Source organism: Hakea prostrata, chromosome 5, assembly GCF_041222555.1.
Source record: "Hakea prostrata isolate BN-2017 chromosome 5, UWA_Hpros_2, whole genome shotgun sequence".
Classification (NCBI taxonomy): Eukaryota; Viridiplantae; Streptophyta; class Magnoliopsida; order Proteales; family Proteaceae; genus Hakea; species Hakea prostrata.
This window is the reverse complement of record NC_142604.1, coordinates 25503874-25575962: the sequence shown is the minus strand read 5'-3', so window position 1 is coordinate 25575962 and position 72089 is coordinate 25503874. Positions and strand designations below refer to the sequence as shown.

General features: G+C 40.5%; 1 protein-coding gene across 2 annotated transcripts; it reads left to right on the top strand.

Moving 5' to 3' along the window:
- Positions 1-37912: 37912 nt before the first annotated feature.
- On the top strand, positions 37913-53380 carry BZIP9 (basic leucine zipper 9). Of its 2 annotated transcripts, none has more exons than XM_089157175.1 (6): positions 37913-38304; positions 39851-40031; positions 40407-40581; positions 40692-40767; positions 41112-41237; positions 53019-53380. In XM_089157175.1, exons 1-6 carry the CDS (start codon positions 37999-38001, stop codon positions 53187-53189), a joined length of 1035 nt encoding a protein of 344 aa, XP_089013301.1. In that variant the 5' UTR covers positions 37913-37998; the 3' UTR covers positions 53190-53380. The 2 variants fall into 2 exon arrangements, with proteins under 2 accessions (XP_089013301.1, XP_089013300.1); XM_089157174.1 differs by lacking the exon at positions 53019-53380 and adding an exon at positions 41318-42718.
- The last annotated feature ends 18709 nt before the right edge of the window (positions 53381-72089 follow it).

Genomic DNA, 72089 nt, shown 5'->3' with positions numbered 1-72089 from the left:
CCATACCACTTCCACTGATGTCCAAAGACAGAAACGCCAATAGGGCATTCCCCATTCCACAACCACAACCTAGGCATCCACATCACATCATGATTCCATACAAATCACATTCACATTCATATTCATATCATAGTCCAAATCACATTCACAATACTATATCATCAATTCCAATATGTAAATAACAATATGAATATGCTACTGTAATTGTAGAGGTATCATGATGTAAAGAAAATAAATCATTAGTAGCTAGGTCATGCATTCATGCCATAATACAATAAGACATGTAAATAGGCATATTGTGAGTTGGAATACTCACCTCGAAATCTGAACTTATAGTCTTCAAATAAGAGATCAGAGAACATATCCAAAACCTCCTAAACAAGCTTGACAAAACATGTATAGGTCATAAGAAGTAAATCCAAGAGATAGGAGTCAAAACGGAGCAAAACAGAGTTACTGTCAGCCTTGGTCGATTGGTTGGTCTACTAGCCCAATCGACCACCTAGTCGACCAGATGAACATGTGTTGAACAACAAACACTAAATCGGTCATATCTTCTTCGTTTGAAGCCCGATTGGTCCGAAATTCGAAGGGGAACTTCACAAGGACATACTAAGACTATCTAGCATGGATTAGACACCATTAATGATCAAAATCAAGGACTTTCTAATTTGGAAACATGACTTTCTATTTTGAAAACATGACTTTCTATTTTGATCAAAAACATGGTTTTCAATGAAAACAACCATGGCTGTAAAGGAGAATTAAGGATTCACTCAAGAGGATCATTAGCAATAGATCAGAGATGAATACTACCATGAATCCATATCTAATATGCTAGAAAATCAGATTAAAGGATTGATCATGAAGATATCATATAATCATGGCTAAGAATTCAAGCATGAAGATCATAGCATCAATGGAATGAATGGAGATTCATTCAAAGACATTGAATACAATAGATCATCAATGAAAACTAAGAATAAGCATGTCTAATACTGATTAGAAAGGAAAAACTATAGTAAGAAAGAATCATGCTATCAAAACCAATTTAGAAACAAGAAAAATCAAGGAGATTCACCATATGGCTTCAAGGAATGCATAGATTGAATGGTGTTAACTCTAAGACACAAGGAGATTAGAGAATAGGCAATTACAATAGTGTAATGCCTTCTTCTCAATCAAAACAATAAGCTAGAACAGTAAGAATAAGAGATTAGAGAAGATAGAGGTAGAATACTAACCTTGAAGATGAACAAGAGAGGAGGAACTTTAGATCTTGCAAGGGTTCTTCAAAATCACCAAGGAGAGGCTTTGAGAGAGGCTTCCCATGTTCACAATAGGTTTTAGAAACAAAAGCGGCTAAGGAACACGAAGTCTACTTTAATAGAGCACTAAAAACCCTAAACAAAAGATTTTCTCGGATTCTAACCCTGTTGGTCGATTGGCCCAGTCTACCACCCAATCAACCAAGCATGTCAGCAAGGCCAAATTAGGGATATCAAGGTCCAAACTTTATCAAATTCACATGGGCTTCTCCTAACTCATCAAACAACCTTCTTAGCACATAGGGGCACCTTCAAACCATGTCCAAATGGGTTTTAGGTCCATCAAACTAAGCTCTTAATCATCAAGGTGCAGTTCATCTGATTCATATAAGGTTTCCAAAAACAAAAGAACTCCATCATCAATCTCCATGGATTCCGGGTCAAACACCATGTATTTTATTGAGATGGCACACCAAGTTTTCTTCCTTCACTTCGGATCTTCGGATCAACACTAAGGGAGAGGTTTGGCTTGACATCCTAGGGTCTTCTAAACATATCCAAACTGAACTTTGGGTCCCACATCAAGGTCAAAGCACCCACAAGTCTCATCTTTGCTCAAAACAAATAGGGTGTCCAGGCTAGGTTAAGGGCTGGATTTTACATAAGCTCCTTCAGCAGTCTCACATACACATCAATCGAACCTTCCCTGGCATCCCTTGGGCTAGGTAGCTGATATGGAGAAAATATAACCGAACCTGGTTCAGACTTGGTTCGACCCTCGACTCAGGTCGGGACGAAAGGAATCGACTCGCTTCTAAGCGAGCCGGGTCCAGGAGGTAGCTTGCTGAGGAAGAAAACTAACTCAGTCACAACACGCCCTAATCCGATGCGATCGGAATAGGTTAATCAACCTAAAGACGGCTAGTAGTGTTTGGCGGCTGTCACTCATCGCTATTATATGGATAACTACCATATAACGATTGTATTATCAAAGGAGTCATCTACTAGTCCAACCTAGTAGAGATCTATCACTCAACGGATCTATTTGTTAAGATCCAACGACTATCCGAAGAAGGCTCAAATACATCCAACGAAGAAGATTCAAAGGTACACTCTATATAAGACATCACCTACCCACAAGGTAGGGATGGACGAAAACACTTAGATGCTTACAATCTGAATCATATTCTAGTTATTAATTCCTTAGCTTTGTGCTCTAGTAGAGGCGTTTTGTGATTAAGTTCATCAACTGACTTAGCCTTCGGAGGTGGACTCCCGATTCCAACGGTTGGGCCACATCTGACGCTTTATTTTGCAGGTTACTCTCAGGAGATCTAAGGGCTGAGTAGATTTTGGACGCATCATTTGGCGCCGTCTGTGGGAAAACGTTTCAGAAAGCTATGGTGACTAGATCAGCGGCAGCAGCAGCAGCTGCTGCACAGCGAGATTCTGGCGTCCAAATTCTTGGAGTGAACAATCCGGATATTCCATAGGGAAGTCGACCCCTTGAAATAGATGGTGGTCAAGGAGGTAATAATCCTCCAGATTCACTCCAGTATCAACTGGATCAATTAAAACTCCAGATGTTGGAGGTAAGTCAAGCACTCGTGTGCTAACCAGGACAAGTGGTAATACCACAAGCACCCGATCATCGTGATGTAGGAAGACGCGCATCACAGCGGGATCAAAGACTGATCGATGAACATAATGTCGGTCAAAATTTCTAGGAAGGCAACCGATTACACAAAAGAGAACCTAGGAGAATTGAAGATCTCCCTAGGCGGGACAATAGTTTTGACAGACCGCAAGGAAGTACAACCGATTCAAATACGAGGTTGGTAGCAAGAGTACGAACTCACTCACCAACTATCAGACGCGTAGCTCGAGAGAATGACCACGTCGCTCGAGATAATGATCGTGTTCCTCAAGGTAATGATTGTGTCGTCGAAGATCGGTCAGCACATATTGGTCAAGAATTGGCCAATATCAATCAAAAGCTCGGACAATTGGCAAGAGGGAGAATAACCGATGATATCTATTCGGTTATCCGAAAAACTCCATTTGCCGGGCCCATAGCCGGCTATCAGTTTCCTCATAATTTTCGTTTACCGACTTTTTCCTCGTTCGATGGTTCGGGAGATCCCACGGCCCACATCAGTTATTATCAGCAGACTATGGCAGTTGCAGGTAATTCTAATGAAATCCTTTACAGGGTCTTCGGTTCGTCTTTGACGGGAGCGGCACAGAAATGGTTCTCGAATCTCCCATCGGGAAAGATCGTGGATTTCGATGAATTGGCACGAAAATTCATAGGACGATTCCAAAGTGGAATCCAAATCAAAAAGATCGAGGAGACCTTGTTTACTATTAGACAAGGGAAGAGTGAATCGATTCGGGAATACCTGAAAAGATTCAACAGGATGACAATGGAGATAGAGAATCTAGATGAGCAAGTAGCTAAAACTGCTTTGTTCACTAGACTCACTAACCGACGACTCTTGGAGTTATTACTTCAAGATATGCCCACCACTTATGCTGAACTGGTGCAGAGATGCCAAAAGCAAGTAGAGGTCACAAAGATCCTAAACTCACGTCAGGGGGACAATAAAGCCTCTATAAAAGAATAGAAGGCTCCTGATAACAAGCAAAGCCGAAGTAGAATGTTCGCGATCGAGTCGGAAAGCCTCATCAGGCATGGCAGCAAAGATCTCCCGATAGAAATGAGTATACTCCATTAAATACTCCTCGGGCTGATATTTTAAATATTATCAAGAAACATAATATCTTGAAGTGGCCTCCAAAGCTTCCCACCAAGCCTGGGGAGCAGGATCGAGAAAGGTATTGCCGTTTCCACAAGGATTACGGTCATTACACCAATGATTGTAGACATTTAAAAGCAGATATTGAGAGATTAATATCCCAAGGACACTTGTCCAATTTTGTCAGAAGAAGACGAGAGGAACTGCGGGACGCAGGTACCAAAAGGGACCGTTCGGTTAGCTCGGAACAACTAGTGGAGGCTCCTAAGTCTAAGAAGGGTAAGGAGGTGATCGATGCTACTCGGTCACCTATCCTAACAATATTCAGAGGTCCCAAACTTGAGTCACTCCGGAAGCTGAAGGCAAAATCCAAGTTCGTTGGGACCATAGAAACGCAGAAGCGTAAAAGGCCGAATGGTGAGGGTTCGATCACCTTCGGCGAGGAAGATGAAAGAGGCGTTTGTTTACCTCATGATGATGCCATAGTCATCAAGGTAGAGATTGCGCGCCTTGAAGTACATAGGGTGTTGGTTGACACCTGGTCTGCTACAGACCTTTTATCTTATGAAGCTTATCAAAAGCTTAAAGTGGACGAAGACTTGATGGAACCATCATCCACGCATCTATATGGCTTTGCAGGATCGTCTACAATAGCGGAAGGATCAATACAATTGGACCTGTCAATTGGAAGTTTCCCCAAGGAGGCTACCGTTCGGGTAAATTTCTTAGTGAGAGCTCCCAGCTTACAACGTCATCCTCGGGAGACCATTCTTATCAAAGTTAGGAGCTATCGTTTCAACGAAGCACCTGAAAATAAAATTCCCAACAGAGATGGGGATTGGTCAAGTTTCATTTGACCAGAGAATTTCTCAAAAATGTTATGTTGCATATTTAAAGGATAAGGAGGGCCCAAGAAAGGTAATGGCGCTACCAATTGAGGTACAAGATGATCGGGACGAAGCAGAAATGCACATGCCCGAGCCGGTAGAAAAATTGGAACGAATCCATTTGTATCCCGATGATGAAAAAAGAGTTACTTATATCGGGTCTGAGCAGCTGGAAGAATTCAAAGAGGAGTTGAAGTCTTTTCTTCAACAAAATAGTGATGTGTTCGCATGGTCTGAAGACGACATGCAGGGAATTGATCGGCAAGTGGCAGAGCACAAACTTTGGATAGATCCCAAGGTGAAACTAGTTATTCAGAAGAGGAGAAATTTCTCCATAGAAAAGTACAAAGCCGTTCGGGGCGAAGTTGAAAAATTGAAGAACTCTGGTTTCATTGAACCCATTGAATGCCCAGTCTAGTTAGCCAACATGGTAATGGTCAAAAAGGCAAACGAAAAATGGAGGATGTGTACATATTACACAGACCTCAACAAGGCTTGCCCTAAAGACTGTTACCCATTGCCCAAGATTGATCTATTGATAGATGCAACAGCAGGATATGAAACATTGAGTTTCATGGATGCCTATTCGGGATATAACCAGATCCTTATGAACCAGGAGGACAAAAAGTTTACGGCATTCATAACTGATCGTGAGAGCTTTTATTAGAAAGTCATGCCGTTCGGCCTAAAGAATGCAAGGGCTACTTATCAGAGGGCCGTCAACAAAATCTTAAAAGACTTGATCGGGAAGAACGTGGAAGCCTATGTTGATGATATGCTGGTAAAAAGCACTGTGAGGACAAAGCATATTGAAGATTTAACGGAGGTATTTTCAGTATTGCGAAAATACCAAATGAAGCTGAATCCGGAGAAGTGTGCCTTCGGAGTTTCATCAAGAAAATTCTTGGGCTTTATGGTATCACAAAGAGGTATTGAGGCTAACCCAGCCAAAATACAAGCTTTGATTGATATGGAAGCCCCAAAAACTGTTTGGGATGTGCAATGCTTAATGGGGAGAGTAGCCGCATTGAACAGTTTCATCTCACCGTCAGGAGAAAAGTGCCTACCTTTTTTCAAAGCACTCAAAGATTTAAGGGGCAATAAGGAGGCAAGGTGGACTGAGGAATGTCAGAAAGCTTTCGAAGACCTGAAAGAAACACTGGGAAGACCACCGCTATTGTCCCAACCGGAGAAGAGAGAAATTCTACAGCTATATATAGAAGCATCTCCTTCGGCAGTAAGCGCAGTACTCGTTCGGGAAAAAGACAAGAAGCAGTGGCCAATCTATTATGTCAGCCACGTACTACTTGATGCGGAGACACGGTATTCTCAGATCGAGAAGCATGCTCTGGCTCTGATGATAGCAGCTAGAAAACTACGGCCATACTTTCAGGCTCATCCAATCGAGGTATTTACTACTTTTCCCCTTTGTAAAGTTCTTCGTAAACCTGATTTGTCTGGACGAATGGTGGCTTGGTAGGTTGAACTTAGTGAGTTCCAAGTAAGCTTTAAGCCTCGAACAGCAATCAAAGCTCAAGCATTAGCCGACTTCATAGTAGAGACTACTGCACCAATGGAGGAAACTGCCGAACCCACTATTCCGACCGTATGGAAGGTATATGTGGATGGTTCGAGTAACAAGAAAGGAGCAGGGGCTGGAATTCTCCTGAAGAGTCCATCAGGATTTATTATTCGATATGCACTAAGATTTGCATTCAAAGCAAGTAACAATGAGGCAGAGTACGAAGCCCTAATAGCTGAACTTCGATTGTCAAAAGCATTGGTGATAGCAGATGTGACTATTTTTAGTGACTCACAGCTTATTGTCAATCAAGTACAAGGGGAGTACAGTGTTAAAGAACTCTAGTTACAGAAATATCAAGAGATTGTGCGAGCATTGCAGAAAGAATTCAGGAATCTGAAAGTATGTCAGATCCCAAGAAAAGAAAATACAATGGCAAATGAGCTATCCAGATTAGCCAATGCCAAAGAAAAGAATTTAGACCCTTCGGTCTACATAGAAGAAATAACCTTCCCAAGTTATCGGGAGACAGAAATATCCTATATTGAAGCAGAGCATTGCTGGATGGATCCGATCGTAGAATATCTGAGAGATGATAAATTACTGGAAGATCCAAAAGAAGCAAGATTAATAAAAGTGCGATCCGCACGATTCCTTATGCAGAATGGAAGGCTATACAGAAGATCTTATTCCGGACCCCTGTTGAGATGCTTGGGTCCCGAAGGATCGGAATCAGCCCTAGCCGAGGTACATGAAGGGATTTGTGGTGCTCACATGGGCGGTCAGGCCCTGGCACACAAAATTTTGAGGCTCGGGTTATATTGGCCTAAGCTCCAGCAAGCTGCTATGGAATATGTTCGTCGGTGTAGCAATTGCCAAATCCATGCTACAGTATCTAAACGCCCAGCTGAAACCTTGACTTTGATTCTAGACCCCATCCCTTTTGCGATGTGGGGAATCGACATCATGGGAAAATTCACCAAGGCGTCAGGCGGAAGAGAATATCTTATAGTAGCAATCGACTACTTCACCAAATGGGTCGAGGCTAGCGCCCTGGCAACCATCACAGAAAGAAAGGTGGAGAAGTTCGTGCTCGAGTCAATCATATATTGGTTCAGGATGCCAAAAATAATCGTGACTGATCATGGCACTCAGTTCGACTGTCCACAATTTGAACAATTTTGCGGAACTTACTTGATTGAGCATCGTATGTCATCAGTGGCATACCCCCAAAGCAATGGCCAAGTAGAGATTAAAACCGAATGTTACTTGAGGGAATAAAGAGAAGACTCGAAGCTGATAAAGCCTTGTGGGTCGAAGAATTGCACAATGTATTGTGGGCCTATCGAACTACGGTTCGAACACCCACAGGCGAAACTCCTTTTAAATTGGCTTACGGATCTAAAGCATTGGCACCTGTTGAAGTAATGGCTGGAACACTACGGGAAAGAGAGTTCGAAGAAAAAGCAAACGAACAAGGACTGCTAGATAGCCTTGACTTGTTAGATGAAGTTTGTGCAAAAGCAATAGCACAAACTCAACATTATCAACGAAGGATAGCGTCATATTATAATTCCCGAGTGAAGAATCGTCGATACATAGCAGGATGGCGCTAGAAATACTGTAGAAATACCTTAGCCTCAGATTCACGCCATCAAAGGAAATTGGACCCTTCATGGGAAGGACCATATATGGTTATTAAACCGGTCAGTTCGGGAGCTTATAAGCTAAAGAACATGACAACCCAGAAAGAGTTGGATCGTTCGTGGAATGCCAGGCATCTGAAGAAATATTATCCTTGAGAAGATTATCATTTTCATTCATGATGTAACAAATTTCAACTCAATCAATACAATTATCAGTTTTCAACATACTGTCTTTTGATTGTGGGCATCATACAACACTCAAGAACAAATCCAGCGACAAAATCAAAAGGCATCTGTTTAAAACCCGAGTGAGTTCCTTCTCAAACTTATTGAATTTCTCCAGAAATTCTTAAGTAAATGCATCGGTTTAAAACCCGAATGAGTTCCTTCTACAAGGCATCGGTTTAAAACCCGAGTGAGTTCCTTCTACAAGGCATCGGTTTAAAACCCGAGTGAGTTCCTTCTACAAGGCATCGGTTTAAAACCCGAGTGAGTTCCTTCTACAAGGCATCGGTTTAAAACCCGAGTGAGTACCTTCTACAAGGCATCGGTTTAAAACCCGAGTGAGTTCCTTCTCAAAACTTATTGAATTTCTACGGAAATCTTTAAGTATAGGCATTGTTTTGAAACAACTAAGACCTACTACAACAATGACTCAAGTGGCTGACAAAGTTCAAAGATGAAGTTAATTCTTTATTTCTTTAAATGACCAAAAGGGGCCAACCTTTACATCAAATATACATATGAGATAACAAGTGTTGAGATACAATCCTCGTTCGGCCAAAAAAGGAAAGTCATCATCGGTGATTGTCAAGAATTTAAACAAGATCAAAGTAGCTTTGTCAGAAGCAACATAGAGTCAAGAAGCAGCACAGATTCAAGAAGAAGAAGAAGAAGAACAGAGTCGGGAAAACATATGTTATCATTTGTTTATCTCCCTCGGGGATTGCGAAGCATTCTGCAAGTACAAAATCCTCCGCAATTCCATGCTCTTTATCCAGCTTTTCTGGAAGAAGTCTGATCTTTGATCAAACATGCATTCAAGGCAAGCTCTTCATAGCTGAATCCTTTCAGAGGAGAATAGGGAGGAGAATCGTCAAGATGATGCATGATATCCGGATCTGGAGGTGGAAGGTCTGTTGCGTCCTTGGTCCAGGTAGGAAGAGGAAGTCTCAGCTTGGCAAACACTTCAGGATGACAATTGGCATGGTGGGGAGTCGTGTTGAAATAAGGATTTCTCCTTAGTATCGATTCCCATATCTTGTTCTCGCCATCCCGGTATGCCTGCAAGTTATAAGCGTTCAGCATGTCAACAAAGGGCTTATTGTGCAAATATTTGAAGATGCAAGCCCTGCGAACATTAGTTGAAAGGGACTCGGGCAAAATGGTAACAGCTTGCCTTTGGGACGATGACATAGCTCCAGACCCTTTCGCCCCTGCTGAAAGCTTTCCTACTTCCCGCTCCAGCTGCCGGATCTTCTCCCTGGCATCAGCCAAATCCGAACGAAGATGTTCGTTCTCAGAATTCTTCTCTCAGGCAATCTCCCAAGCTTGGTTTCCAAGACGAGCTATCTCAATGTCTTTGGCTTTGGAGTCTTCCCGAAGCCTGGAAACTTCATCACTCAGTCTACTGAGTCTAAAGGCTGCTTCCACTTGATTGTGGAAGTTACCAGTGAGACTCCTGCAACAACTTCAGAGTTAGTCAAGAGAAAAAGAAAAATCTTCAGAACGAAAGGTAATGAAGAAAAACTTACATCACCAATGATTTCATAAAATCCCTGTCTGGGATCGTGGAGAGGGTTTTGCTCTCGGCAGGCATTTGACAACAATGCATCTTTCTAGTGCCTTTTCAAAATTGTTTGTCACCAACTCAGACCTCTTCAGCGACCAAGAAGGATGGAACACGTCATCGGCCAACCGAGGGCGCTTCCTAGTGGCAAAATCCTCTGGCTCCAGGGAAGGAGTGGAGGAGGATGCCAAACAATTACTAGAGTTGGAAATATGAGCGGCACCTGCAGGGACCACATCTTCCTTAGATGTCTGAAGGGTCTTCATCATGGAAGAAGACTCCAGTGTAGCTCCAGCAGGGGGCATCAACAGTGCAAGCAACGACGGAAGGGGCCATGTCCTCCTTGGAAGACCGAACAGTCTCTTCAAGCAGAGGAAGCGTGGGTGAAGCATTAGCAGAAACTGTGGGAATATGATCTGAAGATTCACCAACAGCAACCTCCCAACGTTTAGAAGATTCACCAACAGCAATCACCTCAGAGGAAGCTACCTTCGTCGATATTGGGGCAGTCTTCTTGCATGAATTCGCCCTAATAAAGTCCAAGTTAATAATTGGAGGCACTGCAAATGCAAAAAGCAGCATCAATACGAGAATCTAACAATTTATGGCAGAAAAGGGAAAACCCTAGATTTTTGTTGAACAGATGAAGTAACAGACACCAATCAGGAAACTTTCGTAATGAGTAAACCCCAAGTATGAATACTGTGGAGATTACTCAGGGAGAAGAAGAAGTTCGTGACAAAACTGAATGACAGAGCAGAAGACTTACTTGTTCAGATTATGATCGAAGATATTGTTGGAGGACAAGAGTACAGAGACAACAAAGGAGGACAGAATATTACTTTGCAAATCTACCAGACAGAAATAACTTGCAGATAGCGAGATAAGGATGAAGACCCCTTGAGGAGCTTAAATAGCCTCAAGGAGAGATGCGATGGTTGAAAGCCCAAGTTAATCAAGGGACAAGATGGAATAGATGCTTCGAATTCCTAAAAATGCAGGATCAACGGTTAGGGGATAACGGCTCTTCAAATTTGAAACTTGAAGGTTGAACTAGGTTTCCACGTGGAACAATGTGCACTTGATACGAGGATACTGCCAAATACCAACTGTCACACCAGTATTAAATAATAGGGTATTTCCAATTCCTTGGGAAGAGCAATTGGTATACAAATACAAGGAAACGTTTGGGCTTCGTCATAAAAGAAGGAGCAGTTGGGAGATAGAGTCCAGGTGTCACAAAAAGTTTGGAAGAGTCAAATTGACCGAACACATCTCTCCCGAATGCATCTCCCTGATGTCCCGAATGTTGTCTCCAGTTAAGGTACAAGTTAATCTACATGATAACTTACATCATTCTTATATCATTCTTAAATATCTCTTGTGAGAGGGAATAGACAATTCCTGGGTATGATATGAGGAAGTGTTAAGGCAATCATTGAAAGAGTTCGAGAAGAAGACAGATTTCTATTTCATTAAGATCGTAGAGGGCCAACCCTTACCCAAAAAAAAAAAAAATCTAGAAATGGTTTCCTATTGTTCTTTCTCATTGTTGGCCAAAGAGTCTTTGTCATAATATTTATCCGAGGCAAGCTTTTGAGGTTCTTCGAGAGGTGGCGAATCAGCAAGATACTTCTCAATGTTTGGGTCTGCTGGAATGGGATCCTCCTCTTCCAAAACCCAGTCGGGGAAAGGCAGCTCAAGCTTCTCGAAGATTTCCTTGTGACACACTTCTCGAAAGGGAGTTGTGTCAAAAGAAGGATTAGATTCAAGAATCTTACTCCAGACATCATTGTGCCCTTCTCGATAAGCTTGAAGGTTGAAGGAGCCCAACAGGTCATTAAAGGGAACGTTGTTCAGATATTTCCAAATGCAATCCCTCCGAAGATCTTGTGAAAGATGTTCGGGCTTGCTAGGAACGGTCATCTTCTTCAGCTGTTCGTTTTCCTTGGCCTGAAACTCGAGGCTTTCACCAAACCTGACAGCAGCATTCTTCTGCTTCTTGGCCTCACGTTTGGCAGCAACAACACGAAGGGTTGACAAGTCAAGTTCTTTCCTCAAAGAATTCATCTCCTCATCATTCTTCTCCTTATACTCTTCGTCTGCTTTCCTCAGCCGGTCCACCTCAGAATTGGCTTTTGCCAGATTCTCTTCACAAGTTTGCAGCAAGGAGCCGCTACGACCAACTCGACTCAATGCCTCCATGTGTTGATAGAAGCTCAACACAGCATTCCTGGAAGGACAGGGAGATTATCAGAAAATCTCAAGAGAGATTACAAAGCAAATAGCAAAAGCTCAAAAAAGATAATACCTTGTGGAAAGACGAATGAGAACATCGTCTTGCAGGGTTTCAAAGGCCTGATGGTCGGCAGGCATAAGGCCAAGAGGGCTCCACTCAGCGGCCTTCTCAGGATCCTGCGTGACTCGGTCTGTCTGCGTCAGTGACCATTGGGGGACGAAGATCTCCTCAGAATCTCTATTCTTTTTGGATTTCTTCGAGGCAGAGGCATCGATCGAGTCATGCTTCCTTTTGGTTCGAACGGGAGAGGGGATGTCTACCTCTTCCACCATTGGTTTTTTCCCTCTCCCTGAAGCCTCAACCACTGGCTTCAGATTCCTGATACCCTTGTAAGAAGGGTATGAAGGTGGCACAGAGGCTACCTGTTCTGCAGTTAAGGCTCGAGGAGACCGTTGCTCTAGTGACAACAGCCTTGGCAGCCCTCACCCGAAGGCTATCTGGATTCATTCATGGAGGCACTACAAAGAAAGACGAAAATCAGAAAGTTGAAAAAAAGTTTGCAGTATATTCAAGAAAGTGAAACATGGCAGTTAGAAATCTCACGTTGAGCCAGCCCCCATTATGAAGGATGGAAGTTGTATTCCATCTCATATCCATGTATCTCTTGATACCATGGAATTGACTTGATCTTCCCGATAGCAGCTCTGTCTTCTTTGGATAATGAGGACCCGGTTACCCTCAGAATATGAAGTATATAGCTTCCAGGTAGTCGGGAAGTTAAGATCTGATTGAGGCGCTCGGCAGAAAAAATACCGCTTGCGCCACCCTTTATGATTGGAAGGCAAGTTCCTTTGGCAAGAATGCTGCCCGTCCAGTCAAGCTCAACTTTGTTGCACTTGGAAATCACAACCCAGCCAGGAGGATGGGAAATAGAAAGAACATGAAAATGTACAAAAAGAGGAAGAGAAGGTATGATGCCAAGTTCAAAGCATAAACCCAAGAAGCCGACGATGAGATGCCAGCTATTGGGAAGAAGCATTCCGGGACAAATATCCCAATGATTCAGAATGGCGTAGAAAACAAAGTATTGAAGAAGGGAAAGCGAACTCCGCTTTCTAATGTATCTATATACAAGGAGAATTTGCCCGGAAGGATCGAATCAACCCTCTCATCAGAAGTGGGAGCCCTAAGTTGGTACGAGGAAGGAAAGTCAAAACATTTGACGGCTGAAGGAAGGTTTTCCTCAGTGTAAGAGGAAGCAACAGAACCAGGTCCACCAGCGAACTTGATGGGTTGTTTGGGCTGCCCAGAAGATTTGGCGGTCACCCTTGGAGTCATGGACGGTCCAGACTCAGGAAGGGCAGAAGAAGTCTCAGCTTTTTCTTCTGCTTTTCTCTGCTGGCTAACTTCTGCGAAGTCACGCCAGAGAAGCAGTTAGGTTTTCTTGTCGCTATCCGACTGCTCAGAGGGGGCAAGGGCAAAGGCCTCATCAACACTATCGCCTTTACCGGCGCTATGTACAAGAGAAATTTCAGAAGAAACCCTACCGCCCTTTATTATTGAAAAGTCTGATTGTGGTTTCTAGAGAAAAAAAGAAACCTAGAGATGAAAGTAAACTTTGCAAAGGAGTCAGTAAACTTACTAAACCACTAAGGCAGAAAGCTCGAGAACGAGAGGATCGTGAAGGCTCGAAGAAGACGACGAGGTTTCAAAATTCCAGACAAGGAGAATGAAACCTACGAAGACAGCGAACTGCTTTTAAGCACCCGCACGAGTGTTCGAGGACGTGTACGTCGAGATGAATTCAGCATCAACGATCAAGATTTGAAGACGGTTCGAAAGTTTGTGTCACATCCCGCCCTAAATCCACCAAGGGGTACCCTATCTGGATTACCCGGGGAGTGAATCACAGTCCCGCCAATCAAGTTTAGGAACGATCATAGCCACTTAGCACAATAATATAATCGAAAGCAAGAATAATTCCTTTTATTCAAATAATTTAATAATAAAAGTCTAGAAAAGATCTCAGAAGGTTTCACACATAATATCAGAGTGCGGAAATGATACAAATAGGACAAATAGTCAAAGTGTGAAAAGGAGGGAGGAAACCCATCCTATAATAATAGCGGAAGGTAGATCGACTAAAATTAAGGGTTACAACCGGTTCCCAACATGACAAAGGAACAGACTAAACTACGGTCTCAACAAATTAACTAAAAGGTTAAAAAAAAATGGGACGATATCCCAACACTAGCACACAAGTGCAAAGGCCGAACTGCTCCAGATAAGTCCCAATCTCGGACTACTAGTCTTTATCAACTTGTACACCATGACCAGTGGGGTACGGGTCATAAACTTGGTCTTCAGAGTGTTAACCATCATAGTCAATAGTAGTAGTACCTGCACTAGAGTCCAACAAAAATGTTGCAAAAAGGAGTGAGTTCAAAAGAACTCAGCAAGGCAGGTTATTCCACAATAACATAGATACATGATACAAAACATAGCATGATGCAATATGATATGAAACACATGATGCAATTATGATTCTTACTCTATGTATGCTAGTCTCTATGGTAGACATGCTTTAAGTCATAGCACCGTACTTCTTTGGGTTGTTAGTCACTCTCCCTCAACCCATTCCGTATCTTGGGAATGCCGTGTTAAATGGGTAAAGTCCTCTCAAACCATGGTAGGGGAATCGGTCACAGCTCTCTCACATCACCGTTTGGTATAAGTACTGGCGCATGTCACAGTAAAGCCTAGCCCAATGCAAGTCATCTTCTCAGTCATATCAACTCAGATCCAGATACGTCCATTCCTTGCCCCGGGGGATCCTTTCCGTTATCCTTCACACTAGAGTCAGCATAATTCCAGATTACCGACTCATCAACCCTATTGGTCATCCACAAATAGTAAACGGGAAGCTCTCACGTCCTCTCATGGATTGGTTACCGATCTTAAGCGCCCGTGAGCCCAAGTCTAGCTATTTGCAACCCTACCAATAAATGGCCCCTTTCGGGTATCCGTAGCATGGTTTATGTCCCCTACCGGATTGGTTACCGGCCTAGAGCGCCCATCAAACCATACACTACCACGGGTCGTTCGGTCTCAATGCCCTTCCGATTCAGGTCTGATATGATAGGGACATCCTAGCCATACATCTAGACAAGTCCTATATATGTCATCCAATAATTCAGAAAAGCGTTGATGGGCATCTTCGGAGAAAATCCCATACTATTCCCTCCGATGTCCAAGGACAGAAATGTCAATAGGACATTCCCCAATCCCAAATCATACCTATTTAATCACATTCTCAATTCCATCATATCATACATAAATGACATTTCATCATATAGAAAGATACATACCATAACATGATCAGTTACATATGAATTTATTAAGAATACATAATCATGATAACAAAAGAATATGTAAACATGGCACTACTATACTTGAAGTACTTATAGCAGTCGTATACTGTAGGAAATACGATAAAGAAGGTAAATCTACTAAGTCTCTAACATAGAAGCAAGAATCACATAATCTATGTAGTTATGGAAACAACCATCCTTACCTTAAGTCGCGATGATGATAATCCAACAATCTCAAAAGAATGATCCAAAGATGGGAATAAGACCCTAGACAAACATAAATGAAAGGTTAGAAAAGAAATCGGGAAAATCGGAGGTCAAACGGGTCAAAACGGAGCAAGGTTGCTGTCAGTAGCAAGTTTGGTCGATGGTCCTTGGTCGATGGCATCGACCAAAGAGGATCGACCAAAAATGTCTTCGGGGCTGCATAATGGGTTTCCGGGATTTTGGTCCGAAATGGGTCTTCCGGGGTTCGGATCAATCCAAAACTTGGAGGGAAAGCTAGGAACAGTAGTAGGAGACTATGTAGCAAGAATTAACATGATCCAATGGTCAAATTGAAAACCCCCAATTTGAGGTCCTAGGTTCAAACTTGCAAGAATCATGTTCTTCAATGGAATCAATTGCAATTGCAAGAGAACTTAGGAATTCAATTAAGGGAAAGATGGGCAGTAGATTAGAGATACATACTAACATATAATCAGACCTAATTGAAAGAGAAAATCAGATTAAGAGATGAATTCATGTTGTAAAGAAGATAAAAATCAAAATAAGAAAGCAAGAACATCATGTATGAGAATCATAGCATGGAAAGGGTGAAGAGAGGTTTAATCAAAGCAAAAGAGCTTGTAGAAGAGGTGGTTGCAAGGTTGCAGCACCTTCTTCACGAACTCAGTAGCAAGAACAAGATGAGGTAGAAGTAGATTAGAGAGAGAGTGAGAGATTACATGCCTTGGAGAAGAGATTAGAGAAGAGAGACAATGATTCTTGTAGAAGATCATCACCCAAGCCAAGGAGGAGCCTAAGAGGAGCCTTCCCACGTTCTCAAATGTTGAAATGAGTGAAATATGGTTCTAGGTTCGAGGTTTCACTTAAATAGATGAAGGAATATCCAAAAAACATCTTTTTCTCGAATCTGGGTAACTTTGGTTGATGGTCCTTGGTTGATGGCATCGACCAAAGAGCATCGACCAAACAAATAACAGGTTTCAGCAGAAAATCCAGAAATAGTTCAGCAACTTCGAACAGGGATTTGGAGGGCTATACGGGGTCAAATTGAGTGAGGTTTCCTCCTAAAAGTCAATCAAGAAGTATAGTTTCCATAAATACCTTTGGATCAAGCATGGGAGTTCATTAGTTCCACCAAATAAGCTCACCTTCTTTGATGCGCAAGCAGGATTTGCTAGACATAGTTCAGCAACTTCGGACAGGGATTTGGAGGGCTATACGGGGTCAAATTGAGTGAGGTTTTCTCCTACAAGTCAATAAAGAAGTCTAGTTTCGGGAAATATATTTGTATTGAGCACAAGATTTCATTAGGTATTTCAACTAATTCACCCCTCTTCGGTGCGCAGATTCAAAACTAACACTGACAATGCTCTCAAGTGAGGGGCATCATCGTCAATGTCCATGGGCTTGGGCTCCGACACCAAATCATCAACCAAAAGGGTCCACAAGTCTCTCTTTCCCCCACTTTGGGTCTTCGGACCTACAAACATAACAGATTCTAGGCCAGGTCAAGGTTAGGATAAGGCCAGATATTACAGGTCTACCCTAAAGGAAAGGTCTGGCATGACTTCTTAAGGCTTTCAAAGATAATAACACTAAAATCAAGGTCCAACTTTAAGGTCTAATATCAAACAAGTCTTTCTTTATCCCAAAACAAATAGGGTGTCCTGGTTAGGTTTGGGCTGGATGTCACAGTTTGAACTCACGAATCCAAAATAGGCATTCAGAAACCGTCGTTTTGATTGCGTGAGCAACGATAGTTTCGGCTGCGAAGGACACATGGCGTCACCCCCACAAAAAGTGAGAATACTCACAATGCTCGAGGAAAAAGCGACACAGCCGCATTAAATGTGATATGACATTTAATGGGTTGAGGATTATGCAAAACTATCGTTCCAGTTAAAAACCAAGCCCTCGGGATCGACTGGAACGCTTGTCTGGGGGGCTCATTGTCACATCCACCCAGCCGGTACCCTACTTGGCATACCCGAGTGTATGATCCACAGCCCCAAAGATCAAGTATCGAGGTAATCAACGTCCCACATAGACAATAACATAATCATGAACATCTCTATAAGTATAAATCTCAAAAGATACTTACTTATTGACAGCCGGTACCCTACCTGGCATACCCGAGAACAATTTAGTTACTTATGAATATCAATGTGCAAAAGATAAACAAAAGATCCAAATAAGGAAAGAATAAATCATATGTAATCAGAGTACGAAAGACAGTCAAAATGTCTAAATCAATAAGTAAAGTGAGGCGGAATCCCACTCTACAACCAGTGGAAAAGTAGTACTAAAAGAAAAGGAAAAGGAATGAAAACTAATCCCAATAGTAGGTACAATAAGTAACTAAATTGTTCTCAATCTTATAGACAACATCTCTATAAGTATAAATCTCAAAAATGGCGCAAGGGTGCTTCCACTCTATGGTCGGACTAAGCATCATACGTAGCATAACCACCCGCGGAATCTTCAGTGTAATTGTCGTAACCGCAATCACCTTCCTAGAGATATGCCTCTTCTCCTTGCGCTTCTTCATACGAGCAGTCATGATACTCAGAACCTATAGAGAAATCTAACAATACATTATACAAAAGGAATGAGTTTCAAAGAAACCCAGTAAGGCAATCCATAACAACATAAATAGCAGGATTTCAAAGCAAAGTAAAATGCTATATGATATGAAACACACGATGCAATATGATTCTAACTCTATGTATGCTGGTCTCTATTGGCTGACATGCTTTAAGTCATAGCACCGTACTTCTTTAGGAAGGTCTCATCACACAATGCCTTTTGGTAATGGGTCCGGCATCCCTCGAGACATTCCATGGCTGGGGGTTAAGTCACCACTCTCTCACATCACCATTGGTCTAAGTACTGGCGCATGTCAAGGTCAAAGCCTAGCCAAATGCAAGTCTCCTACTCAGTTACATCAAGTCAGATCCAAATACATCCATTCCTCGCCCCTGGCAATCCTTTCCGATATCCTTCACACTAGAGTCCCCATAGTCCCTGACTACAGACTCATTAACCTTATAGGTCATCCACATATGGTAAATGGGAAGCTCTCACGTCCCCTTACGGGTTGGTTACCGGTCTTGAGCGCCCGTGAGCCCAAGTCTATCCATATGCAACCCTACCGATAAATGACCTCTTTCGAGTATCCACAATGTGATTCTTGTCCTCTCACGGGTTGGTTACCGGTCTTGAGCGCCCATGAATCCCCATTGCTACCACGGGTCGTTCGGTCTCAATACCCCTCCGATTAGGGTCTGACATAACGGGACATCCTAGCCAAACACTACTAGACAATCCTAAATATGCCATCCAACAGTTTAGGAAGGTGTCCAGAGGGCATCTCCGGAAACATCCCATAATATTCCCGTAGTTGTCCAAGGACAGAAGTGTCAAAAGGACACCTCTCCTTTCCAAACCATACTTAATCATTCACAAACAGAATTCCATAACATCACATATATGGCAACTTCTTATATGGAAAGAAATCAATAATAACATCCAACTTGCATATATTTGGTAAGTAAATCATACATGAATCAATTTAACATAAACAATTAATGCTACTGTAATTAAGGTAATGCATCAGTAGTATATCATTGTAAGAATCTAATTAAGGAAATAAACCAAAGATTCAAATATAGAAACTAGATTCATGCAATCTATGTAATTAAGGAAATAACCATCCTTACCTTATATAACTCACAAAGGATCTTGGGGAATCAAGTAAGACCTTGACTAAACTTGGGAAGAAAGTCCTAAACAAGTATATATAACATATTAGGAAAGATACCTAGAAGGAAAGATATCAAAACATCCAAAACAGACCAAATATGAGGTTGCTATAATCATTGGTCGATTGGATTGGTCTACTGCCTCAGTCAACCAATGAGTCAACCAACAGAGACAATGACCTTCAAAAATCAGAGTTTTAGAATATGAAACCGAATTTGGTGGTTCAAAAGGGTACTAAATAAGGGGGAAACTACAATGACAATATGCTAGTATATAGAGGACTCCAAAACACTAATCAAATCAAGTCTTCAAGTTACAAATTAGGAAACAAAAAGTTACCATAATTAGATCAATCATGGTTCTTGAAGAATTCATAGTAAAAATCATGGACAAGAACAATAGGATGATGGATTACGAATTGTGATAAAGAAATCATGAAAAGCATGCTTAGATCTTCAAGAAAAATAGATCTAAGACTGAAGAACGTCAATCTAAATAAGGAAAGTGAATGAATACATGTTTTCCTTCAAAAGCGAGTGATGATCTTGATGAAGATCATCCACCAAGCTTTAGATCCTTAGGAAAAGAGAGGAAAAGAGTATAGTGATGGTTGCAACAGAGATATAGCATCACTTCTACTGTCCTCAATCAGAAAAGGAAAGAAAAGTAATGAAAAATCAAAGATGAACATAGAAGAGGATGATCACATACCTTTTTGTGTAAAAGCACAAGATTTGACGAAGATCCGTCAAGATAATCACCAAGGATGCAAGGGAGATGACTTGCAGAGGACTCTAGTACGTTCCAAAGAGTTTGGAGGCAAAAAATATGAAGTAGACTCGAGATTGGACTTAAATAGAGCAAGCAAAGACCTAATTAGAAAAACAGATCCCATTGGTCGATTGGATTGGTCGACTGGCCCAGTCGACCAATGAGTCGACCAATCAGAACAACAAATCCAAAATAGGGAATTGAAGGCTCAGATCAAATCCAATCATGAAGGGGTTTTGCACACACACCATGTGACTTACCTAGTAGGTAGAAATGCCTTCAAACCATGACAGAGAGCACTCCAAGTCCATCAACTAATTCCATCTTCATCAGGGTGTAGTTTCCATAAATGGAACACTAACATCAACACTCATGGATTCTAAGCCAGCCACAAAGTCTTCCACTGGGATGGCCCATAGCTGACTTCTTGCTTTACTTCAGGTTGTCGGACCTACAAACAACAGGGTTTCCGGGTCAAGGTTAGGGCTGGGTTTCACACTCATGATATGGAGAAAATATAACCGAACCTGGTTCAGACTTCGGTCGACCCTCGACTCCAGTCGGGACGAAAGGAATCGACTCGCTTCTGAGCAAGCCGGGTCCAGGAGGTAGCTTGCTGAGGAAGAAAACTAACTCAGTCACAAGCACGCCCTAATCTGATGTGATCGGAATAGGTTAATCAACCTAAAGACGGCTAGCAGTGTTTGGGGGCTGTCACTCATCGCTATTATATGAATAACTACCATATAACGATCGTATTATCAAAGGAGTCATCTACTAGTCCAACCTAGTAGAGATCTATCACTCAACGGATCTATCTGTTGAGATCCAATGACTATTCGAAGAAGGCTCAAATACATCCAACAAAGAAGATTCAAAGGTACACTCTATATAAGACATCACCTACCCACAAGGTAGGGACGGACGAAAACACACAGATGCTTACAATCTAAATCGTATTCTCATTATTAATTCCTTAGCTTTGTGCTCTAGCAGAGCCGTTTTGTGATTAAGTTCATTAACTAACTTAGCCTTCGGAGGTGGACTCTTGATCCCAGTGGTCGGGCCACATCTGACGCTTAATTTTGCAGGTTACTCTTAGGAGATCTAAGGGCTGAGCAGATTTTGGACACATCAGTAGCTAAGCTTTAATGAGAGCTTGACTGACGGAGAAGGTGAGGAAGGGAGAAGGCTGGGTAACAGAGTGGAGTACGTGGTTTCCTTGCTGTCTCAACATCCTCAGCACTTGTCTCTCCTCAACAAAATGCAAGTTGTTATTTTTTACCGCATTATCCATACTCACTGGAAAAGTCTTCTTTGTTTCTTGAATAATGGACGTTCTTCTTTGCACCCTAGTCTTAGTTTAGAATTGAGCTAACATATTTTGTAGACAGAGTAGAAGGTCTCTCCCTACAATACTGCTCCTTCAGTCCACTAATGAAGAAACTAACCTACTTGTGCGAGTCATCTTACTATGGAGAGAGAAATTAGCGAATCAAGATTGGAAATCACGATTTGACCCTAATTGTTGCAGCTTGGCTAGCTACCTATAGAAGTCTTAGAATGGGGTCAGTCCAAACCTAGAGTAAAGGTCGTCACAAAAAGTGTGTTGGGTTTATACTCCTTGGTCTAGTTTGATGAACCCGTACCATAGTTAGGCATCTCTGTCTAGATAAAAGGAAGCCAATGCCATCTGCTCCTCTCTTTAGGTGTATGGTGGAACTCGAAAAATTATTGGTCTGCTCTAGACGACCTGCTAGTTTTGTCTTCTCTGCCATTTTAACAAGGCAACTTCAATTTTACCATCTTGGGCAGGATGGATTGTTGTGAACTGGTGGGACATGATGGTGTTGATGAGACAGGTGAATCTTTATTAGAAGAACAGACTTCAAAATATCCCCCTCTCCTATGGGGGTTCAACTTCAATGTGCGTATGGCCACAGTTGAACCGAGTGGTTGAGGTTAAAATTTCAACTGCTCATTTTGCATTCTTTTTTCTTCTGATTATAGGTAGGCATGGTTGAAAAAGTTATAAAAAAAAGAAGAAAAAAAAAACAAAAAGCATGCAAAACGAGTGATCAAGATTTTGACCTAGACCACTCATTCCATCATCACTGTACATAGCTCTTGCACACCAGTGAAGCTATATCCCTCTTATGGTGCCTCTGTTTAGCCAAACATTTTCTTTTGTCCATCACAAATAGAGCTCACTTCCTACTCAAGCATGTCCACCTGTCCGTCCATGTTCCGTCTCTGGTACCAGACTGGTACATACATCTACTTCTTATCTATCTATGTGAGGAAAATCAATAAAACAAGAATCTTACTGAAAGCAACTTAGGCTTAATTGTGGAAGCGTTTCCTCAATCTCAAAGAGATTTTGATTAGGGTAGAATAATTTGATGTCTTCATTCCAACAATCGTATATATAACATGATGGATTAATTACCTACGGTGCATATGCATGTATATAACTGTTGGTACTAAATTTGCAGGAGATCCTGGACCGCAGCTTTAGCACCAATGTCACTCAGATCTGGTTCGATCTAACTTGCTTGATTCCTCGATCAGTCTCTCATTCCTGAAAAATAGAGCACCAATGAGAAACAAAGTCCGATCGTTTTGATCGGCGTCGCGTCTCCGACGGTCTAGTCAGTATGGTGAAGATGATGCTTCAGAGCTTGAAGGAGCTTCTAAGGTGCTTTAATGGAGTAAAATAAGAAAGTATTAGTGTTCAGGTTGATCTGAGAGACTTACCCTTGACGAGTTCATTGTTTCTTTATATATAGATTTCCCGCCTGTTTTGCTTTTAACTATGACCGTTGGATTATAGCATAGGATCGGATGGCCATGATTAGCCCTTCTTCATAGTTCCTGGGTGGACCCAAATATTGCTTTATTTGATTAATTAAAACCAATCAAATTGTCATAAGATCGGAGTGAACCGGCTTGAACCGGGACTAGGATATTTTAGTCACAACACGAGCCCCCAAGCCTGCTGATCAGGTCGAACTTGTATGAGACTCGGTCCAGGAGGTTTGAATTTTTCTTCCAAGTAATTCTAGAATATTGTGTTTGTCATGATCTTATAGATTTCATTAGGATCGTTAACCAGAATAAAAATTTTCTCCATATTTTTCTCTTTAAATGTCAACTCTTGATACCCCATGTTAATCTTTTCAAAATCTCTTCCACGTGGCAGAACTTCACTTGATAATGCCCTATGACTTTTTCAAGAAATTACGATTTTCAAAATTGCAGCTTCAGGTTTCCAAGTCATCATTAACTCGAGCTTTGATCCATGGTCCATCTCTTATATAAAACCGTAATTTTCTTGGAAATCAAACCATCCCTCGTAATCATAAGGTTACTGTGCTCAGCCCCCAAATCATCCTGCAGATCAGCCGAAATCTTCACCTGTTAGACCTTTTATTCTTTCTTAAATATAGCTTTTTGTCTTCCTTGACGTTATCCTCCCTTGCACCGTTTGATCATAAATTATGTCTCTTCCTAGTGTACAGTTATCACATCCCTCCCCACTCATTTTATATTATCTTCATGTTCAACTGTAATGCTTCTAAATCCACCGATTGACTCCACACGTCGATTAAGAATAGTTACGACCGTCAATCTTGAAACATCGTATATTTCCCTCCACTTTTCAAGAAACCTCCTTCGCTTTACTTTGTCCTTCATATTTATTCATCTTCTGCCATCTACCCTCGCTCATACTTTGTCTGCATCATTCGAAAACATCAAACATATTCATCCGCCATTTCGTTACTCTTCCTACTTCTATTTTCATTCTGCGAATCTTCGCTTCCTACCTTCACTTCCTACCTTTCCTTCTTTGCCATGGATCCTTCAACTAATCCTTCAGCATCACACACTTCTGAGCAACCCACTATTCTTTCAAGTGCCAATGAACCAGAAAAAAACCCTAGGTACTTTCTCCCCCGATCAGGTTTCCTTAGACTGGAAACCACCTCCTTATGCTCATGATGAAGTTATCGTTCCTTACACACCTATAGATATGTCTAAGGAAAAGAAAGATCCACGATACGCTGGCCCAGAGTGGTATCCAACCAAGGTGAAAAAGTCTCACCTGCTGTCTTACTTGGAAGATTACCATTTTCCCTCTGATGCTAAGGTATGGGTTCCTGGACCTTCTAATCATCCATACACTGTTGAACCTGGCGTTATTACCGTTTATCTTGACCAACTTGAGTCTGGTTTTAGAGTTCCTTTGGTCCCGATAGTTCAATCCTTGCTTGACTACTACCATGTCTATCCTTGTAAACTTACTCCAAACAGTTGGAGATTAGTTTACTGCTTTTTTGCCTTCATTCACAAAATGAAGCGTCTTCCTTCTTTAGAACTTTTCAAAAATTATTACACTATGAAAGTATCCTGCGAACACAGTTACATCCACTTTTCCAGAAGAACATGCATTGCAAGTGAACTGGGTCAAGAAACCCGAATTTTTACTAATTCCTCCATCCCTCATGACAACAAACAATGGCGAGAGAAATATTTTTTCTGTGCCATTCCCAATCCAAACTACCATTCCTGATGGTGTCTGCATTCTTTGAATTCTCTTCTTCCCTAGAATAAGCATCATGAACTCAATGAATATGATCAAAAGACTTGGGACTTGATTCCCACCGGAAAACCAATTGATGTAGCCGATCTGAAAATCGACGCAAGTCTTGCCAACCATGGTCTTTTCCCAGGTAAACAATGATGATGATTTTTTTACACTTTAACCTTCTTTCTTCTCTCTTTGTTATATATATATAAATATACATATAGGAAATGATGTCCACCAAGTTCCCAACATCTCTGAAAAACCTTCTAAGAAAAAGATTGTTGAGAAGACTGTTGAAAAGAAATCTCCACCTGGTCAGCGAAAGACAGACCAGGTACAAAAAGATATTGTTGAAGAAGAAGTTGTTGAAGAAAACCCTAATGTTCAGTTCGTTAAAGTAGTTGCCAGTGGTAACCCTGCTATAAAACCAAGAACCTCAAGGACCTCAAGGACCTCAAGAACTTTGAGATGTAGACTCCGGTCCATAGGTCCTTCTTCTGGTCAAGAATTGTCTAGCACCAAGAAAAGAAAAGAGATAAAAAAATCCGCTTCTACTCCTGCTGAAACCCCTATTGAAAGAAAAAATCTTCAGGAAGAAACTCCCACTACCACTAACAATGTTGCTGAAGAGATTGTTGAACCTGTTTACTCTCCAAAGAATGAAGTTTGCAATCCCCCTGTATCACCTGTGTTACCCCATGATGCTTCCGTTCTCCCAGAGAAGATGGTTGAGAATGAAGATCAAGGTAAGGAAATTCTTGATTACTCCTTTGACCAGCTGAAGAAAATTGCTGAAGAAATTCTTGCTCATGCTTTAGGTAACATTATTAGACAAATAGCTGATCAGCTATTTGATGAGAACACTTATGTTCCTATTCCTCCTTCTGAAATTGCTTTTGGAGAGAATATCTGTAAAATCCAGCCCTATCCTAACCCTGACGCTAACCCGGAACTATTGTTTTTAGGTCTAAAGACCCGAAGCGGTGGTATAAGAGACTTGTGGACCCTTTTGATTGATAATTATGAGTCGGAGTCCGTCCGAGCCCATGGACATTGACGATGATACCCCTTACTTGAGTACATTGTCAGTGTTTAGTGAGAATCTGCACATCGAAAAAAGTGGATTAGTTGAAGTACCTAATGGACTCTCGTGCACAATCCGAAGGTATTTCCCGAAACTACACTTATTGATTGAATTGTAGAAGAAAACGCCATTCAATTTGACCCTGTATAGCCCTCCAAATCCTTCCCGAAGTTGCTGAACTAATTCTGATTTTCTGTTGAATTCTGTTTTGGTCGATCCTCTTTGGTCGATGCCATCGACCAAAGACCATCGACCAAAGTTTCCCAGACTTGAAGTTAATGATTCTTTGGAATATTCCCTATTCCATTTATACTAGCCTTGTGTTTTGAGCCCTATTCCAATCATGATCACTCCTGAGAATGTGGGGAGAGCTTCCCAAAGCACCTCCTAGGCATTTGTGAAGAAGATTCCACCCAAATCATTGCTAATCATTGTTCCTTGTCTCCATCAACAACTACAAGGTATGATTCATCACTCCCACTCTCTATTCTTTTCTTTTCTATTCTTTTCTATCCCTCTTTTGCTGTTGAGACCTTGGAGATGGTGCTGCAACCTTGCAACCATCACTCCAAGTGTCCACTCTTGCTTAACCTATGATTCTCTCCCTTACCCATTGATGCCATGCTCTCATTTCAAGCCTTGCATATGCATTCCTTGATTTTCTTCTTCTCTTCATGCCTTCTTGTACAAAACTGAAGTATATAGTGTGCTATGTCTATGTTACCACTAGCATATGATCCTAATTCAATTCCTATAAGTTCCCTTAGCTAATGCATGCCTTTCCAACGCAAATGCAATTGATTTCAATCCATGCTATGATTCTTGCCTATTGAACTTAGTAGCTCAATTTAGGGCTTTCTATTTAGACCATTAGATTTGTTAATTCCTTGATTTGTAGTGTCCTCATACTGTTCTTAAGCATCCCTCCAAGTTCCGGATCGATCCGAACCCCGGAAGAACAATTTTGGACCAAAATCCCCAAAACCCATTATGCAGCCCCGAAGACAATTTTGGTCGATCATCTTTGGTCGATGCCATCGACCAAGAGCATCGACCAAACTTGTTGCTGACAACAACTTCAACCAGTTTTGACCCGTTCGACATCCGATCTTCCCGATTTCTTCTCTAATCTCTTATTTATGTTTGTTTAGGGTCTTAACACTACTTTTGGATCATTCATTGGTAACTCTTGATTAGTCATCAACTCAACCTAAGGTAAGGATGATTATCTCCATAAACACATAGGCTATGAACTTATGTTTTGGTGCTTATACTTAGTGAACATAGTCTCTTAATTGCTTTTGAATATTATAGGACTGCTATACATGTTTTAGAACAATAGTATTGTGATTTCATATACTCTTTCATAATGATTTATTATTCTTGTTACTTGTATTCATGATGGATCATTTCGATGTTATGATTTAACTTTTATCATGATGGTGTATCAAATGTATGAGATATGATGGACTTGAGTATGTGATTGCCTAGGTATAACTTGGGATTGGGGAGTGTCCTATTGACGCTTCTGTCCTTGGGCATCGGAGGGAATAGTATGGGATGTTCTCCGAAGGTGCCTATTGACACTTTCCCGGGTTATTGGATGACATACATAGGATTGTCTAGTTGTGTAGCTAGGATTGTCCTTGTCGTGTCAGACCCAAATCGGAAGGGCATTGAGACCGAACGACCCGTGGTAGTGTATGGTTTGATGGGCGATCAAGATCGGTAACCAACCTGGGGGAGGACATAAACCATGCTACGGATACCTGAAAGGGGCCATTTATTGGTAGGGTTACAAATAGCTAGACTTGGGCTCACAAGCGCTCAAAGATCAGTGGGTCATATCCGTAAGAGGACGTGAGAGCTTCCCGTCTACTATTTGTGGATGACCAATAGGGTTGATGAGTCCGGTGGGTAATATCCGTGACTCTAGTGTGAAGGATACCGGAAAGGATCCCAGGATGGGAGGAATGGACGTATCCGGATTTGACTTGATACGACTGAGTAGATGACTTGCATTGGGCTAGGCTTTACCTTGACATGCGCCAATACTTAGACCAAATGGTGATGTGAGAGAGCGGTGACCGAAACCCCAACCATGGATTTGTCCGAGAGGGATGCAAGACCCAATTCCCCTCGGTATTGAGTGATTGAGACTTACCTAAAAAATATGGTGCTATGGCTTAAAGCATGTCTCCCATAGAGACTAGAATTCATAAAGTTAGAATCATACCCGCATCATATGTTTCATATCACATTGCATTATGTTATGATTTGTATTTATATGATTACGACTTATGGAATAACTGCCTTGCTAAGTTCTTTTGAACTCATTCCTTTTGTGCAAATGTTGTTAGATTTTCCCGCAGGTATTGAAGACTCTGATGGTACACTCTACGAGACGGACTTTGATCCCTCATACTACCCTCCGGGTGGTAGCTACGGTGAAGATCAGAGTAATGGTGCCGAAGAGGATTACTCTACGTACCAGGGTTAGCCCTACTATAGTGAGGGAGCGGCCGTGCTGGGCTTTCTTCGTCCACACTTATGAGGAGACAATTATTAAGATAGAAGAAACCCTTACTTAGGGCCCCATTGCCCTGGATTTTTGGTTAAACATTTGGGATATGTAATTAACTTTCTTTAGTTACTCTTTAAACATGGGATTGTAACTTAAATTGATTTTACTACTTTTCCGCTGCCTTTGAGAGAATGACTTTCACTCATTTTCTCATTCTTATAATCACTTATACACTTGGTATCATTTATTTCCACACTCTGATTATTTGATCTTATCTTATTCATGATATCTGTTATTTATTGCTTTTACCTTGATTATCATTGTTCATGATTGTGTTATTGCGTATGTGGGAGGCATGGTCCCTCGATGCTTGATCCTTGGACTGTGGATCACATTCCCGGGTATGTTAGGTAGGGTACCGGCTGGGTGGATGTGACAGATTGGTATTAGAGCCCAAGATCAAGGGGAACCTCGACCACAGAAACGATAACGGAACATTCCGAGTCACAGATCCAAAAGTGACTCAAGTGCCCTTAGAGGTGAATAATAGATACCCTGGACTAGCAACCAAATTAATGAAGCACAAATTGAATTTTTGAATAAGATACAATAATATAAACAAAATAACTGAACTTTATTAATCACATAAGAAATTTTTACAAGTCTGAAAAGAAATACATCTGGGAAAGCATAAAAGGAAACTCCTAGTACTATCTATCTAGGTGATCAACTCCGACGATCTATATGATCCCTCCTAGATCTGAACTCCTCCTCCAGTCATGCAAACCTCTCACCTAGGGTGCACATGTATGACTCCATCCTCCTCTGTCCAGCCTCTATAGCCTCCTGATGAGCCTCGATCCTCTCAAGTATGGAATGAATAGATGACTGATGAGAAGCCACACCTGGAGCCTCAGAAGTCGTGTGAGATGGACCTCCAACCTCGGAGAATCGCGGAGTAGGAATCTCCTCGTGCCTCAAAATCTCATCCTGACCCCGATCCTCATCTCTCTGATCATCATCATCTCCCATGCTCATCATCATGATCATCATCATCGGTATCCTCATCCTCTGAGTCATCATCCCCTGATGCCTCATCGGTGTCACCCTCATCCTCCGATCTGGCGGCATTGTGGAGCCCCATCTTCTTGATCAACCATGAACCGATGTCCTCACCTATGTCTCAGCCCTGAATCACTGGCGTATCCTCCAAGTCCACATCAAAGTGCTCGAAAATGCATGTCAAGAGTCGACCAAAAGCCAAGTTCCTATCCCCGGGAAACTCAACTCAATCTATCATGACATTCTGTATAATGTATGCTAAGTCTATCTGCACTCCAGTGTACATGCTATAGATAACCAATACCTCCATCGCTGACACCTTTCTATGGTGCCCTGCCTTTGGAAGGATGTTTCGCCTGACAATGCGAGCGATAACCCTAGCTGAAGGACACATCGCAGTGCCACTTCGGGGCATATATGCCAATGTCATCCCATAGAGTCATGCATACCTCGTGTGTCTCGTATGGAAGAAGAGCCTTAAATGTCTGTACCAGAGGGAATCCACCAGCGGGAATCCGGTACGTTCGAGACATCCAAGATGCGAGATAGTGTCAGTAGTGAAACTGATCTGTGTACCCCCAACCATAGACTCCATGACGATCCTAGAACCATCTCGTGGGTCATCCTCGAAGCGGTAAGTCAGGATACTATAGAAGTACTTGACGAGATCTGGATAGACTGGACATGCCATGGTGTGCAAGTGTAGCCAATCCATAGCCTCCAATCTCTCTCGTATGTGAAATGTCTCTAGGTCATCCAAGACAACCAACCGTCCATGCTCGATCGGTATGTCGTGGAAGTAGTATTCAAATAGAAACTCGGCCATAGGAGTGGTGAAATGCTCCTCGTCTGTAACCTCCGATTGAAACATGTCCTCGACCCTTGTCAGCTCGTTGCCCTCCTCTAGGCATAGTGAATCTATTGAAACAAAGAAGAAATTTCATTTGGATTAGTCCCTGTGTGTATTTGATAGATGAAGGGCATTTTCGTAAATTTTTGGAAAATTTTGATTTTAGTAAAATTGCGATTCGAACATACTAACATGCGCATAAGACTTGGATAAACATGCTGGAACACTTCGTTTGGTGAAAATCTATCATTTTGTGAATTTTTGAAAATTGGAGAGAGAAAGTTCCTCTTTGGGCTTGCTTTTGTGAATTTTTGAAAATTGGAATTTGACCGAACGGAAAGTGGGAACACCTTTCCCATAGTGAATCAGTCATGTAGAAATTTGTTTCATATTAAAATTCATTTTGGTTTGAAAATGGGACAAGTTTTTCCAAAGTTGGATTTTTGTGAGATGAATAGTGATTTTGGAACCAAAGTGTGTGCAATCTTGTGTTTTAAGCTTGGTCTTGCTTGAAAACTAATGGGAACATGTTTCTAAACATTCCTAAGCATGATTCTAACCATTAGCAACAAGCATTATTCAGTTTTGAAGAGAATCATATCAATGGTAAATGAGATTTGCAAGAAAAGAGAAGAAGAAAGAGAACTTACTTGTGTAGATGATCAAAGGAGACTTGTAAGTGTTGTTGGAGCCTTGAATCAAGCCTTGAAACCCTTAGGAACCCTAGAGAGTCGTTTTTCCCAAAGCCAAACTCGAAATGGAAATGTGAGAAATGAAATGAGGAAGTGGGCCCTTTAATCTGATTTTTCGCGCAGAATTTATTTTGGTCGATCCTCTTTGGTCGATGCCATCGACCAAGAAGCATCGATCAAAATAGGTCATTTTGCTGCCTTGGGCTGTTTTTGGAAATTCTTGATTGTGGTTGAATTTCTTTGGATTTTGACCAATGTTGATTTATTTTCTTGCTACATTGATAGTTTTAACCATGATTTGAGTATCCTAATCATTGATCAAGTTGTTTTTGATAGATTTGAATTTTGGTGTCCTTATCTTTGTTTTTTTTTTTGCAGAATGGTCCTTCATAGAAACCGTTTCGTTGGTTCCGATAATGCCTAGAACGAGGAAACACCTGCTGGGAGCTTTGACCAGCAAACTCAGGAAGATAGCCACACCATGAATGGCGTCCTTCTTGTCTAGGATTTCAATTGGCTCTTCATCATAAGAAAGATCAGCACTGAGTCCTTCAGCTACTTGTTGTAGTATGTGTTTCAGATTCTCTATGTACTTCCAAAGCATTGAAACATGAAACACATTATGAACTCCAGCAAGAGATGGAGGTAAGGCCAAACAGTATGCGACGGGTCCAACCTTTTCAAGAATCTCAAAAGGTCCGATGAAATGAGGGCTAAGCTTTCCTTTAACATTGAATCTCACCACACCTTTCATAGGTGATACCTTTAAGCAAACTTTCTCCCCAACTAAATTTCAATTCCGTCCTTCTCTTATCTGCATAGGATTTCTATCTTGACTGAGTAGACTTAATCCTTTTTCTTATCATGTCCACCATTGCACTTGGGCCTGTCGCTTGGCTCAAGCGACTGCATTGAGCAACCGCTCTAAATACAGACTGTCTCCAACTTCGAAATTCAGACTTTTGATCATCTGATTTCAATCTGGTTTGGGATGATCTCAATCCGAATTCCAAACTTAACAAGTTTATAAACAAGGAGCAAATCAGAAACCCAAAATTTACATAGATCCATTACCCAAATCCTCCCCCTTGATTAGATCCATCCCTTATTCGAATGTAGGGATTCGTTTTAGGATAGGACCCTTTCAAGAACATTGAAAAGGGGATACAACTAGCAAGATTGGGTAACCACTAACAGAATGGAGGTGGATCTACACCATTCAAAAGCTGAAGGAAGAGAATGGGTGAATGGAGATTCACATACCTCAACCAAATTCACTGAACAGAGGGGGAATGGTTCCAGATCTCAATCCGCAATTCGCTCACCTTCCAGCACGTCTCCACTTCCACCTAACCATCTAAAATAGCAATCCCGAATATAATAATACGTTAATAGGGCGAGGGTTGCTATTTATAGAGAACAGGGGCAAATTAGGGCAATTTCCCGCAAACAGACCATGGGGGTCACTTGGGACCACCTTAAGCAATCGCCCCCTAGTACATTGCTGAACAAGGGTGCTTTGCTCAAGGGGTTGACTCCCAACCTCAACCTAACCCTAAACAACACATGGGGGAGGTCTTACCTTCATTCCTGACATCTCCAAACACCTCTTGCCTTCTACTAGAGATCCAACTTCCCAAGAAGGCAAGTTCTTCATCAAGAGAATCCAGATTCATGGGTTCAGGGTATGGATCATGGACTTCTATCCGGACACTCCACAACTTAACCCGACTTGAGCTTTAGGTTATCGGACTTGCAATACACATTCTGGGTTAGAATTACGGGGGTTGTTACAGAACGAGTTGGTTGGTATCATAGGGGAAGTATCTGGACCATATATAGTATGTTATTGTAGGACCTTGCATTGGGTTAGAATCCTTGACATGTGCCAGTACTCATGCCAATGGTTGTGGTGAGAGAGTGTGAACCCAGACCCCAGCCATGGTTGATTGGCTAGGACTATACCCCTTGCTCTGGATCCCAGCGGAGGTAGCCAATCCGTGAGGCATCAGAATGACGAGACCTACCCAGCGGAGGGTTGGTGTATATCTTAAAGCATGTCTGCCATATTGGAGACTTGCATGGTTAGCTACTAGGGGCATCCATACTTATACATATCATCTTTCCTTTATTCAATTTATCATGTTTATGATGTTGGTACATATATGAGATTTGTTTCCTTACTGAGTTTGCCAAAACTCATCCTTTTGTGGATTACTACTATTTTATTTAGATGACTATACTAACGCGGGAGAAGTTCCGTATAATTGAGAGAACCCCAAGAAGAGACTCTGGAGACGTCAATGGGATGTGGTGTTGCATAACACAAGGCCTCCTGCGAGTGCATGGAGTCGCTAATAACACCTATTGATGGCAAGAGGATCTAGGTGGTTCGAGGGAGGGTTTCATGACTCCTTTTATCAATAAACTAGAAAATAAGAGTGTCAGCCTCGAGAAAGACCAAAATAATAATTAAACTTTGAAATTCTTTTGCTTCCACTGAAATACCCTTTTTGGACACATTTCCTTTTATTTACTATTTAGATTATACCCTCTTCCTTGGATTTTGGACACTTGTTTATCCTTTTATTTAAGTTTTGAATTGTTCTTTGCTCTTGATTTGGTATTATGTGCATTTATTATCATTGATGGCTAAACCGTGGATCTTGTGACAGTGAATCGCACCCACAGGTTGTCAAGCAGGACTGATAATGGCGGGTGGGGTGTGACAAATACTACCCAACTCCCACAACTACCACCATTATTTCAATTTCTCATCATATATACTCCAAGAGAAAGTTGCAAAGAGGGTTTTTCATAGTCTTCTTACCTAAACAAGCGATTCTCCTTGTGATTCGTGCTTCAACACCCCAAACGAGCAAAGATTCTCCAAAACCCCAAGCTCTCCTTCTCTCACATGTTCTCAACCTCCCTCTAGCACAAACAATGCGTTTATAAGGTGGAGAGAACCATAAAATAGGGTTTTAAAAACAAAATCCCAAAAACATCCCAATTCTGGGTAGGGGCGGTCGATCAAACCATGCAACCTTCTCCAATCAATTGGCTCCCTATCTCTTTCATGTGAAGGCCAATTTCAACAGGCTTCGGAGGGTAGAAATCTGTAGACATTGCCCAATCAATGGTATAATTTCCCTTGGCATTTGAGTCCTCTAGCATTAATTTTCATGCATGCCAAAATCTCCTTTTTATGTCTTCTAGACTGACTTTCTCTCTCCTCTTGAACTCTATTAGGGTGGCCAGGTTTGCTTCTCTTTCGTCCAACTCCATAGGTTCGATTTCCGAACTTTTGGGATCAATTCGAATGGTCTAGGGTTGCCTTCTACTAGAACTCGGGGTTCACAAACGTGAAACAATGGGTTATTGGGTTAAGATTTTAAAGGATTTCACAGATACTGTATACACCGCCATGTATCAACTGCCACCTATTTGACGCAATAGAGTTTTGACCTTCACTCACTGTTTGAGTCATAACTTCTTCAATACGTATCCCATTGACTTGATTATTTTTAATTGCTTACTAGACTCAAAGGGCTTTATTTTATGTGAAGAAAACTTGGTCACATTATCCCCCTAAGATCCCCAAATATACGTTGGAAGTCCGTTGTTATGTTGTCAGCAAGTTGTTTGGGTAATTAATGTTAACGGGTCTTTGGGTCCAAACCTTACATCACGCCAACAGGTTAAGGTTTTGGGTAGGGATGCAACAGTTATTAGGGTCTTAAATTATTTTTTTTTTTTGGTGGGGGAGGGGGGAAGGGTGGGCCTATTGAGCCAGATCTGTTACAGGCTATTAAAGGCTGAAAATAAAGACAAAAGAAGGGGGGGGAAGAAGAACCTCCAAAGATTATTTTTCAATATCCCTATGAGTATGTTTGGTTGCAAGAGGAATGGGAAAGGAAAGTGAAGGAAAGTGAAGGAAAGTGAAGTAAAAGGATTTCTTTTTTCTTTTTATGTCATTTGGTTGCAAATGGAGAAGTGAAATTAATTTTATCAAGTTGTTTGGATGGCTAGCTGTAAAGCTCAAAGGAAAATTCTACAAAACTACCATTCGACTAGCTATGATGTATGGTCTTGAGTGCTAGACTGTTAATAAACTTTACATAGATAAAAACCTAATGCAGCTGAAATGAGGATGCTAAGATGGATAAGTGGAAAAACCGACACAAATAGGATAAGAAATGACCATATTAGAGCTAGACTGGGAGTAGCTCCAATGAGCGACATCACATACCTTATCAATAAACCCACACTTCGCATACATATTGATGATTCCACTACAAGCATGTACATTCATGTCCATCTATGAGTTCATGTCTATTCGTCCTACATGAACTCATAGATGGTCTTTTCATCTAACGTTTGTAATTTCGGACTTGCAAGGTGCAAAACCTAATCTATTTTATGCAAAAAAATAAATTCCACCTTACATCAAAATATTTGTATTTTCCTTGAGATTTCCATGATCCATGCCATGGCTCCTAGTGGCTCCCATGCTAATGCAAAGGCCAAACAACAGGAGTAGCACTATCCTACCCATTTGATTTACTCTTTTTCCCGTTTAATAAAAGAAAAAGGAGAAAAAGAAACCAGTCAGTAGTAGCAAGCAACGCTAGGGACATTTTAAGTAATCACTTGGCCCAAGATGGGTAGAGCATCTTTTCCAATCCTTTTTCCTTCAATTTTTTTAAGGCAGTTGGCGGGTTCGAATAGAGTTGAAGCAACTAAATTCACTCAAAAGGTGTGGTTCCTTTATCCTCAAGAGTTGAGAATAACCTTATTTTAATTTTTTGCCATCATATATTAGAAGGTTCTATCCTGTCAATATTTAGAGGTGAATCTTTTTTCTAAATATGTGATGGAAATGATGTTAGGATAGGGTTATCGTCTACCCTCGAAATAGAAAATCTAGATTTTAGGGATATCAATAAAACCCTATCAGCCCAAACCCAACCCAAGACCGACTTGAATTTTCAATGCCAGAAGAAAAATTCGAATTAAAAAACAACGAGTCTTGATAGGGTAGGTTAGGCTCAGCAGGTTTAGCCCTCGGGCCAACCTGACCCCGCCACATTGTGTTAACTTAGTTAAATTAGAAGCATATATTAATTAAGTCAGTCTAACTATTTAGCCTAGTATCCAACTATGAACCTCAAATATCAACATGGGTCGAACTTAAAAGAATGCCGACGGACCAAAATCAAGTCTATTTCTTACAAGGAAATGAATGGTCCATTTCTAACAAAGAAAAGGACCTGATAAATTTTCGAACGCGGACTTAGTAGGGTTTTAGCTTACGATTCTTAAGCCTCTGGTAATATTGGGTAGAATTTGGATTTAGGGTGTTGGGTTTAGAATCCGAACCCATCAAGTCGGATTTCTGTTGTTCCACACTACCATGATCCACCAAAGATCTGGCAGATTCTGGGGATTTGAAAACTTTTGTTGTCATCATTTTAAAATTTAAAGTAGAAAGTTTTGGAGATAAAAGCTGAAAAAGCAGAACCTGCGAACTGAAAAACAAAAAAGAGGGATGTGGCTTTGAAAGCCTCTTTAGTCCTTATATGTTGCATTCAGTGCATCTTCTTTGAAGAGTCGGTGCGACTCCTAATCAACTTCCATTACTCTCAACATCTCTTTTATGTTTATCTTTCAACTTCCCTATAATTACCATATTGCCATTACTCTCTTTTGTCATTATCAAGCAAAAATAATACAATCAGATCCGTCAGATCTTATGTCATACCGTAGTGTCAGACTCCAATGATACTCATTGGAAAATCCAAGACTTGGTTGAGAAGAAAGGATCGGAGGAGGTTATTAACTTATAATCAATATCATAAATCCATGATAATGGTTTTTGTATTTGTTATTGCCTTAATGGGTTTGGTGATGGTTTCTATTTGGAAATTTAATTGTAATTCTTCCATTAAACCTCATGGGACATGCTTCTCTGATTTTCCTTTTTTTGAGTAGACCTAATTTTTCTTTTATTCTTTTTTAAGATTATCATGGCTTCCACGTACTAGCCAAATACCTAAAACTGGATTCGTGTTACTCATTTTGTCTTCTGCATGAAACTCGAACAATTTTTCACTACATCATAATAGGACTATTGTTTTATCTCACAAGTTATGAATTTGATTTGGATTCAATTTTTAAAAGTTAATCGGCAAGAAATGAATGTTCAAAATACTTAAAAAGTAATCACATTGGATTGCATATTTTGATATGAAGTTTGTTGGTATAGTATCTCTTTGAATCTAGATAATTCAATGCATTACTCTTAGATCTAATACCACATGTAAAAAAGTTGTTAAAGTAAAAGTCACTTTTAAGAAAAGAGTATTCCAATATGTCAATGCAAGGTTGGTAGAGTGGTAGAGATTCATACTTCTCAGTAGAGAGCTCATGGATTCGATCCTTGCAGACAACATCTCCTCCCTGAGGACATAATCAAGGTGCCCGCAAGCTGGCCCGGATCAACACCATCAATCATGCATTCAGAACAAAACCCACGTCTAAATATTAATAAAGTGAATCATAAGAAAACCTTCCTTTTAGACAACGGGCCCTATTACCTCGGCTGATTGAATCCATCATTTTTGGATATGAATTAAAGGGGCCCACTAAAATCCTAGATGATAAACATAGCCACTTGGCAAACCAGTTAGCGAGTTAAGGTTTAAAGAAAAAGTTGGAGAAAGCTAAGAGTTAATGTCAGCAAGCCATGGCAGTTCCGTAATTCAACATGAAAAAGCATGTAATAAATCTAATCTAATGTCCAGCTTTTCCTCCCAAACCTACCTGTTCTTTACCTTTTTTCCTCTTTTTAACTGCTTTGCTCTCCTCGCACTTCCCCTCCCCCTCTCCTCTCGCTCTCTCTCTCTTTCTTTCTCACAGCAGAAGCTCTCAATCATCTCTTTCTTTCTTTCTCCATGGATCCAAAACAACTAGATTGCATGATTGCAACCGGTGGCATTGCCACCCGACCGCTGCCAGCAGCAGCGGCGCCGGCAAATCCGTTGCTCTTCGGAGGCCGCAAGATGAAGAAAAGCACATCGGAATTAAATTTGGAGAAGTTTCTTACGGAGATCGATAACAGTAGTGATAACGTGAGCTGGAAAGAGGAGAGAATTGGTGAAGTTGGAGGTCAGAGAACAAAGCCTTATGGTGAAGAACAAGTAACAGCTGCAGATGATTTCTTAACTGCCGGCGATTCCAACTTTGTCTTTGGAGAACGGGTTAGTTACTTCAATTATTTAATTTACTTTCTTTTTCCATTTTTCAAGAATAGAACTCAAAAATTAAATTGACGAGCAAAACCATGGTTTTAGCTATCAATATTCTATCATCCGATATTGATTTCAATACTGCCTATATTGTATTGGTTGTATGGTACAAAAATGAAAAATAAGTCTTCAGATTTATTTTTTTTAAATATTTTGTAAGATTTATTTCAATATCTTCAATATATATTCGGTGTTCGAAAGAATGTTTTGATAAACTACGGCCGGACGTGAAGAATTCTTATCGATGAAGGATTCTATCACTGAAAGGTGGCAAAACCTTGGATATTAATTTGTCTATTTCTACAATAAGCAACTCCCAAAAGATAATTTAGCTGATGTGGATTTGTCTTATTGTGATGATTAAGTGTTTTTTTTTTCTTATATATATATATATATATATATTTTGTTTTTCTGTTAAAGTTAGACTACTAAAATTTATATAAATGCCTTTTTTTTAATAACTTGTATGAACATAATATGTTTTATTGGAAATTTACTTTTGCTTTTGGATTTACCGGTTTATCCGGTCAGACCATATCAAGGAAGCTAAGAGAAATATTTCAATTGAGAAATATCATCAAATTATCAAATGTTTTATAATAATTTCTAAAAATTAGAGAAAATGCATTAAATATTCCTGTGGATCTTTTTATTTTATTATATTTTTATTTCGATTATAGAATATAATTAAAACTTAGTAGCGATGTTAGATGGTTCTTAATGCATGCACATAAAATGAAGTTTTTTATATTTTCTTTTAGAACAGGGATTTTATTTTCGTACTAATTGGGCCATGCAAAGATGGTGTGAACAAGTAAAGAGAACGTCCAAAAAAGTTGGGGGCATGGGTCATGCCACATGTCAAAAGTAATCATCAAGAGTGGTGATCTGACTGTCCAAAGGTCTTGCGATTAAGACTTTTTCAAAAGAAAGGTCTACCTATAAAACATATATCATGGCATGACTCATGCCACGTGTCATATGATTAGAGCATCTAAATTGTACTTTATCATACGAACTTTTATTAATTCATCAAGGAAGAAAAGATAAAAAAAAAAGCTTTCTAAGTATTATTTTTGGAAAAAATAAATACAAACTACTTATTTTCATTTCATAGTATATTTTCGAGCATATTTTATCTTTGAATCTTGATAAGATGAATTTCTTTAAATTTATGGAGGTCGAGGATCTAGATATCGATATCTTTTACTCTCAAATTAGATTTTCCAGACATATAAGAGGTAAGTCCTACATGATGGGTGTGAAACCATGTATTGATGCCATTGGTGGACTCTCATAAGAAGGTCTTGGGTTCACACCCATCAAACGGCATGTCATTTCCAATATACAAAAAGCATCAGGACCAAAAAAAAAAAAAAAAAAGAAAAACATGTCTTGATGAGTGATTCGATTAAGGATACAAATTCATATCATATTCTGTTGACTGAAACTAAAATATATTGATGAAAAATACTAAAAGTTCCTTATTGGGTTGCAGAACACACTAAATGGATTCTCAGGTCGGAGTGGAATAACAGACAACTTCGTTTGGTCTCAAAATCTCAATCCGAGGCAAGTCAACATTTCAGCAAACATGGATTGTCATTCATCCGTCTGTGGTATGAATCCAAGGCAATCCAGCATTTCAGCAAACATGGATTGTCATTCATCCATATGCGGTAAGTAACCCAACTCATAGAACTTAATTTGTAATATCTTCATTCAAATGGTTTTTCAAGTCTTTTCTCTTCGAGTTGGGATCTTTACCTGTGACGGTAGAAATTATGTTCTCCTCACATTTTTTTATCAAGAGAGGATTCCATTTCTGGTCTACCTTGTCAGTGCTTAGAAATGAGTTTCATTTCTAAATGTATAGTGAAAAGATAAGAGGAGAGCAAGGTCGTTTATCCGTGCAGGTAGAGGATCCAAACTCCTTTTTTTTTCTTCTTCTTCCTCTTATGGAGTGATGACCTGTACATGGCCTGCTTTGAGTGGAAACACTGGAAGTGGGTCATTTGGAAGCTGTATGTAAACTAAAGAACCTTCAACTGCAGATATTACTGGGTCAGCCGGAAGTCCTACGTCAACTCAAGAACCTGGAAATGCAGAAACTACTCAAGTGCAAGGAAACACTAGTGGTTCCTCTAGGGAACAATCAGACGATGATGATTTAGAAGCTGGCCCCTGTGAGCAAAGCAAAGACTCTATTGACTTGAAACGTAAAAGAAGGTTATCTCTTTACTGAATTAAGAGAGTTATACATGTCTAACAAGAGAGACGCAGATATTAAAACTTGGTTCTTTTTTGTGCTTATTATGAGCTTAATTGTTTGGCTCCAGGATGGTTTCAAACCGGGAATCAGCTAGAAGGTCAAGGAGGAGAAAGCAAGAACATCTGGTTGAACTTGAGAATCAGGTTCTTAAAGACTTAAAACACAATATTGTTTATTACTTTCTATACAAACATGGAAAATATTACATTGTCTGACCATATATGATACCCTATGCTTGTCCAACCCTACTACCCTGTAGATAGTTTTGATACATATAGGATCACAATATGGAAGCACGGATATTGTTTTATTGTTTAGTGGTTAGATGCAAGGCCAGACAGGTCTTCCAAATCACTGTTAGGGTTTTGAAAAATCCAGCCTAGCCCCACCTAATTGCAGCCCTGTTCATATCATTGTGGGGCTTGATTCATGGGATTTCAACTTCTTTGTTGAATGAGGCCTTTTAATATTTTGCCATTATACTCAGGTTGAAAAACTCAGAGAAGACAACGCTTCTCTGTACAAACAACTTCATGATGCTCAACAACAATTCGTTGAAGCTGCAACTGATAATCGAGTGTTCAAGTCAGATGTGGAAGCTCTTAGGGTAAAGGTACGTGCATGTTTCTTAATAAAAAATAATAAACAGTTTAGTTCACTCTATCGTTTAATCACCATTTTTAAACCTTATAGGTGAAGTTGGCACAAGATATGGTTGCTCGAGGAACAGTGTCTTACAGTCTGAATAATCTTCTTCTAAACCGTTCTGTTTCACCTCAACCTATGAATTCCAACAATTTGTCCTGCATTTCAGATTTATGTCCAACTTCAGGAATTCGATCTGATTGCACATCACCCTTTATTGGAATGTCATCGATTAATGGCCAAATTGCAGGGCTTGCATTGGATCAGAATGGTGATCATAACCCTTCTGGGATTCTCAAGAACAAAATTAGCTCCAACCCACTACCTTTACATAGGATTAATGGATGCTTGGAACTCACGCAGAACAGCATTGTTACTGATGCTCTGAGTTGTTTATCAGAGATTACTTGGCCATGAGAATCTCCAGTAGTTCCAATGTCTTCTAAGCAAAGCTAGTCTTCCATCTTCGATCTGGTTTGTGTACTCAAGAGATAAGACTGTGCCCATTGGAAAGAAGCTTTCATTTTCATTTTGCATCAGAAGCTTGTTTCTGAATAGTCTTAGTTTTTACTAGCTGTATACTTATGGTAGTCGGGTAATGGTGCATTTTTATGCTTTAAGCATGGTCATTAGGAGGGGAGGCTTTCTTGGATCAGTACCTCATCACCCATGGGCATATATTGACTATGTAACTATATGTTTAATCTAATTGTTCCTTCTTTCCCTATTCTATACCTCTCTTTACTTTGTTTTCTTATGACTGGCATATAGTTGTATATATGAGTGTCAAATTCAGTTTGGTCATCTGTGTTAAGATGTAATCTCTGATATTGTAAAAAGAGGAGACCCATTAGTTAGCTTTCCCTTCGACCAAGCATATCATGTGCGTGCCCCTTGGTGAGGATATCTGAAATTTGATCAACTGGGAAGATATAACTAATAGCTAGAAACGCAATGAGTAACAACCTCATCATCATGAACAAAATGAAAATCAATCTCGGTTGCACCAATATGATCACACCAAATCAAAGGTTGGATTGAAAGAAAGACACTGACTTCTTTGAGAAGAGAATGCAGCCATAATTACTCTGTAGCAGCAGAAGCCACCACCCAATATCCAGCCTTAATGGATGAATAGAAAATAACCTTCTATTTGGCAGAATTCTAAGAGATCAACTTAGGTCCCAAAACCATATGTGAATTTGCAATCTCCGGATTACTAGCCCAATTTGCACCTGCATAAGCCTGGAGTGCCAAGGTGAAACTGGAATGAAAAAGGAAACTACAAAAGGAAGTAGAGTGGAGATAGCATAACACATGCTTAGCAACAACGTGATGAATATTTGTAGATTATATTCCATATCTATCAATTACATAATTGAAGGGGAAAGATCCTTACCTAGATTCACTTTCCTAAATATAGAATATTTGCAGCGGAAGTAATTTGAATCCACGTCCTCATTCCTCCATCAAAGCTCCACCGATTTGATTCCACAATCTCTAGGAAAGGGAATAAATTCCACAACCCAAATGCTAAAGGATGGTATAGAGATCTAAAGCAAGGAGAGAAAATCTCCACAAAGAAGACCCTATGTTTTCTTGAAGAGGGAGAGAGAGAGAGAGAGTAAGGCAGCCGCCTTTTCTCTAGAAAAAAATCTCAAACACGAAAAATTCACTCTCAAGTGATGTGGTGGTTACAAATATAAAACCCTATATTTTGTAACCGCCTAAAAATTATTTTTCAGTTTTGCCCTTGGGCACATGATTTATTGATAATTAATAAATCCCAACATCTCCCACTTGCACAAGGGCAAGTATTAATATCTCTGTCACAGTGTGTCCCAGACACACATGTATATCCCAGATATACACATTCAATCTCTCTGTTATGTATCCCAGATACATAGACCTCTTGTGTCTTAGACACACATGTATATCCCATATATACATATATTGATCTATTTGCTATGTATCCTAGATACATAGACCTCTTGTGTCCCAGACACTAATATCCACAAGTCATACTGGCAAATGGATTGTACAACCGGTGATATATCTACACACGTGAGCCCCAAATTAGAAACCTTCCCAGAAGGCCAGAATGACACATCACTCAAAGAAACACATCAATAAGCATTAGTATACCACAGTATCCTAGGTTTATCCAAACTCACCAAACTAAAGGTATCTTGATCCCTTTGATTGTTGGAATGGCCTCTTACGGTTGTCTTTCGAAAATCAAACTGTGGAGTTTAATATGTTCAGGATAAGGAAACAACCACAAATAGAAGAAGAGATCAATATGCTTGAGGAGTCTTTGGATTTTTCTAATGATTTAATTACCAATTTTGAGATTGATTTTGATTATGAATTTCAAGAATGTATGAATATGTTGAATGATGATAGTGAAACCTTCTTTTTTGAAGTCTTAAATTTTCACGCACATTTGGAGCCCATTAAACCCCTATCCATCTCCATCTCCATTCCCAAACCCTTAATAATTGTACCTCCCAAGCTAGAATTGAAAGAGTTGCCTTCTAATTTGCAGTATGCTTTTTTGGAACAAGATAATGCTCTTCATGTTATTGTTGTTTTTTATTTAACTTCTGACAAAGTAGAAGAGTTGATCACACTGTCGAATGATAATAGAGAAGCATTTGGTTGGTCTATGACTAAAGGTATAAGCTCTTCTATTGTACAACATCATAGTCATCTTATGAAGGATGCTAAACCTCCTAGAGAACTTCAATGTATGATGAGGATTTTCTTTTACATGGTGAAGGTTTTTCTTGAAGTCTTTAGGGATGATTTTTCTATTAATGGTTTTTCTTATTTGGAGTGCCTTCCCCATCATACATTGATATTGAAAATAAGACTAAAGCTTCCCATGATAAGCACATCTTGACTGAAAGGTATACCCCTCATTTGTCTTCCTTGTTTATCTTTTCATGCATGCATTGAGGACATTGCATTACTTAAGTGTGTGAGGGGGGGTAGCTTCTTTGTAGATTTTAATTTTGGCTTTGATTAGTGTACATACCCTTTTAATTGCTATGATATGTGAAATGAGAGTGATTTTGGTACCCATCATGAACACATAAAAACTCTATTGAGAAGAAGGTAACTTGTATGTATGTTGAGATGAGACTTTCCCTAGAAAAATAAAATGCCCTTAACTTAAGGCGTTGGACCATCTATGGGTTTTGTGGGTCCTTGTTTCTTTGGCTAGGAGTTGAGATCAATTTTTTTTTTGGCATGACAAGAAAAAGAAGAAGAAGAAGAATAAAAGTTGAATTCCTTGGAATTAGACATTGCACTTCGACTTAGGAATCGGGGTGACTTGATCGAAACTCTTAGGAATGAAATTATTAAAAAGAACTCTCACATCACTATCTATGTGGGTATATGCAAAACGAAACTACAAAGTAACTTGGGTTTCTAGTGTTTGCTCCACCATGTCATTCAAGCCAACCGTAGTAGAGTAAGGTAGAATTCACTACTCAAAAATAATAATAATAATAACAAATAAATGCAAGTGTCATCGATGCCTTGGTATAATTGTTTGGTAAAAAAATACTTAAAACCTAAGTCCATGGTCCCCTTACTCTATAAGTGGTTTTGCTTAAAGGAGATGTGTACTTGAAAGTTATAAGGTGAGTCTTAAATTGAGATATATGCTTAGTCTCAAGAATCAATATGGGGTAATAAAGTTCAAGTGTGGGGGATCTTAAATCAATGGTGAGAAAAATTGTCGAGCTATTGATTCCTGTATAAGTACTTACCAATTGTTAGAGTTGGAATGTGCAATGTTTTACTTTGAGCTAAATTGGAATTTTGGATGCATATTCTCTGCAAACATCCATAAGACAAAACTTGTCCTGTAGGGGTAACTTGGTGGTTTAAAGGCTTATTGCACATGTTAAGTGTAACCGTGATTCATATGAAAGTGAGTTAGGATTTTGTATTGTTGCATTAGTTTCTTACCTGCATTTATATTTTTCTTTTATTCTTGCTTGAGGACAAGCTTAGTCTAAGTGTGGGGGAATCTGGCACATCCTCCCAGCCGGTACCCTATCTCGCATACCCGAGAGTGTGATCCACAGCCCGAAGATCAGGTATCGAGTAATCAACCTCCCACATAAACAATAACATAATCATGAACAATAATAATAAAAGTGCGGAAGATAAACCATAGATCCAATAAGAAAAGGATGAATCATATATAAATCAGAGTACTAGATATAATCAGAGTGTCTAAATCAGATAAGTAAAGTGAGGCGAAATCCCACTCTACAACCAGCGGAAAAGTAGTTCTAAAAGAGAATAAGCAAGATAGAATCTAATCCCAATAGCAGGTACAATAGGTAACTAAATTGTTCTCAATCTTATGACAACATCCCTATAAGTATAAATCTCATAAACGGCACAAGGCGCCCACTCTATGGTCGGACTAACCATTGTACGGAGCATAACCACTCGCGGGATCTTGAGTGTAATTGTCGTAACCGCAATCACCTCTCCGGAGATATGCCTCTTCTCCTTGCGCTTCTTCATACGGGCCGTCATAATATTCGAACCCGAGAATAGTCTAACAAACATTGTACAATAAAGGAATGAGTTTCAAAGAAACTCGGAAAGCGTTAAATCCATAATAACATAAATGGCGGGATTTGAACAAACATAAATGCAATATGATATGAAACAAACAATGAATGTATGAATCTAACTCTACATATCTGGTCTCTATTGCGGACATGCTTTAAGTCATAGCACCGTACTTCTTTAGGAAGGTCTCAATCACTCATCATCGGTTGGTAATGGGTCCGGCATCCCTCGGGAAATTCCATGGCTGGGGGTATAGGTCACCACTCTCTCACATCACCATTGGTCTAAGTACCGGCGCATGTCGGGGTAAAGCCTAGCCAAATGCAAGTCTTCTACTTAGTTACATCAAGTCGGATCCAGATACGCCATTCCTCGTCCCGACGATCCTTTCCGGTATCCTTCACACTAGAGTCCTCATAGTCCCGACCACGGACTCATCAACCCTATTGGTCATCCACATATGGTAAACGGGAAGCTCTCACGCCCCTCACGGGTTGGTTACCGGTCTTGAGCGCCTGTGAGTCCAAGTCTATCCATATGCAACCCTACCAATAAATGGCCCCCACAATGTGATTCCTGTCCTCTCACGGGTTGGTTACCGGTCTTGAGTGCCCATGAATCCCCATTGCTACCACGGGTCGTCGGTCTCAATACCCCTCGATTAGGGTCGACATAACGGGACATCCTAGCCCAACACTACTAGACAGTCCTAGATATGTCATCCAACGGTTTAGGAAGGTGTCCGAGAGGGCATCTCGGAAACATCCCATAATATTCCCGTAGTTGTCCAAACGACGAAGTGTCAAAAGGACACCTCTCCTTTCCAAACCATACTTAAGCATACACAAGCATCAATTCATAACATCACATATATGGTAACTTCATATATGGAAAGAAATCAATAATTACAATCAACTGTATATAACTGGTAAGTAAATCATACATGAGTCATTTCAATATAAATAAGTAATGCTACGATATCAAGACAGTACCACGGTAGTATAACATTATAAGAATCTATTTAAAGAAATAAATTAACAAGATTCATATATAGAAACTAAGATATGCAATTTATGTTGTTAAAGAAGTAACCATCCTTACCTTTTATAACTTGCAAAGGAATCCTAAGAAATCAAGTAAGATCTTAACAAACTTGAGAAGAAGGTCCTAAACAAGTGTATACAACATATTAGGAAAGATCCCAGAAAAGAAAACCAAACGAGACCAATCGGAGTTTGACTCATTGGTCGATTGGATTGGTCTATGCCGTCGACCAATCATCGACCAATGCGAGACGATAGCCTAAAAAAACAGAGTTTTAAGATATAAAATCCGAATTTGGTGGTTCAAAAGGGTACTAATCAAGGGGTAAACTACATTAGTAGTATCCTAACATATAGGGGATCTCAAAACACTAATCAAATCAAGTCATCAAGATACAAATTAGGAAACAAAAAGTTACCATAATTAGATCAATCATGGTTCTTGAAGAATTCAAGATAGAAATCAAAGACAAGAACAATAGGAGAATGAATCATTGATTCAGGTAAAGGTATCATGAAAGGCATACTTAGATCTTCAAGAAAATAGACCTAAGAGCATAAATCTAAATAAGGAAACAAAACCTACCATATATGTAACTATCATGATTAATGAAGAAAACATGGTATGGTAGAAGAGAAACAACTAGAGATTGATAGATCATGGACATGAAAAGAAAACACAGCAATTGACTACTAACAGATCAATATAGTAGATCTAAGGAGATCAGAACAAATCAAAAGATAAACAAAGACAAGATCATGATTTGATCATGATCCCAAAAGCTGCAATGATCATGGTTAAGATCATTGCATAGCCATAATCCTAGGAAGATCAGAGAGACAAGCTAGAGATGGCAAAGAGAATGCAGACCCCCGCTCAACTCAAAAAGGAAAGAAAAAAGAGATGGATGAGAAGAAGAGAGTGTAGACATACCTTTGATGCAAAAGGAAGAGTTTGACGAAGATCCCAAGAAAAACACCAAGGGGAAGGGAGATGACGAGAGGCTGCGCCAAAGAGTTTGGAGGCAGAAAATACGAAGTAGACGAGATTGGACTAAATAGAGCAAGCAAGACCAATGCCAAAAAAACCAGCGAGGGATTGGGAGGCGACAACGACAACCAAAAGGGAATGAAGACCCGGATCAAACCAACCAAAGGGGTACACAACAAGACTACCTAAAGGTAGAAAGCACACCAGATAGAGAGCACCAGCACAACTAACACTCATCAAGATCGCATAAAAGAACTATCATCAACCTCAGGATTCAAAGCACCAAGCCTCCCGGGATGGCAAAGGACTTTTACTTTACGGGTCGGACCTACAAATAACAAGGTTTGGGTCAAGGTTAGGGTGGGTTTCTGGAATCTAATGAGCATATTTATGTGTGAAATCTTAGGGCATAAAGCATGCATTTTACACACTTAGAATGAAGCTACCTTGGGTTTTATGTCGTTTTTTTAGATTTTAGGACTTTTCAAGATTTAAGCAACATTTGGAGTTTTGGGTATGGAACATGCAATTTACATGTCAAGAGGTCGGTTCAAATTCTCAAGTACGAAAATGGGCTTGATCTGGTGCATGATGGGCTAGAGATGTGATTATGGGCCAACTTCAAAATATTTTTTAGAAATAAAGAAGAATATGGAGCGAAAGAGTCCTTGCATGCTTCAATATTTTATTTCTTATTTGGGACTTGATCAAAGAAGGAAAAAGAATCTTATTCGGAGAAGGAATAGGGAAAATTCCAGTTTTTGAGTGTCTCTATCCAGTTTTGATCAAGCTCCTCATCGAATCGTCATCTGGTGTCCAATCAAGTTGATTTTTGGAGGAGAGCTTCATGACTTCTTGATCCTCAAATCCAATGGTGAAATTGTGCATTTGATCTCTATAAGTTAGTCCAATTAATACGCTAAAACCCTCCTTGGTTGAGTCAGATAAGAACTCTGAGTTTGATTCAAACTTTGTCAAGAATCATATCCCATGTAATCTAGGAAATTACTCTATAAAAGGAGAGCATACTCCAGCAAGGGAGAATGTTTTTAGAGCTTGGGAGGAGAATACTTTCTTTTCTCTTTAGTTTATTTAGGCTTTCTCTAGTTTTCTTTGATTGCTTTGTGGGATTCTAGTTTCTAGATTGAATGTTTAGGTTCAATTTTTTTTATGTAATGCAACTTCAATTTCAACTTCAACTTCAAGTTTCAAGTTTGAGGATTCGTTTTTTCTTGGGTCTAGCAATTGTAGATCTAGATCATTCTAGAGCTGGTTGTTAGGGTTTGTTGAGATTCGAATCGTTCGTTCAAGTCTTTTTTTTCTTTTTTTTTATTAATCGAAATTCAAAGATGCAAGTAAATAACCTTCGTCAATAATCTTCTCTCCCCACTCCATTCCCGCTTCTATCTACCCTTCGATATTCTTAACTTAGGATTTATTTTTCAGCATTTATTTATTGTTCTCTTTTCCCCTTGGGTCCTTGATCAAAGCTGCCTATAGTCGTGCCTCTCTTTGGTTAAGGTTTCTCTTTTCCTTTTATTGCTTTGTTATTTACTTTCTGCAATTTTTTTCTCGCATTTATTTATGGTTCTCCTTTCCCCTTGGTTAAGGTTTCCCTTTTCTTTTTATTGCTTTGTTATTTATTTTTTGCATTTTTTTCTCTTTAATATCTGTTCCCCCAATCGGTGGACTGTAAGCTACGGCAAAGGGTCCACGGTCAAGTCCTAACTATACTCCCCTTCCCTCGATCCAGAGCTGCCACTCGGATCACTTCCCTTTTATTTATTTATTTATTGCTCGCATTTTTTTTGTGCCTTTTATTTATGTGTTGGTTATGTTTGTTTTATTTTTTAGTTTCAATTCGATTGCTTTAGATGTATGTGTTAGGACCGCTCATTTAGTTTAATTAATTAGTTAAGAATTTTGAATCATTGCACTCTTGCGCTACCATTAAGAGGTTAAATTCTAAAGTGGCATATCTCCTTGAGATCGACCTGTTAGCTACACGATACCGTGCGTTTGCAGTTAATTTTATTTTGCAAACACTGATGTTTGCCCTTGTAATTGTTAGATTTAGTTGATTGATTGACCTTCTAATTGTGCACGTTTTGATCGCTTTGGGGAGTGCTAACATCGTTGACAGGTGATGGATACAATCTTATATAATCATGTATTTAATTCATGCATGTTATCATGCTTATTTGTGTGTTTATGTGACTGATGTTGTGGGGGCATGCATGCATGGGTAGCAACCTGAATTTATATTGTATATGGGAAAGGAATTTTACAAGAGAAATTTTTTTCCCTCTAACCTTTGTTGTCATAAGGGATGGATTTAGCAATAAAAATGGCTTGAGAGACCAGCTCAGAACTAACATAGTTCCTCCTAGAAAAATGGAAGAAGCCATGCTCTCTAGAAACTTTCAAATAGGGTTGTAGCTGGGCCGAACTTTTGCAATCCCAAGCCTAGCCCTTACGGTTGTGCAATTCCTTTTGTGCAATTCCTTTCCCAAATTACCATTCTCGTTGGGCTTCCCATACCATTGAGACTTTGAAACCTTCCAACCGAAGGCCTCATCTTGACCCCTTTGATCAAGAGACTTGGTATATTTTTTCAAATGGTACACAGGTTGACAATACTTGTGAAACCCATCCCTATCCTAACCCTGACCCTGACCCGGATCCTTGTTGTTTGTAGGTCCGAAGACCCGGAGTGGTGGGAGAAGAGACTTGTGGGCCCTCAAAGTTGAAGACTTGGTGTATGATTCGGAGCCCATGGATATTGACAGTGAAGCCCCTTACTTGGATGCACTGTCAGTGTTCAATGAGAAACTACACCTAGAAGAGGGGAAGCTTAGTTGAAGTGCTTGTTGCGCTTCTGGTCTTGTTTCGAAGGTATTTCTCTACTCTTGACTTGTGTATTGACTTGTAGGAGAAAACCCAACTCAATTCGGACCTGTATAGCCTTTCAATTCCTTGACTCAAGCTTGTTGTACATGCTTGGTCGACTGATTGGTCGACTGGACCAGTCGACCAAGCCAGTCGACCAATGGTTGTACAAATCCAAGAAAAAGATGCTTTTTGGATATTCCTCTCTCTATTAAAGTGCTTCTCGTGTTTTGAACCCTATTATACTCATTTAGGCCACTGAGAACGAGAGTGGAACTTCCCAAGGAACTCTCTTGGTGTTTGTGAAGGATTCTTGCCCCCAATCATTGCAATCATTGTCTCTTGTCTCCATTTGCACATTCAAGGTATGATTCATCACTCTCACTTCCTATTCTACTCCTTTATTTTTCTTTTCTTGCTATTACAACCTTGGAGCTGATGCTGCAACCTTGGAACCATCACTCTAAGTGTTCACTCTTAGCTAATCATTGATCTCATTCTATTTTCATTGATGCTATGCTCTCATTTCAATCCTTGCATATGCATTCCTTTGATTTTCTTTTTAACTTCATGTGTTCTTGTTCTAAACTGAGGTATATAGTGTGCAATGTCTATGTTCTATGCTAACATATGATTCTAATCCATTTCCTATCAGTTCCCCTAGCTAATTCATTCAGTTCCAATGCAATTTCATTTGATTTCAAGTCATGCTATGATTCTTATCTTTAGAACATAGGGTTTCAATTTGGGGATTTTCAATTGGGCCATTGGATCATGCTAATTCTTGTTATGGTTCTTATACTATTACAGTGAATCCCTCCAAGTTTCGGATAGATCCGAGCCCCGGAAGATCGATTTTGAGCCAAAAATCACTATTTGGCTTCGGGCACTATTTACTTGGTCGAATGATTGGTCAGTCGACCAAGTCAGTCTGCCAATGAGTTGCTGAATTGTGTGTTTCGCCGATTTGATCCGTTCAACCTCTGATTTTCCCGATTTCTTTTCTAATCTTTCATTTATGTTTGTCTAGGGTCTTAATACTATCTTTGGATCATTCTTTTGAGATTATTGGATTATCATCATCACGGCTTAAGGTAAGGACGGTTATACCCATATGACATAGACTATGTAATTGTTACATTGATGTTGGCAACTTAGTAGGCTTAGCTTATTAGTTGTTTTAGGCATCATATGACTACTATAGTTACCATAATTATGATAGTAGCACCATGTTTAATTATTTTGTTTATCATGTCTATTAATTCTTGTCATTTACTATATGCTTAATCATGTGACGTTATGATGTATCTTTCAATATGATGATGTATCTTGTATGTATGATATGATGAACTGAGAATGTGATTGGATAAGTATGATTTGGGATTGGGGAATGTCCTCTTGACATTTCTGTCCTTGGACATTGGAGGGAATAGTATGGGATGTTCTCCGAAGATGCCCATCAACGCTTTCCCGGATCATTGGATGACATACTTAGGACTTGTCTAGTTGTATGGCTAGGATGTCCCCGTTGTATCAGACCCGAATCGGAAGGGCATTGAGACCGAACGACCCGTGGTAGTAGTATGGTTTGATGGGCGCTCAAGACCGGTAACCACTCCATGAGAGGACATAAATCATACTACGGATACCTGAAAGGGGCCATTTATTGGTAGGATTGCAAATAGCTAGACTTGGGCTCACGGGCGCTCAAGACCGGTTAACCAACACGTGAGAGGACGTGAGAGCTTCCGTCTAATATTTGTGGATGACTAATAGGGTTTGTGAGTCCGTAGTCCGGGACTATGCTGACTCTAGTGTGAAGGATATCGGAAAGGATCGCCCGGGGCGAGGAATGAACGTATCTGGATCTGACATGATATGACTAAGTAGAAGACTTGCATTGGGCTAGGCTTCACCATGACATGCGCCACTATTTAGACCAATGGTGATGTGAGAGAGCAATGACTTAAACCCCAGCCATGGATTGTCTAGAGGGATGCAGGACCCATTTACCCGGCTTGAGTGATTGAGACCCACCCAAAGAAGTATGACATGTCTACCTTATAGACTAGCATGTATAGATTTAGTATCATATTTGCATCATGTGTTTCATATCATTTTGCATCATGTTATGACTTGTATTATATGGTATATGTATTATGGATTAACTGCCTTGTTGAGTTCGTTTGAACTCATTCCTTTTGTGCAATTGTTTTGTTAGATCACTCTACAGGTTTTGAAGAGATTGATGGTTCGTCCTTTGAAGCACCCATTGATGACTCATACTACCCTCAGGGTGGTGGCAATTATGAAGATCATTATGAGGATACCGAAGAAGACTATGCTACACACCAGGATTAGCCCGACACTGGTGTGGGAGCGGTCGTACTAGATTTTGGATATCTTTAGCTTTGAGGACATATTTTATGTAACGGAGGAATCTTTTGTTTAGTGTTACATCTTTACATTCTTCCTTAAGACCGGAACTGTAATTTAAACATTCACTGATATACTCTTTACATTTTGGGATATGTAACTTAACTTGATTTGACTACTTTCCGCTGCCACTGAGGGAGTGACTTCTGATCGCTCTCTCTCTCTCTCTCTCTCTCTCTCTCTCTCTTGAGATTATATTTATACATTTGGTATCATCTTATTCCGCACTCTAATTATCTGTTCTTATCTTATTCGTGATTCCTATATTTATATGCTTTACATTGATTACTATTGTTCATGATTGTATTATCGCGTATGTGGGAGGCATGGTTGCTCGATACTTGATCTTCAGGACATTGGATCACATACCGGGTATGCCTGGCAGGGTATCTCACATCCCGCCCCAAATCCACAAGGGGATACCCTATCTGGATTACCCGGGGAGTGAATTACAATCCCGCCGATCAAGTTTAGGAACGATCATAGTCACTTAGCACAATAATATAATCAAAAGCAAGAACAATTCCTTGTATCCAAATAATTTAATAATAAAAGTCGAGAAAGTACCTCAGAAGGATTCACAAATAACATCAGAGTGCGGAAAGGATTTCATTAGTATAAACAATCAAGTGTGAAAAGGAGGGAGGAAACCCATCCTATAATATTAGCGGAAGATGAAACGACTAAAAGTAAAGGTTACAACCGATTCACCAAATAACAAGTGAAACAACTAAGCTATAGTCCCGACAATTCAAATAAAAAGGTTAAAAAGGGAATGAGGCGACATCCCATCCCTAACACACAAATATAAAACTGAACTGCTACAAACAAGTCCCGATCTCGGTCTACTCATCTTTATCAACTGGTTCATCGCCACCATTATGATACAAGTCTTCAACTCGGCCTCCAGAGGGTTGACTGCCACAGTCAACAGTGGTAGTACCTTTAGAAAAGTCTAACAAAATATGTTACAAAAAGGAGTGAGTTCAAAAGAACTCAGCAAGGTAGTCATCCAATAAATATAAACCATATGATACAAGCCATAACATGATGCAATATGATATGGAACACATGATGCAAGTATGGCTCTAACTCTATGAATGCTGGTCTCTAAGGTAGACATGCTTTAAGTCATAGCACCATACTTCTCTGGGTCATCTGTCACTCTCCCGTTCCATATCTTGGGAATGCCCGGGAATATCAGTAAAGTCCTCAAAAAACCATGGTTGGGGATTTAGTCACCACTCTCTCACATCACCATTTGGTATAAGTATTGGCGCATGTCACAATAAAGCCTAGCCCAATGCAAGTCATCTACTCAGTCATATCAACTCAGATCCAGATACGTCCATTCCTCGCCCCCGGCGATCCTTTCCGGTATCCTTCTCACTAGAATCAGCGTAATCCCGGATTACGGAATCATCAACCCTATTGGTCATCCACAAATAGAGGACGGGAAGCTCTCACGTCCTCTCACGGGTTGGTTACCGGTCTTGAGCGCCCGTGAGCCCAAGTCTATCCATTTGCAACCCTACCAATAAATGGTTCCCACAATGAGATTTATGACCTCTCACGGGTTGGTTACCGGTCTTGAGTGCCCACAAATCCCCACTACTACCACGGGTCGTTCGGTCTCAATGCCCTTCCGATTCGGGTCTGATACGACAGGGACATCCTAGCCAAACCACTAGACAGTCCTATGTATGTCATCCAATAACCCAGGAAAGAGTCGATAGGCACCTTCGGAGAACATCCCATACTATTCCCTCCGGTGCCCAAGGACAGAAGCGTCAATAGGACACTCCCCAATCCCAAGTTATACGTAGGCAATCGCATATTCAAGTTCATCACTTCTCATGCATCCAATACATCTTCATAATACAAGTTGAATCATGATATTGAAATGAATCATCATAGACATAAGTAAACAAGAATAGTAATGTAACATGACAAGAGTATAAAGATTTCAATACTACTATTCTAACACATATATAACAGTTTTATAAAGATTAAAAGTAATCAAGAGATTCTATTCATAAATAAGAACATAAATCATAAGTTGGTGATCTATATGTTTATGGAGATAACCATCCTTACCTTAGGTTGAATTGATGATGAATTGAGAATACCAAGAAATAGTCCAAAAGAATTGTTAAGACCCTAAACAAACATCAATAATAAGTTAGAGAAGAAATTGGGAAGATTGGATGCTAATTGGATCAAAACTGACCAAGGTTGCTGTCAGCAACAAGTTTGGTTGATGGTCTTGGTCGATGGTATTGACCAAAAGGATCGACCAAAATTGTCTTCGGGATAGAATAGTGGATTTTGGGGATTTTGGTCCGAAATGGGTCTTCCAGGGTTTGGATCGATCTGAAACTTGGAGGGATGATTAATAACAATGTAAGAACACTACCTAGCAAGTATTATCACAATCCAATGGTCCAAATGAAAACCCCCAAATTGAGGTCCTATGTTCTAAAGACAAGAATCCTAGCATTCATGAGAAATTGATGTAATTGAAAGGGAAGCTAGAGAATTAGTTGGGGAATAGGTTAGGAACATGATTACAATCATTTGCAAGCCAGAGATTAGACTAATCATACTCCACATCTCAGTTTAGTATAAGAAATCAAGTTGCTAAGCAAGGAATCATGGTAATGTATATGTAAGGATCAAGATGCAAGTGAAGCATAGCAAGAATGAAGGAAAAGCAAGTATAAATGGGAAGAGACGTTCATGGCAAGGTGTTTGCAAGGTTGCAGCACCTTGGCCATGGTCTCATCAGTAAAAGAAGAAGGGAAGTGAGTAGAATAGAGAGCAAGAGAGAGAATCATACCTTAGAAGATGGTAGTTGGAGAAGAGAGACAAGGATTCTTGTAGAAGGTCATCACCCAAGCTAAGGAGGAGCCTAAGAGGAGCCTTCCCACGTTCTCAGGTGTTGAAATGAGTAAAATATCGTTCTAGGTTCGAGGTTTCACTTAAATAGAGGAAGGAATATCCAACAAGCATCTTTTTCTTGATTCTAGGCAACTTTGGTCGATGGTCCTTGGTTGATGGCATCGACCAAAGAGCATCGACCAAAACAGGTAACAGGTTTCAGCAGAAAATCCAGAAATAGTTCAGCAACTTTGAATAGGGATTCGAAGGACTATACAAGGTCAAATTGAGTGAGGTTTTCTCCTACAAGTCCATCAAGAAGTTTAGTTTTCAGAAATACCTTTGGATCAAGCATTTGAGGTCATTAGGTCCACCAACTAAGCTCACCTTCTTCGATGCACAAGCAGGATTTGCCAGACATAGTTCAGCAACTTCGGACAGGGATTTGGAGGGCTATATGAGGTCAAATGGAGTGGGGTTTTCTCCTACAAGTCCATCAAGAAGTTTAGTTTCGGGAAATATATTTGGATTGAGCACAGGAGTTCATTTGGTATTTCAACTAATTCACCCATCTTCGGTGCGCAGATTCAAAACTAACACTGATAATGCTCTCAAGTGAGGGGCATCATCGTCAATGTCCACGGGCTTGGGTTCCAACACCAAATCATCAACCAAAAGGGTCCACAAGTATATTTTCCCCCACTTTGGGTCTTCGGACCTATAAACATAACAGGTCCCGGGCCGGGTCAAGGTTAGGATAAGGCCAGACATTACAGATCTACCCTAAGGGAAAGGTCTGACATGGCTTCCTAAGGTTTTCAAAGATAATAATATTGAAATTAAAGTCCAACTTTTAAGGTCTAACATTGAACCAGTCTTTCTTTATCCCAAAATAAATAGGGTGTCCGGGCTAGGTTTGGGCTGGATGTTACAGGGTACCGGGCTGGGGGATGTGACAATACTGAATTCAAGTTAGATGAAGGAGTGGCTCACTTTACTCTCCTCTCAGGTGATCTTCCTCTTTCATTTTCAATTACTTTTTGTTTTTACTGTTGCATTTTTTATCATGCCTACATATTTTCTGCAAAGATTGTCACCTAGAATGCTCCTTTTATTGCTGAGATCCAACAAGCTATTCACGCTGAGAAGGAGGCTAATATTGCATTAGACAGGTGGGAAATGACGAAAATAAAAGGGAAGTCCCAACCTACTACGAATGAGGGTAGTGGCTTGAAGAAAAAAAGATCAATTAGAAAGAAAGAGGTTTGAAGAAAGAGAGGACATTGGAGAGAAAGAGAATGAGAAAGAGAAAGACAATGATGGAGAAGAAAAAGAATTAGATGGCTCCGGAGAAAGGCAAAGAGAAAGAGAGAGAAGATGATGAAGTAGATATTGTTGGCATCAGGGAAGATGAGAGTGGGGCTAAGAAAGTCTTGAGCAAGAGTCATAATTCTAGGAGAAGGCTTCATTCAATTGATTAGGAGCTAACCACTCACAGAAAAAGCAATAGGTGCGAACAGAATCTTCTCCCACTACGAGAGAGAATCTTGGGAGCAAAGGAACTATGGAAGGGGCAGCGATCTCTGACCAGCCCTCCAGACATGCCATCTCTCCCTTGCCTTCCTCAGTTCATCTCCAATTGGCGAAGAGCTTGACCCAGTCAATCAGTCCTAGTCATTTTTCATTTTGCAAGTTTTGTAGATTTACCATTTCTTGATGAAGTTATTAGAGAACCCCATGCTCCACCTATAGGACCTCCTTACGAGAGTTTGAGAGCTAGAGACCCATAGGAAGGTCTTGCAGCTAATGAAGCCCGACTTAGACAGGTAGTTGAAGGTATCATCGTTCAAGCGACTAAGTAGTTAATTGAACAAATGGCTGATCACATTGGCAAAATGGAGGAGCAAGTAGCGGAAACATCCAAGGCTGGTTAACCGGTAGTGGAATCTAATGTCTAGGCTAGGGTTGAACCTCAATTGACCCTTGCAACTGAAGTGGTTGACCAACGGGCAACCTCTAATGATGTTGCTTTGGTCCCACTTGGAGAAACATTTTAAACCACTTGTTGATCCTGATATCCTTGGTCCTTTTCACAATGGACAAGTTGATGACAATCAAAGTGTTGCTAATTCTGGGAATGAATTTCACCCAAAATGGAATCTGAGAGAAAATCACACCATTGTCTGGAATTGGGGTGCCACTCGTGAATGGGGGACCAAGGGTAGATTGTCCAAAGATAGGAGGGAGACTGCCACCATGTCTGATCCTGATCCCTACCGTCACAACTGGGCATAAGTCTTTCTAACCATTCATCTATATCTTTCCTTATTGATTGGTCCAATTTTTAAAATTGCTCTTTTTCTCTTTTGTAGGTGCTATGAGGCTGTTTTTAATGCTTTTGCTGAGATTTTGGAAGGGCAAAATAATCTTTCCATTGAAAACGAGGAAATTCATTGTCAAAACCTCAAATTGTTGGATGAGGATTATAGCCTTCTGTTGGTTATACTCCATATATATCAATTGCATAATTGATGGGGAAAGATCCTTACCTGGATTCGCTTTCCTAAATATAGAATATCTGCAGTGGAAGTAATATGGATTCCACGTTCTCATTCCTCAACCAAAGCTTCACCGGGGTGATTCCACAATCTCTAGGAAAGGCAATAAATTCCACAACCCAAATGCCATATGGAAAGGATGGTATGGAGATCTAAAGCAAAGGGAAGAAAAACCTCTAATGGCTTCTCCTTCCTGCATTTCTAGGAGAGAGGGAGAGAGAGATGGGAGCCACCTTTTTTCTTTTGGAAAAACTCACGCATGAATAATGTAATCACCCAAGTGATACGGTGGTTACAAATATATAACCCTATATTCTGTAACCGCCTAAAAGTGATTTTCCAGATCTGCCCTTGGGCATATAATTTATTAATAAAATAATTAACAAATCCCAACATCTCCCACTTGCACAAGGGCAAGTGTTAATCGTGCCCCAAACACATGCATATCCCAAATATATACACTTTCAATCTATCTATCACAGTGTGTCCCAGACACACATGTATATCCCAGATATAAATATATCGATCTATCTGCTATGTATCCCAGATACACAGACCACTTGTGTCCCATACACTAACATATATTGATCTATCTGGCTATGCATCCCGATTCACAAACCACTTGTGTTCGGGGCACCGGGTATGTCATGAGTACTTTGATCACCAGTATGGGTCTGCTGATCAGAACCATCATTTGGTATCTCACCACTAAAAGGTATCTCACCACCTCCATGGCTATTGGATCCACCATGACCACTTCTCAACAGAACCATTCTGCAAAACCGAAAACATCAAAAACATCAAAAATTGAAGATTCAACATAATCCACAAGTCCAAATGATTGGAAATCTTAAATCATACTCATATACTTCCATTTAGTCATCAAATAAACAATCATAGGACAAAAATCACAATTTTCCAAAATTCATCAGAAATTGGAGCTACTGGGTCTTTTGGTCAACTGCTTGGTCGATTGGCCCAGTCGACCAAGCCTGGCAGCACGCGAAAATCAGGCTTTTAAGTTCCAAAATCTCATTTCAAACACACTTCTAACCTTAGAAACTTGAGAGGGAGCTCTGGAGAAGAGGTGCTAAGGTAATCCTAAGTGTTTTTCAAGTAGTTTGGTGCTTCAACAACAATACTACATCTCACTTAGATCATCATACAAGGTAAACACTCATTCTCATCTCAAATTCATCTTCTCATGCTAGCATTTCAACAAAAATCATGTGTTGCTTATGTCTATTGCTAGAAATCATATTTAGGAGCACTTAGAAACATGTTCCATGAGTTTTTAACACAATGCGATGTTTAGACAACAAGTTCAAACACAATCTTGCACTTTCTCATCGCTTTCACAACCGAAATCGCCAAACTTTAGAAAAATTTCGATTTCTCACAAACCGCTTGGAGTTTTCGCACGAAATCAAATGCTACATGCTTGAAATGATATTTTGGATGTGTACATGTAGTTTGATTCAACCAATTTCAGAAAGTTTAAAAATCCAATTTTGACCTAAAACTCAAAACCCCCCAATTTTCCTTCTTGCTGAATTTTTGACTTTAGACCAAGATTTCGACGGATTTTCTTCAAATAATACATCTTAACATGCTATTCCAAGTATTATGCACATGCTAGAATGTTCAATTTGCATTTTCCCCAAATTTGAAAATTTCCGAAAAAATTACGAAAATGCCTTCTAGCTGAAATTTTAAAACAACACTGACAAGCAATGTCCTTTGTCTTTTCCACAGACATTCACATCATCCAGAGAGGAGCACGAGGTCGAGGCCGAGGTAATCTAGTGGGTACGCGGAGAGGTAGAGGTCGAGTCCCATCTCAGCCGAGAGAGGAGGTTCTACGGCTTGACCGATTTGATACGCCGCAGGCAGAGTTCCTGTATGAGGCATTCTTCAAGTACTGTCGCATTGAGTTCGGCTGACTACTACACTTATGATAGCTGAGGGTGTTCAGGATCCATCAGAGGTTCGACACTTTGGAGTGGACCCATCTTTTCATGGCGGACTTGCCCGTCTACCCAGAGCTGGTGAGGTTGTTCTTCAGTAACCTCACGTCTATTGAGAGGCCAGAGGATAGGGCCATCCTTTCAGACTGATCATAGAGAGCAGGTTCATGGAGACATAGATTCGATTCTCCAGGTGCCTCACTATCCACGACAGTGTGTATGGATACCCTTAGGAGCTGAGGTGGATAGCTACCTGTTGCCCTATGAGCTTCACGAGATATGTTCCACTCTTTGGAATGACCGGAGAAACCCAGCCAACCGACCCGGAAACCGAGAGGCCGAGACCCAGAAGAAAAGCGCGGGCCACCGGGAGGACGGGCGGCGAACCAGAAAGGGAGAACCAAGGACGAACGAGAAGACGGAAGGAGGACGGAGGCCACGGGAAGGCACACCAAGGAAGCACGACAGGGCAAAACCCAGGAGGGAGGGCCAACGGGCGGAGGGCGAGGGGGACGCGACCAAACGACAAGAGGGGAAAGGCGCCAAAGCCAACGAGCCACGAGCCCCCAAACCGGAGAACCAAAGACCCGCAGCACCCGACCGGGTCGGGACGGAACCCCGACAAAGGAGCACCCCCCACGCCGAGGGAGAGAAGAGAGACCGGCAAACACGAACAGCCAGAACAAGGAGAGGCAGAACAAGAAACCAGACAGCAAGCAAGGAACGAAAACAGAAAGAAACGAGAGACGGACAAGACAGAGAGAAGGCAGACAAACACAAAGGCACCAACAGGCCAGAAGCAGGAGAAAAGAGGAAAGAAGCAAGAGAAGAAAGAGAGAACACGAAGAAGACACAGGGAAGAAAAAGAAGGGAAAAGGAAGCAAGGAGAGGAGAAGGGAAGCCCAAGAGAAACACGAGAGACCCGATAGAGAACCACCAAAGGAAAAAAAGAGGAGGAGGGAGAGGAAGGAGGAAACACAAAGAGGAAGAGGGGGGAGGGACGAGGGACCAAAGGAAACAGAGGACCAAGGAAGAACGAAGGAGGAGAAAGAGGAAGGAGGAAAACAAGAAGAGAAAGAAGAAACAGAAGCAAAAGAACAAGAAACAGGAAACGACGGAGCAACACAAAAAGATAGGGAACACCAAAAACAAGGAGAAAGACCAAAGAAGACAAAGGAGAAGAAGAGCAGGAGCAAGAGGGGAAAGGAGAGGGCGACAGCCGGACACACGGGAAAAGGGAGGGAGACCGGAACAAGGGAGAAACAGGCAGAGGGGCAGGAGCGAGGACAAGGAGGGGAGAGACGAGAGGGAGCAAGGGGAAGGGGCAAGAGGAACACGGAGAGGGGAAACAGGGAAGGAGGGGCAAGGAAGACGGGCCGGAAGAACAGGAGAGGACGGGAGCGACAAGGGAAACAAAGGGGAGAGGGGGACAGAGGACAGGGAGGAAGGAAAGGGGGGAGGAGGGAGGAGACGAGAACAAGAGAAGACGAGAGGAGAAGGAAACAAAGGGGAGAGAGGGAAACCGAGGGGGGGGAAGGAAACAGAGACAAAGAGGAGAGAACAAGAAAAAGGGAGGGGAGGGAAAGAGAGGAGACAAAGAGGAAAGAAAAAAAGAGAGAAAAGGAAAAGAAGGGGAAGAAGAAGGAAGAGGAAAAAACAAGGAGAGAGAGGGAGAAGAAGGGGAGGAAGAGGGAAAAAAGAAGAGGAGGAAGAAGGGGGCAAGAGAACACAAAGGAGGAAGGAGAAAAAGAAGGGAGGGGAAGAGAGGGGAGAGGGGAAAAAGAAAAAGAAGGAAGGAAGGAGAAAGAGAGAAGAGAGGGGAGGGAGAGGGGGGACCTGGGATGGGATAGGGCGGGAGGGCGTGACAGGGGGTGCTACACTCCACTGAACAGCGGACAGATGACGGATTCGACTCGGATTATCGGTCGCATTGTGGGCCGAAACATCATACCGAAGGCCGGACATCATCATCGGGTCACTGTGATGGAGGCCCTACTCATATATTGCATCTACTTGGGATTGCAGATCGACTTGTCCTACATCATCCTGAACGTCATGATAGATCTGGTGGTGCATCCGAGTACGAGGAACCTTTGTTTTGGGGGATTACTAACATTAGTCTTCCGACACTTTGGGGTGAGTCTAGAGGGCGCAGATGTAGTCACTGGAGCATTGGGGTATACGATCATGATGAGGACCATTAGACAGATGCGGCTCACCCAGACTGAGAGATCTGAGGGTGAGGATGTTGATGATACTAAGGAGGATGAGGAGGATGAGTCCAACGGTGGAGGAGAGGATGTCGGTCCAAATAGTGATGATCAGGCCAGAGATGATACTGAGATGCATGAGGCTGATCCAGAGCATCATGAGATCCCCACATCATCACATTTTGAGGTAGGTGGTCCATCACACATAGTTCTAGAGACTTCAGATCTGAGTGCACATATGAGATCGATGACTTCCATGCTAGAGAGGATGGAGGTTAGACAGGAGCAGATGTATAGTGCTATGGAGTCACGGCAGGAGCAGATAGAGTTGAGACAGGGACAGATGGAGTCTCAGCTTACTCAGATTGTAGAGGACTTCAGAGCATTTAGTGATCAGAGTAGATCACCTAGATAGATTGTACTTAGGATTTTCTTTTTATGCTTTATCAGATGTAATCGTTGTAAACTTTTCTTAAAATTAATTTGTTTCACTTTATTATTGTATATTATGCACTTTCCTTTTATTGCATTAGGTGACATTTGTTAAATCATAATTATTTGTTGGTAATACTCCAAATATATCAATTCAATTTAATTGACGAGGGAAAGATTCCTTTATGGGGCAATCAACCCAAACCGTAAAACCGGAACCCCGAACCGACCAAGGGCCGAAGGGCGAGGGCCTCACCCGAACGGTTTGGGCTGGCCGGCCCAGCCCGCAGCCCGTAGCTTTACATAAATAAAATTAAAATATTAAATGTAATTAATTTTTTTTGGTATTTTTTAAATGTATTTAATGATGTATGAATTTCGGTGTTTGAGACGTGAGACTTGAGTTGAGTAGGAGAGTTGAGTGTAACACGTTAACGGTTTAAATTTTAAGTTTTAACTTTTAATTTTCAAATTTCATTTAGTTTTATTGTTTTAAAATTTAAAAGTCTTAATTGATAACTCTTAAGTCTTAATCTAATCGTAACTTCTAGTTTTCAAATTTCATTTAGTTTTATTATTTTAAAATTTTAAAAGTCTTAATTGATAACTCTAACCATAAGTCTTAATCTTAATCGATAACTTTTAATTTCAAATTTCATTTAGTTTTATTATTTTAAAATTTAAAAGTCTTAATTGATAACTCTTAACCTTAATCTTAATCTTAATCTTAATCTAATCTTAATCTTAATCGTGTCACCGCACACATGATAGAAAAATAAATTTTATTTTGAGGGTGGAGGGTGGTTTGGATCAAGCAATGCCACACACGGGATCTACGGAGCCATCCTCTATCTTTTGTAGTTGTGTGTGAGAAACTAGAATTTGGAGTTGAGGAAAAATAAAATAAATTTAATATGATTTTAATTTAGTCCAAACGAGCCAACCAAACCAAACCATAGGCCAAACCGGTCAACCCGAACCCAAACCGCACCAACCGAAACCGATCTTAAAGGGCAGTGGGTGGGGGTTTTGGCCGAACCGTTAGGCCCGGCCCGAAACCGCTCCAAACCGCACCGTTGACACCCTTAGATCCTTACCTGGATTTGCTTTCCCTTTATGAAGTATTCGCAGCGGAAGTAAATTTGGATCCACATTCTCGTTCCACCACCAAATCTCTACTGGGATGATTCCACAATCACAAGGAAATGGAAGTATTTCCACAACCCAAATGCTGTGTGGAAAGAAGATGGAAGAATGATCTAAGGCAAAGGAAGGAAACCTCCACTACGTTTCTCCTTCCTGCGTTTCTTGGAGAGAGGGAGAGAGAGATGGGAGCCGCCTCCTTTTCTGGGAAAATTTACGTAATGTTAACACACTCACTTATGCGGTGGTTACCAAAATATATAACCCTATTTTGTAACCGCCCTAATAGTGAGTTTCCAAATTTTCCCTTGGGCATTTAATTTATTAATTATATTAATAAATTCCAATAGCTCCCACTTGCACAAGGGCAAGTGTTAATCTTTTAATGTGTCCCAGACACACATGTATATCCCAGATATACACATGATTAACTTTCATCGACTCCAACTCTTCCTCTATCGCTTTCAACCATTCCTTTGAGCTTGTCCTCGCAAGAGCTTCCTGCACGCTCTTCAGTTCATGCTCATTGACTAGAGCCATCTCACAGTCTATCTCTTCAGGAGTTACCATGTAGGCTTTATCGTCTATGTCAAAACGTCAACGAGGAACTAGCCTGCGCCCACTACAGTGTACATGTATGTCAGATTGCTCAACCTCTAAGGGAACTATCACATTTGCACTCCCAATCCCAATAGGATCTTCTGGATGAACCCCAGTTTCATTATCCAGAGTCTGAATCCCTAGGGTGACAAGATCACTATCTTGTATCTCAAAGAATTTCGATGATTCTTTGTTAAATCCTGAAAGAGATGGAAAATCATTCTCCAAGAATGTTGCATCCCTAAATTCAAGTTTCGTTCTCCTCTCACTCTCATCTAGACCAATGAAGACATGTCCTTTCGAGAGTTCAAAATTTCTTACAAAGATACACTTTCTTCCTCTGGGTCCAAGCTTCCCATATTGGTGAGATGTAGAGTGAATATATGTTGCACATCCCCATGCGCGCAAGTAACTCAAATTTGTCTTCCTTCCGGTCCACAACTTATATGGTGTGGAAGGAACCAATTTGGTTGGAACTCAGTTGAGGGCAATCAACAAAGCATCTCCCCAATAAGAGATGGGTAGGTTTGCCTGTGCCATCATGGATCTCACCATGTCTAGCAAGGCTTTATTCCTCCTCTCAGCTACCCCATTTTGCTGTGGAGTCCCTGGAATAGTAAGTTGCCTAGATATCCCCTTTTCATCACACAACTCTTTGAACATATCGGAGAGATACTATCTACCTCTATTTGTTCTAAGAGCTTTAAACATTTTATCTAACTGATCCTCAACTAAGCTCATGAATTTCTTAAAACATTCTAGAGCTTCTGACTTATGAGAAATTAGATAAATATGACCATACCGTCTGTCACATCCACGCAGTCGGTACCCTACCTGGCATACCCGAGTGTGTGATTCACAGCCCCTAAGAACAAGTATCGAGGAAATCATCCTCCCACATATGCAATAACATAATCATGAACAGATTATAATCAATGTGTAATAATATAAACAAGAGATCCAAATAAGGAAAGAAAATGACAATATAATCAAAGTGCGGAAAATGATACCAAATGTGTATATAATCAAAAAGGAGTAGAGTGAGGCAGAATCTCACTCCACAGTTCCAGTGGAATGTAGCTCATAAGTCAAAAGAAAAATTACAACTGTTCTCAAAGGAATGTAAGGAAATGATAATCAAACTAAACTAAAGTGTTTTCTACTTTATAAAGAACATCCTTATAAGTATAAACTTCAGATATCAGGCACGGTCGCTTCCACTCCATGGTCAGGCTAATCATGGTACGTAACATGATCACACGAGGAATCATCACCGAGATCTTCGTAACCGCCAACACCTTGCGTGAAGTATGCTTCCTCAGCTTGCTCTTCTTCATATTGGCCATCATAATACTCAGTACCTGTAGAATAATCTAACAAAACATATTTGCACAAAAAGGAGTGAGTTCAAAAGAACTCAACAAGGCAAGTTAATCCACAACAACATAAATAACATGATTGCAAAACATAGCATGATGCAATGTGATATGAAACAGACAATGTATGTATGAATCTAACTCTATGTATGCTAGTCTCTATTGGCAAACATGCTTTAAGTCATAGCACCATACTTCTTTGGGAAGGTCTCAATTCACTCATCCTCGGTTGGTAATGGGTCCTTCATCCCTCTCGGACAATCCATGGCTGGGGTATAGGTCACCGCTCTCCCACATCATCGTTTGGTCTAAGTATTGGCGCATATCAAGGTAAAACCTAGCCAAATGCAAGTCATTAACGTACTTAGTCATATCAACTCAGATCCAGATACGTCCATTCCTCCTCTCTCGGGATCCTTTCCGGTATCCTTCACATCAAAGTCAGCATAGTCCCCGACTACGGACTCATCAACCTATTGGTCATCCACAAATAATAGACAAGAAGCTCTCATGTCCCCTCACGGATGTACTCACCAGTCTCGAGCGCTCATGAGCCCAAGTCTACTATTTGCAACCCTACCAATAAATGGTCCCCACAATGTGATTCATGTCCTCTCACGGGTTGGTTACCGGTCTTGAGCACACATAAATCCCCATTGCTACCACTGGTCATTCGGTCTCAATACCCTTCCGAATCAAGTTTGATATAACAGGGACATCCTAGCCAAACACTGCTAGACAAGCCCTAGGTATGACAATCAATAATCCGGGAAAGTGTCAAAGGGCACCATCGGAAATATCCCATACTATTCCCACTAATGGCGAAGGACAGAAATGTCAAAAGGACACTTCCCAATCCCAAATAATACCTATTCGATCACATTCTCAAATCAGTCATAACATACACAACCGATATCTCATCATATAGAAAGATACACATAAACATGATCAATCGCATATGTAACTGATAAGAATAAGTATTCATAATCAAAAGAATACATGAACATGATACTACTGTACTTGCATCAGTAATATAATAATAAAAAATACATTTATGGTAGTGAATCTAAGAGAATCCCAAAATAGAAACTAAGATTCATGCAATCTACGTAATTATGGAAATAACTGTCCTTACCTTAAATAGCTTTGATGAATATCCAAATATCAAAGAGAGTGGTTCCACAACAACAACAACAACAATCATAGATACATCATTAGGAAAGAGGCCTAAAAGATCGAAGATCAAACAAATCAAATCGGACGAAAAACATAGCTACTGTCTTGCTTGGTCGATTTGGGTGGTAGCTTTGTCCAGTCGACCAAGCAATCGACCACCTGAGATAATACGAAGCAAAATTGTGGTTTTTTATCCGAAACTCAATCTACAAGATCCGAAACACTACGAAACTTTGAGAAAACCTCTAGAACAGTAATCTAACACTAAAATAGCATAGATTAGACACTAACAATGATCAAAAACACTACTTACTAATTTGGAAACATGACTTTCTAATTTGCTAAAATTCATAGTTTTCGATGAAAACATGCTATGAATTCAAAGGAAAAACTAGAGATGATAGGATCTCATTCTAGTAGAAGATAAGCAAGGGATCATGCATGAAACCATCATACATAACAGATCTAACATGCTAAGAAATCAAATCGAATGAATGATCATGGTTTCATGAAGATTTCACAAGGATCATGGCGAAGATCAATATAAACATCATAAAACCTTAAGAATGAAAGGACATTGTAGAAGAGATGGTTGCAAGAATGCAGCATCTTCTTCTTAGTCTCAATCACAAAGAATAAAACATAGCAAGAGTAGATCAATACAACACAAGAGAGATTACTAACCTTTGATTGAAGAATAAGAGATGAGAAGCTTGAAGTCTTGCAAAGTTCTCCACAAACACCAAGGAGAGGCTTGGAGAGAGTCTTCCCATGTTCTCTGAGGGTTTTAGAAACAAAGGAGGCTAAGAAAATCGTACTTCTATTAAATAAAGCACCAACAGACCTAAACAGAAGATCTTGGCAGATTCTGACCCTGTTGGTCGATTGATTGGTCGATTGGCCCAATCAACCACCCAGTTGACCAATCCAATCAGCAAGGCCAAGACAAGGAATTGAAGGTTCAAATCAAATCCAAACCTAATGAGCTTCTCCCAACACAACATATGACTTACCTAGTGTAGAGAAATGCCTTCGAATCATGTCTAACTATATTTCAAGTCCATCAACTAGACTCATCTTCAACAAGGTGCAATTCCCTTTCCAGTTCTGAACAAGCCTCCAAGTATTGGAACACCATCATCAACTTCCATGGGTTCTGGGTCAAACACCATGCCTTCCACTAAGATGGCCCATAGTTGGCTTCTTCCTTTACTTCGGGTCTTCGGACCTACAAACAACAGGGTTTCCGGGTCAAGGTTAGGGCTGGGTTTCACAGTGTATAGTCATCTATGAATGTGATGAAATAAGTCTGTCCTTTTCTAGTATGCACATTCATGGGTCCACACACATCTGAATGGATAAGTTCTAGAGGAAGAGAGGCTCTCAAAGCCTTTTTGAATGGTTTTCTAGTTGCTTTTCCTGCTAGACATGAAGCACAGGTTGGCAAATCGGATAGTGAACCTTGGCCTAAGAGACCTTCTCTTGCCAACCTATTCATCCTATCTATGCCAATATGTCCTAGTCTAGCATGCCACATATTAGAATCAATACACACAGTATTTTGGCAAACAAAATCAGTACTAGAATTAGATAAATCATCAATTGTATCCAATACAATAAAACCATTCTGAAGAAAACCATAACCAAAGAATTGTTTTCAAATACAATTCTAAAACCATGTCTCAAAAGAAAAATAACAGAAACAAGATTCCGCCGAATGTCTGGAGCATATAGCACATCATGGAGTAACATCGTCTGGCCACCTCACAAAACTAATCTGCATGTGCCTATGCCATGAACCTCCACACGTGAGTTGTTCCCCATCGTTATTTTCCTACTTCCTCTTGGAATACGACGGTATCCCACAAAGCTCGCGCGTTCCCTTGTTATGTGTTTTGTCACACTTGAATCAACAATCCACAAAGGATTTAGTTCAGCAAGCATAGTAGAACTTGTTACATAACAAGATGAGGTATAACACACAGTACATACCTCCTGCTCAGTGCAATCACGAGCAAAATGACTAGGCTTTTGGCACATGAAGCAAATCAAAGGTGATTTCTTCTTGCCAGCTGTAGTCCCCCTTGAACGCTTGGGGCCATTTTTATTTCAGTTCCCACCTTGGTTACTTTGCTTGGATTGTTAAAGTTGAGCTTTCTCACAAGAATAAACTGCTAATTTGAGGTCCTCGTTCTGGAAACAAAAAGAAGAGATTGACTTGCTAGAGACAATGAAGGCCGACACTATGGAAAGGGCCAAACTTGCCACCTGCAATAGGAATGAAGCCAAGCAGTTGGCGAAGAACCTAGAATGAGACTTGAATACAACCCAAGCCATATTCGATCTTGCCACTTCATGGTCCAGGAGCTTCAAATGAGAGAGGGATGAGTTGTAGGCAAAACAAAATGAGGTCCATGCTAAAATCTCCAATCTGGATAGGGACAAGAGGAAATTCAAATCACACTTGAAACTTCCATTCAGGAGAGGGTGTCACATCCCGCCCTAATCCACCCAAGGGGTACCCTATCTAGATTACTTGGGGAAGTGATCCACAGCCCAAAAGGTCAAGTTTAAGAATGATCATATCCACTTAGCACAATAATATAATCAAAAGCAAGAACAAATCTTTGTATTCAAATAATTTAATAATAAAAGTCAAGAAAGGATCTCAGAAGGATCACAAAGAACATCAGAGTGCGGAAATGATACAAATAGGATAAATAGTCAAAGTGTGAAAAGAAGGGGGAAACCCATCCTATAATAATAGCAGAAGGTAGATCGACTAAAAAAATAAGGGTTACAACCGATTCCCAAAGTGACAAGGGAACAAACTAAACTACGGTCTCAACGAATCAAATAAAAGGTTAAAAAGAGAATGAGACGATATCCCATCCCTAGCACACAAATGCAAAACCGAACTGCTCCAAATAAGTCTCAATCTCGGACTGTTAGTCTTTATCAATGGGTTCACAGAACCCAGTGTGGTACGAGTCACCAACTTGGTCTTCAAAGTGTTGACTATCATAGTCAACAGTAGTAGTACCTGCAGAAAAGTCTAACAAAATATGTTGTAAAAAGGAGTGAGTTCAAAAGAACTCAGCAAGGCAGGTAATTCCACAATAACACAAATCACATGATGCACAGCATAGCATGATGCAATATGACATGAGACATACGATGCATGTATGAATCTAACTCTATGTATGCTGGTCTCTATTGGTAGACATGCTTTAAGTCATAGCACCATACTTCTTTGGGTAAGTCTCAATCACTCAGCACCGGGGGAATTGGGTCCTACATCCCTCTCTGACAATCCATGGCTGGGGTTTCGGTCACCGCTCTCTCACATCACCATTTGGTCTAAGTATTGGCGCATGTCAAGGTAAAGCCTAGCCCAATGCAAGTCATCTACTTAGTCATATCATGTCAGATCCAGATATGTCCATTCCACCCATCCCGGGATCCTTTCCGGTATCATTCACACTAAAGTCTCAGATATTATTCACCGGACTCACCAACCCTATTGGTCATCCACAAATAGTAGACGGGAAGCTCTCATGTCCTCTCACGGATATGACTCACCGATCTTCGAGCGCCCGTGAGCCCAAGTCTAGCTATTTGCAACCCTACCAATAAATGGCCCCTTTCGGGTATCCATAATGCGATTTATGTCCTCTCACGGGATGGTTACCGGTCTTGAGGACCCACAAATCCACACTACTACCACGGGTCGTTCGGTCTCAATGCCCTTCTGATTCGAGTCTGATACGATAGGGACATCCTAGCCATACATCTTGACAAGTCCTATGTATGTCATCCAATAATTCGGGAAAGCGTCGATGGGCATCTTCAGAGAACATCCCATACTATTCCCTCCGATGTCCAAGGATAGAAATGTCAATAGGACATTCCCCAATCCCAAATCATACCTATTCAATCACATTTTCAATTCCATCACATCATACATAAATGATATTTCATCATATGAAATGAGATATAATATAGCATGATCAATCACATATGTAATTATCAAGAATACATAATCATGATAACCAAAGTGATATATAACATGGTACTACTGTCTTGAAGTATATACAGCAGTCATATGATGTTAGAAATACAACAATTAATGTGAATCTACCAAGTTTCCAATATAGCGGCATAATTCACATAATCCATGTAATTATGGTAATAACCGTCCTTACCTTAAGTCACGATGATGATAATCCAATAATCTCAAAAGAATGATCCAAAGATGGTATTAAGACCCTAGACAAACATAAATGAAAGATTAGAAAAGAAATCGGAAAAATTGGAGGTCGAACGGGTCAAATCAGACAAGAATATAGTTCAGCATCTGCTTGGTTGATGCTCCTTGGTTTATGGGATCGACCAAAGAGCATCGACCATATGTTCTAAATACAAGAACATAGCATGAAGTGGAAATCAAATGAAAAAGCAATGAAAATCGAGGGATTAGCAAGGGGAACTGATGGGGAATGGATTAGAATCAT

What these genes read in the sequence shown, in the direction of transcription:
- BZIP9 (XM_089157174.1), top strand. Translation starts at nt 37,999, where the DNA reads ATGGATCCAAAACAACTAGATTGCATGATTGCAACCGGTGGCATTGCC. An exon ending in TGGTTGAACTTGAGAATCAG is followed by an intron (nt 40,768 to 41,111) that starts GTTCTTAAAGAC and finishes CATTATACTCAG; the next exon opens with GTTGAAAAACTCAGAGAAGA. An exon ending in TGGAAGCTCTTAGGGTAAAG is followed by an intron (nt 41,238 to 41,317) that starts GTACGTGCATGT and finishes TAAACCTTATAG; the next exon opens with GTGAAGTTGGCACAAGATAT.